This window comes from Macaca fascicularis, chromosome 19 (genome assembly GCF_037993035.2).
Source record: "Macaca fascicularis isolate 582-1 chromosome 19, T2T-MFA8v1.1".
NCBI lineage: Eukaryota > Metazoa > Chordata > Mammalia > Primates > Cercopithecidae > Macaca > Macaca fascicularis.
In genome coordinates this window covers 44,279,676-44,339,971 of record NC_088393.1, presented here as the reverse complement: position 1 = coordinate 44,339,971, position 60,296 = coordinate 44,279,676, and the positions used below count along the sequence as shown (strand labels likewise).

Genomic DNA, 60,296 nt, shown 5'->3' with positions numbered 1-60,296 from the left:
GATTAGGGGAACTGTGAGTGGTAATAGCTAAAGGGTTCCTTTTTGGGGTAATGTAAAGCTTCTTGAATTAGATAATGATGTTTGCACAACTTGGAATACTCTAAGAATGACTGAATGGTACACCATAAACGAGCTAATGATATGATTTGTAAATTATATTTGTGTGCATGTCTTTTAAAAATCAACTTTACTGAAGCATAATTTAGATACAATAAAATGCCCTCATTTTAAGTGAAACGTTTGATAAGTTTCAACGAATGTTTAAATCCTTGTCACCGCCATCATAATCAGGATATAGAACATTTTTAAAAATTAAAAAAATTTTAAGCTTTTTAGTTAAATTTCTGTGGGTATATAGTAGGTGTATATATTTATGGGGTACATGAGATTTTTGATTGTTTTGATACAGGCATGCAATGCGTACGAATCATATCATGTAAAATGGGGTGTCTGTCCCCTCAAGCGTTTATCCTTTGTGTTACTGGATATTTAATTTTTTAATTTTTTTTATTTTTTGAGTTGGAGTCTAGCTTTGTCACCGAGGCTAGAGTGCAGTGGCGCGATCTCGGCTCACTGCAAGCTCAGCCTCGCAGGTTCAAGTGATTCTCCTGCCTCAGCCTTGGGAGTAGCTGGTATTACAGGCGTCCGCCACCATGCCCGGCTAATTTTTGTGTTTTTAGTAGAGACAGGGTTTCACTGTGTTGGCCAGGCTGGTATAGAACTCCCGACCTCGAACTTCTGACCTCGTGATCCGCCCGCATCGGCCTCCCAAAGTGCTGGGATTACAAGCGTGAGCCACCGCGCCCAGCGCATACAGAATATTTTTATTCACCGCCCTCCGCCCCCCAGATTGTTAAGTCGATTCCCACCTCCCCATCCCTGTATCAGGCATCTACTGAATATTCTAAGGAATGAGCAGTAGTATCAAATTATGTTTTTAATTTGCATTTCCTGATGTCAATGAACTTAGCATACTTTCATATACTTATTTGCCATTCTTTTATCTTCTTTTGTGACATCTATTGAAAATATTCGGCCGGGTGCAGTGGCTCAGGCCTGTAATCCCAGCACTTTGGGAGGCTGAGGCGGGCAGATCACCTGAGTTCGGGGGTTCGAGACCAACCTGATCAACCTAGAGAAACACTGTCTCTACTAAAAATACAAAATTGGCCGGGTGTGGCGGTGCATGCCTGTAATCCCTGCAGGAGAATCACTTGAACTGGGGAGGCAGAGGTTGCTGTGAGCCGAGATCACACTGTTGCACTTCAGCCACAGCAACAAGAGCAAAACTCCATCTCAAAAAATAATAATAATAATAATAAATATTATTTTAAAATTGGTTGTCTTATTATTGAGTTGTAACAGTTCTTTATATGTTTGGGTAAAAGTCATTTGCCAAATATATATATTGCAAATTGCAAATATTCTCTCCCTGCCTGGGGCTTACCTTCTCAGGTTTTGGGTTTTTTTTTTTTCTTTTTTTTTTTTTAGACAGGGTGTTGCTCTGTTGCCTAGTCTGGAGTGCAGTGGCATGAACACAGCTCACCACAGCCTTGACCTCCTGGGTTTAGTAGATCCTCCTGAGTAGCTGGGACTGCAGGTGTGCACCACCACGCCCAACTAACTTTCTTGTGTTTTGTGGAGATGGGGGTCTCGCTGTGTTATTATAGGTGTGAGCCACTGTGCCCAACCCTCAGTTTCTTCATGATGTCTTTCAAAAAGCAGTTTTTACTTTTGATGAAATCCAATTTTTCACCTTTAAAATGTGCTTCATGCTTTCTGGTCTTTCTAAGAATCTTTGTCTCCCCTAGTGTTGTAAAGAATTTCTTCTAAGTTTTATTCTAAGGGTTGTATAGTTTTAGTTTTTATTTTTGGTCCATCAGCCACTTGAAGTTAGTTTTTGTGTATATGAGGTAATGTTCAAAGTTATTATTTTCCAGATGAAAGTTCAGTGGTTCTGGCCAGGCGCGGTGGCTCAAGCCTGTAATCCCAGCACTTTGGGAGGCCGAGACGGGTGGATCACGAGGTCAGGAGATCGAGACCATCCTGGCTAACACGGTGAAACCCCGTCTCTACTAAAAAATAAAAAAAACTAGCCGGGTGAGTTGGCGGGCACCTGTAGTCCCAGCTACTCGGGAGGCTGAGGCAGGAGAATGGCATAAACCCGGGAGGCGGATCTTGCAGTGAGCTGAGATCCGGCCACTGCACTCCAGCCTGGGCAACAGAGCGAGACTCCATCTCAAAAAAAAAAAAAAAAAAAGAAAGTTCAGTGGTTCTAACATCACATGTTAACAAAACTATCATTTTCCTCTTGAATGACCTCAACATCTAAAGTAGGCAGGATAACGCTCCCCGCAAAATACCCACATGCCAGTTCCTGGGACTTGTGAATGTACTATGTTACATGGCAAGGGGAATTAAATTAACAGGTAGAATTAAAGTTGCTACTCAGCTGACCTTAACATAGGGGATTATACTGGATTGTCCAGTTAGACCCAGTGTAATCACATGGGGTCTGAAATGAGGAAGAAGGCATAAAAGTCAGTGTAGGAATTGTGCGCTGTGAGAAAGACATGACCAGCCATTATTGGGTGTAAAGATGAAAGGAGCCCATGAGCTGAAGAATGCAGGCAGCTTCTCCAACTTGGAAAAATGAAAAAAGCAGATTGTCCAGAGCCTCCTTTATTTGAGTCGGGGTCTCCCTCTGTTGCCCAAGTCGGAGTGCAGTGGTGCGATCTTGGCTCACTGCAACCCCTGCCTCCTGGGTTCAAGTGATTCTCCTGCCTCAGCCTCCCTAGTAGCTGAGATTACAGGCAACCACCACCACACTTGGCTAATTTTTTTTTTTTTTTTTAAGTAGAGACAGGGTTTCACCATGTTGGCCAGGCTGGTCTTGAACTCCTGACCTCAAGTGATCTGCCTGCCTTGGCCTCGCAAAGTGCTGGAATTACAGATGTGAGCCACCTCACCCAGCCTTTTTTTTTTTTTTTTTTAAGAGACAAGGTCTTGCTCTGTCACCCAGGCTGGAATGCAGAGGTATGATCATGGCTCACTGCAGCGTCAAACTCCCAGACTTAAGCATCCTTCTGCTTAGGCCTTCTGAGTAGCTGGGACTGTCGGTGTGCACCACTACACCTGGCTAATTGGAAAAAAAAAATTATAGAGAGGGGGTTTAGCTATGTTGCCCAGTCTACTCAAACTCCTGGCCTCAAGTAATCCTCCCACCGTGGCCTCCCAAAGTGCTGGGATTACAGGCATGAGCCACCACAACAGCTGTGTCATCCCAACCCCTCTCTGGGCCTGATCATGTAAAGAGGGCTTGCATTCCTCAGATAAAAAGTTTCTTTTCTTTTTCAACACTATGCGAAGTGAGATAAGCCAGACCAAAAGGACAAATATTGTATGAATCCACTTATATGAGGTGCCTAGAATAGGTGTATTCATAGAGACAGAAAGTAGAATTGAAGTTACGTACGTATAACCTCGTGAGGTTATATGAGGTACATGATAAAGCCTCTATACTTAAAACAGTGTACTATTTGTGTGTGGTCAGAGAGACAGACCAAGGGAGGATGATGGGAAATATAGAAGTAAACATCCACAGCCAGGCGCGGTGGCTCACGCCTGTAATCCCAGCACTTTGGTAGGCCGAGATGGGTGGATCACCTGAGGTCAGGAGTTCAAGACCAACCTGGCCAACATGATGAAACCCCGTCTCTACTAAAAATACAAAGAATTCGTTGGGTGTTGTGGCACGCGTCTGTCATCCCAGCTACTCAGGAGGCTGAGGCAGGAGAATCGCTTGAACCTGGGAGGCAGGGGTTGCAGTGAGCCAAGATCGAACCACTGCACTCCAGCCTGGAGCAAAACTCCGTCAAAGAAAGAAAGAGAGAGAGAGAGAGGGAGGGAGGGAGGAAGGTCCACATAGATGCTTAGTATTTGATAATGGCAGCAGCTCAAATCACCACAGTCACATCATAAAGTTTTATGCAGCCGGTACACACATAGCAGAAAAAAAAAATGTCATCTCTACAGAATGACATTAATTCTAGAATATATAAAAAAATGGAAAGTATAGAACAGTATAACATAGTTTGTCTAAAAAAAGAAAAGGAAATCAGATTAGACATAAGCATTTGTTTATATGCACTAAAAAAAGAAAAGATAGCAAAAAAGAAGTATTGGAAACGTGAACCGGAAACAATACCTATAGTGGTAACCTATAGTGATTGGGGTGGCGGGGGGAGTGAGACTTGATATGTCTTTTTATACAGTTGCATAGGAAAAACAAACTGGTTCTTAAAAATATACTCTCACAACACTCAATACTTCCAGAATGTTTCATTTCTAACACAAAATATGTGGAGTTTTTCTGACACGGCTTCTCCAACCCTCCCTGCCTGGGTGTCCTACAATTGAATTCAAGTCTGACACTAACCTGAGTCAGCACAGACCTTACAGGTTAATTGCTCAGTCCCACAAGACTGCCCACCTCTTCAGATGCCAATGACAACTACTAAGTCACCTGATTACCAACAACTGTCTAGTTTGCCTGAAAATTAGAGGTTCCCATCATCCCCTTCTTGGATTTGATTCTACCAAACTTTTCAGGGAGAACAAATTCCAATATTTCTCAAACTAATCCAAAAAAATTGAAGGGGAAGGAATTTTTCCAAACTGATTCTGTGAGGCCAGCACCACCCTTATACTAAAACCAGACAAGGACAGAAGAAAGAGAAAACTACAGGCCAAGATCTCTGATAAACACAGATGCAAAAATCCTCAACAAAATACTAGCAAACCAAATCCGATAGCACGTCAAAAAGATTATATACATGATGATCAAGTGGGATTTATCCCAGGGAAGCAAAGATGGTTTAACATATGCAAATTAATACATGCAATACATCACATTAACAGAATGAAGGACAAAAATCATATGGTCATCACAATAGAAACAGAAAAAGCATTTGACAAAATTCAACATCTCTTTGCAATTAAAACAACAACAACAACAAAAAAAACTCCCTGGCCAGGCACAGTGGCTCACGCCTATAATCCCAGCTCTTTGGAGTCTCCCTCTGTCACCAGGCTGGAGTGCTGTGGCTCCATCTCAGCTCCCTGCAACCTCCACCTTCCGGGTTCAAGTGATTCTACTGCCTCAGCCTCCAAAGTAGCTGGGACTACAGGCGTGTGCCACCACACCCAGCTAATTTTTGTATTTTCAGTAGAGACAGGGTTTCACCATGTTGGCTAGGATGGTCTCGATCTCCCCACTGAGATGATCCACCTGCCTCGGCCTCCCAAAGCGTTGGGATTACAGGCGTGAACCACGTGTCTGGCCAAGGCTATTATTATTTTTATTGTTGCTGCCTGCTATAGCCATGCTTGAGGTAGCTAGGGTGGATGCTGATGGAGATTAAGGGGATTAAAATATCTATACCTCCCAAAGCCTCCTACCAGCCATTTCAAAGGGGATGCTTAGACTTCTAACCCCTCTTCCATGGTATCTCCTAGGAGAGGATTGTACTAACCCAACTTCTAACCTATTTCCTAATGTGTTTTCAACTATTAAAAATTGTACCTCCCTTCCTGCAGGATACTATCTATTGTGACATAACTCCCTCTTGCCTAGTGGTTTCACCCAGGAGTGAACTCGGATCCCAATCCACCCTTCTGAGTGGTGTCTCCAAAAAATAGATTGTACGATCCTAATGCCTCCTCTTATCTTCCTTATTTCTCTCAGGATCCCTGGCTTCCTTGTTCCCCCATGGTTTCTTCTAGGGAATCATTGTTTTCTGCAGTGTGCCCTAACCAAGGGCTAACTTAGCTATTATAAATATAACAGCCGGACGCGGTGGCTCACGCCTATAATCCCAGCACTTTGGGAGGCCGAGGTGGGCGGATCATTTGAGGGCAGGAGTTCGAGACCAGCCTGACCAACATGGTGAAACCACGTCTCTACTACAAACACAAAAAATTAGCTGGGTGTAGTGGCGCTTGCCTGTAATCCCAGCTACTCGGGAGGCGGAGGCAGGAGAATCGCTTGAACCTGGGAGGCAGAGGTTGCAGTGAGCCGAGATGGCGCCAGTGCACTCCAGCCTAGGCAAGACTCCGTATTAAAAAAATTAAATAAATACATAAATAAATAAAGCTCCAGATCCTATCTTCAGGAACGTCTTCTTCTTGGGTATAAGCGTGGCCAAACTATGGTAACAGTCTTGCATTCTACGTGAAAATCCTTGCCTTACTCTAGTCAACCCTGCAAGAGGCGGACTCCTCCACTGTACGGAATCGATACGCATCCAAGATGGCGGCCCACACGAATAAACACCATAAGGGCGCGGTTATATTCTCTGCCCGATAGCTCCGATTACGGAAACTGCACGATGTCTCTAAAGATGTGTCTGCGCCCTGTTGACTGTGGGCGGAAATTGCTTCCAAGTTAATTTGGAGCATGCGCAATATCAACTGTCCACAAGGGGAAGTGCTAGAAGTCGGACCGGAAGTGGAAGTGGTCCCCGAGGGCTAGTTCGCCGCTGGTGTCAGGAGTATTTTCACGTTTTATTGCCAAGAGGTCTCTGTGATGATTTTGGTTGGTTGCAATTAGGAATTCTGTGAAGTCAGTAATAGAGGAGTTGTCTGTGGAATTAGTGATGGTGGTTTCGGGGCTCGGTGATGGGGGTCTGTGACGTCCGTTGATGGTTGTCTGTGACAGGGATTTCTCGGGTCATTGATGGGCCTCTTTGGGATCAGTGATTGGTGTTTAGGAGTCAGTGAGGGGAGTCTGTGGTCAGTGACTGAGAGCCTGCAGGATCAGCTATGGTGATCGGTGAGGACTGTGATCAGCTTGCTTTCTGACCTGAGTTAAAAGTTCAGTTCTTTCAGTTTCAGCCTGTAATATAAAGGTGAACAAGTTTTGATGTGTAGCAGTTTCCTATTGTTCAAATCTAAGTGTTTAAAATTTTTTTCCAGTAATTGTTTTTCTTTGACCCATGAGCCATTTAGAAGTGCGCTTTATGTTTCAATTAGTGTCTGTGGGTGATGCTTCAGTTGAACAATTGCTTTATGGCCTAGTTCTTCCTCATTTTTCATAAATGTCACATCTATTACATGAAAACAGTGTAATATGTTCTCTAATTTGTATTGTTATAGATGTTAATCCCATGTTATATGTATTATGTATCTCCTCACAGATTATTTTGTTGAGGAAGGTAAACTACTCACACTGGAAAAGTTATTTGTCCACCTGTCCTTTCTTCTTTCTGTCAGTTTCTGCTTTATATATTTAAAACTATATTATTGGCACCAGTTGAGTGTACTGCTAATAACAGATATGACTGGCCGGGCCTGGTGGCTCAGGCCTGTAATCCCAGCACTTTGGGTGGCGAGGTGGGCAGATCACCTGAGGTCAGGAGTTCGAGACCAGCCTGGCCATCATGGTAAAACCCCGCCTCTACCAAAAATACAAAAATTAGCCCGGTGTGTGGTGGGCGTCTGTAATCCCAACTACTCGGAGGCTGAGGCAGGAGAATCATTTGAACCTGGGAGGTGGAGGTTGCAGTGAGCCAAGATCATGCATGCCATTGCACTGCAGCTGGGGCAACAAGAGTGAAACTCCATCTCAAAAAAATAAAAATAAAAATAATAGATATGACTAAATAGCTCAAAAGACATTATAGCAATTCAAGCCTTAACCAATAATTTATAAAAGAAATTTGCCTAAATGCTTTCCAACAGTGGATGTTGTTACTTTTTTTTTTTTTTTTTTTTTTGAGACAGAGTCTTGCTCTGTTGCCCGGGCTGGAGTGCAATGCCCTGATCTCCGCTCACTGCAAACTCTGCCTCCCGGGTTCAAGCTATTCTCCTGTCTTAGCCTTGAGTAGCCTTGAGTAGCTGGGATTACAAGCGCTCGCCATCACACCTGGTCTGTTAACTTTTTTAAAGCTTTCATGATTCTAAGGAAAATTTCTCTCTAATTGTTCTGATGCGTTTTTCTTTTAGTTAAGTTGGTATCTTTTTGTTAATTGCCATTTGCTTCCTTTTCTCTGAATTTTCATACCTTTTCCAGTCTCTTTTTTTCTGGCCTTTTCTGCTTAGTGATCTGCTTAATGTTACAAGGAACCTATCGTCACATATTGAAAAAAATTTTTATATATATGTCAAATTTAATGGTTTATTTTAACATAATTAGGAAACATATAATCAGAAATATCTGGGTTTTTTTTCTATTATAACTTCTGGGTTTCCTGTCATGTGTAATAAGATGCCTATCATCCTACCACAATGCTATACAAATGTATAGTCTGAAAATTATTTTAACATCCTTAGGGGTTTTAAAAAATGCATGTATTTGGCCGGGCGCGGTGGCTCAAGCCTGTAATCCCAGCACTTTGGGAGGCCGAGAGGGGTGGATCACAAGGTCAGGAGATCGAGACCATCCTGGCTAACACGGTGAAACCCCGTCTCTACTAAAAAGTACGAAAAAAAACTGGCCGGTTGAGGTGGCGGGCACCTGTAGTCCCAGCTACATGGGAGGCTGAGGCAGGAGAATGGTGTGAACCCGGGAGGCGGAGCTTGCAGTGAGCTGAGATCCGGCCACTGCACTCCAGTGCACTGCACAGAGCGAGACTCCGCCTCAAAAAAAAAATGCATGTATTTAAATGTTTAGTGCTGCTGGAATTTGTCTACTTAATAGTGTGAAGTGGGTTGGGCACGGTGGCTCACGCCTGTAATCCCAGCTCTTTGGGAGGCTGAGGCAGGCAGATCACAAGGTCAGGAGATCGAGATCATCCTGGCCAACATGGTGAAACCCTGTCTCTACTAAAAATACAAAAAAATTAGCTGGGCGTAGTGGCATGCACCTAGTCCCAGCTACTCAGGAAGCTGAAGAAAGAAATTGCTTGAACTCCAGAGGCAGAGTTTGCAGTGAGCTGAGGTCGTGTCACTGCACTCCAGCCTGGCCACAGAGCGAGACTCCATCTTAAAAAAAAAAAAAATAGTGTGAGGTGGAGATCTAGTTTGTTTTATTCCAGGTGCATGGCCAATTGCGTGCACCAATTAGGGATATGTATACAATGAATGCCGTGTGCACTCTCAGTCACGTATCATTTTCATTTCATATATAGATCAATATTGTCTGATATATTATCTTACTTGTTTTGATTACATGGTTTTCTGTATTAAGTTTTAATATAGTGCATGGGAATTGCTGATATTTATTGCATGATTCTTGCATGGCAGGGAGGCATTGAGTACTTTAAAAACATCATCTCATTTAATCTTAGTAACTGTGACACAGGCATTTTCATCCTTATTTCTGAAACAAAATCTGAGTAACTTCTTTCTATTCTCATTGGTGAAAAGTGGAACAGCTGCAGTTCAAATCCTCAGTAACGTTACTCTAAATTTCATGGCTTTTCCCATGTTTCAGCACTGTTCTCCACAGTTCTGAAGGTGTGGTTCTTGTACCAGCAGCATCAGCATTTCCTGGGCACTTATTAGAAAATAAAATTCTTACGTCCTACCTTAGACCCATCGAAGGGGTGAAGCTGAGAATTTTAAACTATTTTTTAACAAGTCCTCCAGGTGACTTGAATGCACACGTATGTTTGGGAACCACTGCTCTGGTTTCTAGCACAGGGACCTGCACCTTGATGTATCCAGGAAGTGTTTATGTGGTGAATGTTGAATGACTATGTGGACATTGTTTTTCTAGGTTCTTGGGTGTCTCTGGGGAGTCCCTGAGCCAGACCTTCCTCCAGACTGCAGCCCACCTCTTCAGAGCAGCTCTGCTGAGTTCACAGATGACCACTAAACTTCAGGCACCCTAGAGAAAAAGGGTTGAGATCCAGTGTGGCCATGCCAGCTAGTTGGACCTCACCCCAGAAATCCTCAGCCCTGGCTCCAGAGGATCAGGGCAGCTCCTATGAGGTGAGGAGGAGGAGTCCCAGGGGGTGGAATTTCAGTCCGAGAGTAGATAGCTCTAATCTGTCACCAGAGCCTTAGGGCAGAGGCAGATAGGCCTTAGGAACCAGCTGGACTCTAGACTTGGTGCTCCTGAAAGAAAACTTGATCTTCCTGTCAAGAATGAACAACACGTGGGTAATGTCTGTATCTCTGGAGGCCGCCTGTATAACAGTGGAGAGGTGGACTGTCAAGGAAAACTGTTGTTTATTTTGTCATCACACTATATTGATGTTTTGGCTGCAAATAGAATTCCTCGTTATAAGTGACTTTTGTTTGATATTTCGAAAGCATTTTTTCATTTCTTCCTAAACCACCTCCTCAAACACAAATGTTTTCTCTATTTTCTTTCTGAAACTTGTTTTTCAGATGTTGCTTCTCCATTTCTTTTCTCTACCATTTTCTGCTATTTATTTCCTGCTATCCATTCTGGGTAACTTTGACACCTTTCGCCTTCCAGCCCTTCTGTTGAGCTTCTCATTACCGCTATCCACATTTTAACATAATGTTTTCATTTTTACAAACTCTAGTTTGTTTCCTTTTTTTTTTTTTTTTTTTTAAAGCAGAGTTTTGCTCTTGTTGCCCAGGCTGGAGTACAATGGTGCGATCTCGGCTCACTGCAGCCTCCGCCTCCTGAGTTCAAGTGATTCTCCTGCCTCAGCTTCTCGAGTAGCTAGGACTACAGGCATGCACCACCTCATCCGGCTAATTTTGTGTTTTTACTAGAGACAGGGTTTCTCCATGTTGATTGGACTGGTCTTGAACTCATGATCTCAGGTAATCCGCCTGCCTCAGCCTCCCAAAGTGCTGGGATTACAGGCATAAGCCACCACACCCAGCCCTATTTGCATGATTTTATATAATATTCACTCATGATTGAATCTTAGACATAGAAGTAACTATTACTCCAGGAGGCGGAGGTTGCGGTAAGCCAAGATTGCGCCGTTGCACTCCAGCCTGGGCAACAAAAGCAAAACTCCGTCTCAAAAAAAAAAAAGAAAAAAAAGAAGAGGAAGAAGAACTAGTGTCATTTTTACACAAACTCTTCCAGAAAATAAAAGAGGAAGACCACTTCCGAACTAACTTTGTACAGCCAGTATTACTGTGACATCAAAACCAAAGCACAAAAAAAGAACACTATAGACCAGTGTCTTTCATAATTTTAGATGCAAACATCCTCAGCAAAATATCAGCATACCGAATCCAGCAATGAATGAAAAGAATCATGTACTACAATAAACTGAAATTCACGGGGGGACCCTCTGTATCATTTTGTAATTCCCTGTGAATCTATAATTATTTCAAAATAAAAAGTTTAAAAAAAATACTCCTAAAGAAAGATTATTCCAAAGCATTTAGAATATTTTGGAGTAGTTATGACTGGAAGATCATTGACAAGACCCACTGCACAATTCATATGAGAGAATGTGAATTACAGTTGACCTTTGAACCACATGGGTTTGAGCTGTGTGGGCCCATTTGTAACACAGATTTTTTTTTCAGTAAAATTACACTGAGTGTGCCTCCCTCTCCTGCCCTCCCTTCCACCTTCACCTCTTCCCCTTTTGCCACCCAAAACAGCAAGGCCAGACTCTCCTCTTCCTCCTCTTCCTCTGCCTCCTTAACCTGAAGACCATAAAGGCAAAGACCTTCATGATGATTCACTTCCACTTAATAAATAATAAATATATGTTCTCTTCCTTTTGATTTTCTTTAAAGCATTTTCCTTTCTCTAGCTGACTTTTATTATTAAAATACAAAATATAATACATATACAAAATATCGTGTTAGCCAGGCTGATCTCGAACGCCTGACCTCGTGATCCACCCGCCTCAGCCTCCCAAAGTGATGGGATTACAGGCATGAGCCACTGGGCCCGGCCAAGACAGCCTATTTCAATGGCCAGTTTTGAAAAATGAATAATTGACTGACTGTAGAACACCACAAATAGCTGGAATTCTTTGTTAGATTTCTGTGTTCCACAAATTATGTAAAACTAGATTTTTTTTTTGAGACAGAGTCTTGCTCTATCATCCAGGCTGGAGTGCTGTGGCATGATCTCAGCTCACTGCAAACTCCACCTCCTGGGTTCAAGGGATTCTCCCACCTCAGTCTCCCAAGTATCTGGGACTACAGGCACGTGCCACCAGCCTGGCTAATTTTTTGTATTTTTAATAGAGATGGCGTTTCACCATGTTGGCCAGGCTGGTCTCGAATGCCAAACCTCAGGTGATCCACCCACCTTGAACTCCTAAAGTGCTGGGATTACAGGCATGAGCCACTGTGTCCGGCCCCCTCTGACATTCTTGCTTGGGTTACAAGTGTGAGCCACTGCACCCGGCTAAAACTAGATACTTAATATGTGACCTATGTGAAATATAATTTCTTAGAAATTTCATATTACTCAGGTGTATACATTTGTCAGAAGGTCAAATGGCACAATAAAGATTGTTGCATTTAATTGTGTTGTACTAAATTTTACCTTATCAGATTAACAAATGTTACACCCCAGTTAATGATTTGCATTTTGTGGTGCTTAAGAGAAGTGTAGTGATGACTACAATTTACCCTGAAATACATAAAAAAAAAAAAGTAAGATGGATCAATGCGTGATGAAGCAAGTAGAGTAAGGTGTTAAATGTAGAGCTAAGTAGTAGATGTATAGGTTTTTACTGTACAATTCTTTCTAATTTTCTGAATGTTTAAAATTTTTCATAATAAGCTATTAGGGAAATGGGAGGCAGGTTTTTTAAAAAGGAAGTAAATTGGCCAGGCACGGTGGCTCATGCTTGTAATCCCAGCACTTTGGGAAGCCGAGGTGGGAGGATCACAAGGTCAGAAGATCGAGACCAGTCTGGCCAACATGGTGAAACCCAGTCTCTACTAAAAATACAAAAATTAGCTGGGTATGGTGGCACATGCCTGTAATCCCAGCTCCTTGGGAGACTGATGCAGGAGAATTGCTTGAACCTGGGAGGCAGAGGTTGCAGTGAGCCAAGATCACTCCATTGCACTCCAGCCTGGGCAAAAAGCGAAACTCCATGTCAAGGGGGAAAAAAAAAAAAAAAGGCCAGGCATGTTGGCTCACGCCTATAATCCCAGCACTTTGGGAGGTCAAGGTGGGCGGATCATGAGGTCACAAGGTCAGGAGATCGAGACCATCCTGGCCAACGTGGTGAAACCCCGTCTCTACTAAAAATAACAAAAATTAGCTGGGCGTGGTGGTGCGCGCCTGTAATCCCAGCTACTCGGGAGGCTGATGCAGGAGAATCGCTTGAACCTGGGAGGCGGAGGTTGCAGTGAGCCAAGATTGCACCACTGCACTCCAGCCTGGGTGACAGAGCAAGACTATGTCTCAAAAAAAAAAAAAAAAAAGGAAATAAATTAAAAACAATGAAACCCACATTCCATAATCCCAAAATATAGTCACTCCACCCTGCAAAGCTGACTATGCACATTGAACAGGAATGTGCCCTTACAGGGATCAGTGTCCTTCAGGGATGTGGCTATCAATTTCAGCAGAGAGGAATGGCAGCACCTGGACCTTTCTCAGAGAAACCTGTACCGGGATGTGATGCTGGAGACCTACAGCCACCTGCTCTCAGTAGGTAAGCACAGTCACCTTGGTGTCTGAAAGGAGGCCTCACTGAGAGTGCTTTCATTCTCAGTTGATGAATGCTGTTGGCATCTCGAATAGGTGATGGTTTTGTCCTTTTTTCCTCCAGGGTTCTCGGTTTGTTTAGGGTATTCAGAATATTACCCTGTTCTCAGAGATATATGGTTACTTTCCTAAAGAACAAACTGTCATTGAACAATAAGACTGTATTGGCTGGGCTCTGAAACATAATTAGCTGGACCCAGACCTTTATCATTTCCCATGAACAGGGTATCAAGTTCCTAAACCAGAGGTGGTCATGTTGGAGCAAGGAAAGGAACCATGGGCACTGCAGGGTGAAAGGCCACGTCAGAGCTGCCCAGGTGAGTGACGTGAGGTGAGTGTGACTCAGGTTAGATGGGAGACAGGAGGAAATCTCAGCTGTCTTGAAAAACACTGGAACCTGTGAAGTGCTGTTACGACCACTCTTCAGGAAGGTTCTGAATTTTTTGTATTGCTTTTTTTTTTTTTTTTTTTTTTTTTTTTTTTTTTTTTTTTTTGAGACGGAGTCTCGCTGTGTCTCCCAGGCTGGAGTGCAGTGGCGTGATCTCGGCTCACTGCAAGCTCCGCCTCCCGGGTTCACGCCATTCTCCCGCCTCAGCCTCCCAAGTAGCTGAGACTACAGGCGCCCGCCACCACGCCCAGCTAGTTTTTTGTATTTTTAGTAGAGACGGGGTTTCACCATGTTAGCCTGGATAGTCTCGATCTCCTGACCTCGTCATCCACCCGCCTCAGCCTCCCAAAGTGCTGGGATTACAGGCTTGAGCCACCGCGCCCGGCCGTTTTTGTATTGCTTGATGCCTCTCAGATCACTAAATGCCTTCTACCTGGATGACCTTCCTTGTTGATTATAAGTCATGTGCCAGTCAGCCTCATTAAAGATGTATCTTCATTATGTTCCTTTTCTGTAACATTCTTTTTTTCCCTACCTTCCATATTGTCCTAGAGTCTCTTGTTTACATCCAGGCATTCCCGGATCTGCTTTCGTTCAAAATTACTCTGTGTCACACACTCCCACTCCTGCTACACCCCTTTTATTTCTGTCTTTCTCACCGTAAGATGCCTCAGAACTTTATCTCTGGGCCAGGTGTGGTTGCTCATGCCTGAAATCCCAGCACTTTGGGAGGCCTTGGTGGATGTATCTCTTGAGGTCAGGAGTTTGAAACCAGCCTGGACAACATGGCAAAACCTCATGTCTACTAAAAATACAAAAATTAGCTGGGTGTGGTGGTGCATGCCTGCAATCCCAGTTACTTGGGAGGCTGAGGCGCAAGAATCACTTGAATCCGGGAAGTGGAGGTTGTAGTGAGCCAAGATCATGCCACTGCACTCCGGCCTGGGTGACAAAGCAAGACTCAATCTAAAAAAGAAAAAAAAAAAAAAGAACTTTATTTCCAATCAGGCTTTCTAACTATTTTTGCTATAGGAATGGCCATGAGATTTCTCGTATCTTCCCAGTCTTTCAGGACTTTCATCCAGCTGATGACTTGGGAATCACTGTCACTTAATCTTTGGGAATACCTCTCTGCTGTGTTTGACATGACATGATTAATCACCCTTTCTCACATTTCCTTCTGATGTTGCTTGAGCAATTCCACACTGTTAGGGTCTCTCTGCCTGGTTGGCTTTTTTTGTTCATTTGTTTGTTTGTTTGTTTGAGACAGAGTCTCACTCTGTCGCCCAGACTACAGTGCAGTGGTGCAATCTTGGCTCACTGCAACCTCCACCTCCCAGGAAATGATTCTCTTGCCTCAGCCTCCCAAGTAGCTGGGATTGCAGGTGCGTGCCACCATGCCTGGCTAATTTTTGTATTTTTATTTTTATGTATTTATGTATTTATTTATTTATTTTATTTTATTTTATTTTATTTTTTTTTGAGATGGAGTCTCACGCTGTTGCCCAGGCTGGAGTGCAGTGGCGCGATCTCGGCTCACTGCAAGCTCCGCCTCCCGGGTTCCCGCCATTCTCCTGCCTCAGCCTCCTGAGTAGCTGGGACTACAGGCGCCCGCCACCGCGCCCGGCTAATTTTTTGTATTTTTAGTAGAGACGGGGTTTCACTGTGGTCTCGATCTCCTGACCTTGTGATCCGCCCGCCTCGGCCTCCCAAAGTGCTGGGATTACAGGCTTGAGCCACCGCGCCCGGCCTATATTTATTTTTGAGATGGAGTTTCAGTCTTGTTACCCAGACTAGAGTGATCTACCCAGAATGGCGTGATCTCAGCTCACTGCAACCTCTGCCTCCCGGGTTCAAGTGATTCTCCTGCCTCAGCCTCCCGAGTAGCTGGGATTATAGGTATGAGCCACCATGCCCAGCTAACATTGTATTTTTAGTAGAGACAGGGTTTCTCCGTGTTGGTCAGGCTGGTCTCGAACTCCCAACCTCAGGTGATCTGCCCACCTCAGGCTCCCAAAGTGCTGGGATTACAGGCGTGATCCACCGTGCCCGGGCTTATTTGTTTTTGTCATGCTTTATGTTTATATTTCACCCAATGAGGTCTGAGTTTAATCATTGTCTTTAGTTTAGGACACACTATGACCATGAATGTGGGTAAAGATTCTGTCTTATTTTTGTGATAAAATCTCCTATTCTCTCTTTCCCCTCACCCATCTCCCTTCCCACCAGAAGCCACTGTTTTGTATAATGGAAGCATTTTTTAATTCGTGCATGTTGTAAAATTTAAAGTGAATTGGGGCATGGATCATTAGTTTATATAAATCTTATTATGCTATATATCATGTTTTTTGCCTTACTTTTTCCATGTCTATTCATGGTGTTATCTGTTCATCTAGTTTATTTCTTTTAACTGCTGAATTGTTCCCCAGAATGTTTCACCATAAGTAGTGTCACACCCTCCTCATCTAATTACCCACGCTTACCCTTTTCTCTGTGTTCAATCTGGATGAGCCATTTTTACCTTCCCCTCTAGCCTCTGCTACCTGCTCTATGAGCAAAAAGTGACTTACTATCCCTTGAAAAGGGGCATTTGGATTCCAAACCTTTTTTCCAAGGAATCTCTGGAAAAAAAAAGACTTCTTTCCACAATGCAAGGGAAGATGATGACAGAGATGATGTGAGATTGAGATTGTATTTCATTCTAGAATAACTGTGACAGATTGATAACCAGATACAGTATTATCAGAAAAGAAAATAAATATCTAGGCCGGGCGCGGTGGCTCACACCTGTAATCCCAGCACTTTAGGAGGCCGAGATGGGCGGATCATGAGGTCAGGAGATTGAGACCATCATGGCTAACACCGTGAAATCCTGTCTCTATTAAAAATACAAAAAATTAGCCGGGCGCGGTGGCGGGCACCTGTAGTCCCAGCTACATGGGAGGCTGAGGCAGGAGAATAGCGTGAACCCAGGAGGCGGAGCTTGTAGTGAGTGGAGATCGGGCCACTGCACTCCAGCCTGGGCAACAGAGCGAGACTCCGTCTCAAAAAAAAAAAAAAAAGAAAAGAAATATCTAAGTGATGTTGCTTTAATCAAGAAAATATTGACTACAAATAGGCATTATGAAATAAGGCTGTCAGAAGAACAATTCATGTGAACCCAAACATATTGCATCCCCGTAAAAACCCTATCAATGTGATTCATTTGGAAATGGCTTGAAGCATAATTTAGATTTACACATTCATTATAGAAATGATGCTTCTAAGAATGTTAAGAAGAGTACTAAATATGGTAAAATGTCTTTCTATACTTACTGTGAATGTACTCCAACAGGAGAGAAATTATGGGACCATAATCAACATAGAAAAATCATTGGTTATAAACCAGCCTTCTCTCAAGATCAAAAAATTTATCCTAGGGAAAAATCCTATGGATGTGCCGAATTTGGAAAGAGCTTCACCTGGAACTCACAGTTCAAGGTACATCTGAAAGTTCCTACAGGAGAAACACTCTATGTATGTATTGAATGCGGGAGGGCTTTTGTACAGAAGCCAGAATTCAGTACACATCAGAAAACCCATATGAGAGAGAAGCCCTATAAGTGCAATGAATGTGGAAAATCCTTTTTTCAAGTATCGTCCCTTTTCAGGCATCAGAGAATTCATACCGGAGAAAAACTACATGAATGTAGTGAATGTGGGAAAGGCTTCCCTTATAACTCAGATCTCAGTATACATGAGAAAATTCATACTGGAGAGAGACACCATGAATGCACTGACTGTGGCAAAGCGTTCACACAAAAGTCCACACTCAAGATGCATCAGAAAATCCACACAGGCGAGAGATCCTACATCTGTATTGAATGCGGACAGGCCTTCATCCAGAAAACACAATTGATTGCACACCGAAGAATTCATACTGGTGAAAAACCATATGAGTGCAGTAACTGTGGCAAATCCTTCATTTCCAAGTCACAACTTCAGGTCCATCAACGCGTTCACACGAGAGTGAAGCCCTATATATGTACCGAATATGGGAAGGTCTTCAGCAATAATTCCAACCTCATTACACATGAAAAAGTTCAAAGTAGAGAGAAATCTTCCATATGTACTGAGTGTGGGAAGGCCTTTACCTACAGGTCAGAGTTGATTATTCATCAGAGAATTCACACTGGAGAGAAACCGTATGAATGCAGTGACTGTGGAAAAGCCTTCACTCAGAAGTCAACACTCACAGTGCATCAGAGAATTCATACAGGAGAAAAATCATATGTATGCATGAAATGTGGACTGGCCTTCATCCGGAAGGCACACTTGGATACACATCAAATAATTCATACTGGAGAGAAACCTTATAAATGTGGTCACTGTGGGAAATTGTTTACTTCCAAGTCACAACTCCACGTTCATAAACGAATTCACACAGGAGAAAAACCCTATGTATGCAATAAATGTGGGAAGGCATTCACCAACCGGTCAAATCTCATTACACATCAGAAAACTCATACAGGAGAGAAATCTTATATATGTTCCAAATGTGGAAAGGCCTTCACCCAGAGGTCAGACTTGATTACACATCAGAGAATCCATACTGGGGAGAAGCCTTATGAATGCAGTAATTGTGGAAAAGCCTTCACTCAGAAGTCAAATCTTAATATACACCAGAAAATTCATACTGGAGAGAGACAGTATGAATGCCACGAATGTGGGAAAGCTTTCAACCAGAAATCAATACTCATTGTTCATCAGAAAATTCATACAGGAGAGAAACCCTATGTATGCACCGAGTGTGGAAGAGCTTTCATCCGCAAGTCAAACTTTATTACTCATCAAAGAATTCATACTGGAGAGAAACCTTATGAATGCAGTGACTGTGGGAAGTCCTTTACCTCTAAGTCTCAGCTCCTGGTGCATCAGCCAGTTCACACAGGAGAGAAACCCTATGTGTGTGCTGAGTGTGGGAAGGCCTTTAGTGGCAGGTCAAATCTCAGTAAGCACCAGAAAACTCATACGGGAGAAAAGCCCTACATCTGTTCTGAATGTGGGAAGACCTTTCGACAGAAGTCAGAGTTGATTACACATCATAGAATTCATACTGGAGAGAAACCGTACGAGTGCAGTGACTGTGGGAAGTCTTTCACTAAAAAATCACAGCTCCAAGTGCATCAACGAATTCACACCGGAGAGAAGCCTTACGTGTGTGCTGAGTGTGGGAAGGCCTTCAGCAACAGGTCAAATTTGAATAAACATCAGACAACACACACTGGAGACAAACCCTACAAGTGTGGCATCTGTGGGAAAGGCTTCGTTCAGAAATCAGTGTTCAGTGTCCATCAGAGCAGCCACACTTGAGAGAAACAGTGTGGGAAAACCCCACTGAGGGTTGGGTCTGATTGTACACTGTTGCATGCAGCAGAAAAATATGTATATTATTGTAAATAGAAACAGTCACATCAGAATGTCACACATGGCTGTTCTGGAGAGGGCCCCTGAGAAGGCACTGAATGAAGCGAGGGACCCTTCCTACATTGTCACCATCCCCAGTAAACCTTGGGGCATTATTCATACTGACAAGGAACCGAGTCAGTTTGGTGAATAGGAAAAGCCTTCTCATAGAAAACGACAATAGAACACTGTTACCAAATTCTTCGTAAGAAAGATCATATTATGGGAATGATAATCCTATTTACTGTGGATTAGGTATAGTGCCAAGAGTTTGAATGGTAAGACAATATATATGATAGTGATGAATCCTCTGTAAGTTGTTTGTTCCAGAACACACTGTCTAGCAGAATTGTGGGTATTTTCTCATTCTTCTTTTGAATCCAACACAGTTGTGTATATCCAGTTCCCCACTGAGTATTTCTATCAAGCGAGAGATACTGCAATAAGACAAACTCCCTATGTTTTCAGACACAGACCTCAGAGTGTATGTTGAGTCCCCATTGTCATAGAAAAAGACTTGCAGACCCCTTCATTATCTGCCAGGACTGTCTCTGAGCCCCACAGGTCCTCAGCACATTGTGTTTGATATCCAGCACAGTGTTTTTTCTCTTTCTTTCTTTTTCTTTTTTTTTTTGAGACAGAGTCTCACCCTGTTGGCAAGCTAGAGTGCAGTGGCGCTATCTTGGCTCACTGCAACCTCTGTCTCCCGGGCTCAAGCAGTTCTCCTGCTTCAGCCTCCCGAGTAGCTGGGATTGCATGTGCCACCACGCCCAGCTAACTTTTGTATTTTTAGTAGAGACAGGGGTTTCACCATGCTGGCCAGGCTGATCTCGAACTCCTGACCTCATGATCCGCCCGCCTCGGCCTCCCAAAGTGCTGGGGTTACAGACGTGAGCCACTGCGCCCAGCTCAGCACAGTGTTTTGTACACTCCCACCACCCTCAAGAAAGCCTCTGAGGTTAGAATTTTCAGGTCATCTGGGGCAACTTAAATTCTTCCTTCTGCTATTACAATTCTTCCCACTGAGTTGCCTTTCTTTTTTTTTTTTTTAATTTACTTGTTGCTGAGTTGAAGCCCAGCATTTTACTTTCCATAATGATGTGACTTTCATAAGTTGATAACTCATGAAATCAATCTTACTTTATGTGAGATATGAGATAAATCATAAATCATATGAAATAGATAACTCATGAAAACTAACCCCACCATATGTTCACTGTGTACTTGTGTCCATGTTCATCCCATGCACCCCACAAGGACCTTGCCTGCCATGTGCCTCAAACATCAGTTCAGTTCCTGACTGAGGGCCTTTGTATTTGCAGTGCCCATTGCAAAGAGCACAATTCTTTATTTTATCTGTGACTTGTCCCTCATGTCTTTTTTTCCATGACACCTCCAAATTTCCAGCCCCTTACCCTTCCTCCTTTATTCTTCTCCCTAGCACTTTCCACCATACTGCCTGGTATATTTTGCTCATTTCTCTGTGGCTTCTACACTAGAAAATATTTCCCTTTTGTTCACCACTATGAGTCTAGACCCATGACTGCCATACAGCAGGCATTCCATAAATGCCCCTGTGGAGAGTTGACCTGTGCTTCTTGCGTGACTTCTGTCTGTTTTTTTCTGTGTTGCAGCATAAGAAGCACTAACAGGGAGAATCAACTTGCCTAAAACACACCAGGCTTTTTCACCTCCAGTCTGTAACTAGGCTATATCCCTTCTCAACCCTAAAGCTAAAAAGTCACTGTAAAACTTTTGGTCTGATGCTAAAGAAGGGAAAACAGGTACAGGAGATCCCATGTGAATGCTTGCTTCTTGGATTCCCTGCCATGATTCCAGAATCCCACAGCTCCAACGTGATTACAAAAGACTCCCTGCTCATTCTTCCTCAGCATGCACAGCTCTGCCCCGTCTCAGTTGCAACTCGACAGAGCCCCACTTACTGCAGAACCCAACCCACACACCTGCTCATCCTTCACTGAGAGGAGTGCCTGAAGCCAATAGCAGGGAACTAGAACAGACATGGGTGGATCTTCATTGGATATTAGCTATCTTGCCCTAGATAGGCGGCAGTGACCTTACAGATGCTGGCAGATGATCTGATTGGATGCGCAGTTGCTGGGTGGCCCCTCTGGAACTTGCAGAATGGTTTGGGGTCAGTCTATTGGCAATTCTGGGAGTGGGAAATATTTGGGCTCTGCAGAGATGGTTTCACCTTTAGGAAGGGCAGTATGGGGAGGTGAAGATGGGGCCCAAAGGGTAGAACATAGTCAAAGGGGCAGGGCCATAATGCCCCTTTAATTCCCAAGCCCTAGTTGGGCAGTGCTTGGTGACACATCCCATTACCTCACCTTACATCAATGTCTACTGAGCCATCATTAGCTCTGCTTCCTCACTTCTTCACAGTATCTGATGGCCCATTACATGCTGCTCAACATCTTAGACCAATGTCTGCTGACCGATTACCTCCCTTCACCTCATCCAGCACTGTGTCTGAAGCTTCACTATTCTTCCTGCAATTCTGGATATCTTGTGATACACTATGATCCCCAACTTAGGACAATGTCTGCTGACCCTCAGGAGGGTCCCTGGAGATCATCTCTTCCTTTTTAACATACCCTAGAACCAAGTCTGGTCCCCTTCATTATTCCCATTTTACCTTACTCCTAAGTGTATCACTCCTCATGAATTCCAGGAAATACGGAGGAAAACACATTTCCCTGTACATGACTTTCAATTATTTGTCCTTTATATTTATTGTAATGTAATATTTTAGTACTGACATATATATGTGTTTGTATACCCATTTATATAAAAGACTAGTTTTTAGAGAAGTTTTAGGTTCACAGCAAAACGGGGCAGAAGGTACAGAGATTTCCCACATATCCCCTACCCTCACGTGTACACAGCCTCCCCCATCATCAGCATCCGCCTTCAGAGTGGTACTTTTGTTACAATTAATGAAACTACATTGACGCTACCGGCCAAAGTCCATGGTTTAATTAGGGTTCAGTCTTGATGTGCATTCTGTGGGTTGAGACAGATGAGTAATGACATGTATGCATTATGATAGAAGGATAAAGAGCAGTTTTACTGTCCCAGTAATCCTGTGTTTTGCCTACACCCCTACACCCCTGCCTATTTTCTTTTTTTTTTTTTTTTTTTTTTTTTTTTTTGAGACGGAGTCTCGCTCTGTCGCCCAGGCTGGAGTGCAGTGGCCGGATCTCAGCTCACTGCAAGCTCCGCCTCCCGGGTTCACGCCATTCTCCTGCCTCAGCCTCCCGAGTAGCTGGGACTACAGGCGCCCGCCACCTCACCCGGCTAGTTTTTTGTATTTCTTAATAGAGACGGGGTTTCACCGTGTTAGCCAGGATGGTTTCGATCTCCTGACCTCGTGATCCGCCCGTCTCGGCCTCCCAAAGTGCTGGGATTACAGGCTTGAGCCACCGCGCCCGGCCGCCTATTTTCTTTTGTCTCCATAATTTAGCCTCTGAACCATACAGTGTGCAGCCTTTTCAGATGGACTTGTTTCACATAGTAATGTGGATTTAAGTTTCTTCCATGTCTTTTCGTGGCTTGCTAGCCTTTTTTTTTTTTTTTTTTTTTTGCATTGAATAATATGCTATTGTTTGGATGTACTGTGATTTATTTGTCCATTCACCTACTGAAGGACATTTTAGTTGCTTCCAAGTTATGTTGATTATGAATAAAGATGCTATAAACACCTGTGTGCAGGTTTTTGTGTGAACATGACCGTAATATTTTAAGGTCATATTTATTGAGGTATAATTTACATACAGTAATATTCACCCAGTGTAGAATTTTCAAAGTTTTGACAATTACATCATGCAGTCAATACCACAATCAAGACAGAGAAGAGTTCCCTCACTTCCCTACATTTCCTCCTATTACTTTTTAGTCCATCCCTTTCCCCACCCCCAGCCGTTGATCACAAGCCCATTTTCTGTCTGTATAATTTTACCTTTTCCACATGTTGTATAAATGGAGATATCCTGTGTGTGTCTCTGTGTATATATGTGTATGTATCTCTCCTTTTGAATTTGACTTGTTTCATTTAATGTGATGTATTTGAGATCCATCCATATTGTTATATGAGATAGAAATGGGAAACAAGGTGATGAAAAGATGATTGACATCTTTAATTATCAAGAAAATGAAAATGAAAACCATATGAGATACCTGTACACACCTTTTAGCATGCCTAACAATAAAGACATAATACTGAGTTGGTAACAATGCAGAGCAATGGAAAATTTCCTGCATTGTTGGTAGAAATGCAAAATGTTACATTCACTTTGGGCAAAAAGTTTGGCAGCTTTTTTTTTTTTTTTTTGAGATGAAGTTTTGCTCTTGTTGCACAGGCTGAAGTGCAATGGTGTGGTCTTGGCTCCCCACAACCTCCACCTCCTGGGTTCAAATGATTCTCCTGCATCAGCTGCCCAAGTAGCTGGGATTACAGGCATGTGCCACCACGCCCGGCTAATTTTGTATTTTTTAAATAGAGGTTTAGTTAGGGGTTTCTCCATGTTGGTCAGGCTGGTCTGGAACTCCCGGTCTCAGGTGATCTGCCTGCCTCAGCCTCCCAACATGCTGGGATTACAGACGTGAACCACCATCCCTGGCCTTGGCAGCTTCTTATACTGTTAAACATACACTTATCATATGACCCACCAGTCCCGCTCCTAGGTATTTGCCCTAGATAAATGGAAAATTGTTTATATAAAACTATGTGTACTCAAATTTCACAGCAACTGTATAATTGCCAAAATTAGTAAACAACCCAAATGTAACAGTGGGTGATTAATCAAACATCTATACAATTGAATACTACCCCAACGTGAAAAGAAGTCATTTACTGACACTGGCTGCAACATGGATGAATCTCAGAAGTACTGTTTGATTTTACTATGTGATAATTTAAATGACATTTGAAAAATTATTGGATACTAGATTATAAAAATATAGATTTATGTATTTTAATTTTATGTGTGCATATCATTATACAGTGTATATTGTATTTACAGTATGTTATAGCATATTCTAATATTTATTATACCTTACTACAATAAAATGTTCCCATTTTATATAATATATAGTATCTATTGTATGATTATATAATTTTTATATTTTATATATCAAACTTTCACGTAACATTTCAGTTATTTCTACTTTTACATAATCACATTTAATGTTTATAGTATGAAGTTACAACCATAATAACAGGTCTTAGGGTTCGGACAGCCTGCAGTTGGAGGTGGTCAATATTTTTATTATTTGTCAAGAATCCCAATTCTGGCTGTTTTAGCATCCAGGAAGCTTTCTCCAGCTTTGGGCTTTTGCACCAACTGTGTTCTTTGGGCATACTCTGCTTCCCCAGTGCCCATGCATCGTGCTTTCTTCCCCCATCTTTGAAAAGCATCCACCCACCATTTGTATCTGAAGTAACACATCCTTTGGGGTCACTTGCTGCTGCATTATTTTGTATATATTTGTGTTGCAGGCATCACCATCTGACTTGATATTAAATATTTCTTTTTTTTGGTTTTTCATCCAACCTTTCCACTAGACCTCATGAGACCTGGACTTGGTCTGTCTTGTTTCTGCTGTGTCCAAGGCACCCAACACGGTGCCAGCACAAAGCAGACACTCAGTACGAGCTCGTTAAATGAGTTAATGAATAAACGAGCAAATGAATGAATAAATGAATGAATAATAACAATAGTTTTGACATTGACCAAATGCCCCACACAGATTGCCTAAATGCATGGGGAGGTGGTAGGATTAGTTCCAGGTCCTCTAATTCAAAATCTGATGCACCTCCCCATGCTTCAGCATACCCCAGCCCTAATTCCATGTGTGGGCAGTGCCCAACCACCCTGCCACCCTCCTCCCAAGTATCCTGCCTACATCCTTCCCCAGCATTCCACAAGGTCTCCCAACTCAGCCTCCTCTTGGTCACAGTGGCATACCATGTTGGTGGGGGACAGTCGTGAGGGACCCAAAGGCAGAGGTCTATTGCCATTGGCATCCACCCTAACACTTTCAATCCTGTACCCCATCATCAGTGCCATATGCTCCACCCCATTCACTGGAGCAGCCACTGGCAAATATGGAACCTAGGGAGCAAGAGGAATGTGGCAGGGCTGAGGGTTCTGGGCCTCAGGCACTTCATTGGAAAATGAATGTGATGCAGTGTGGCAGATGTTGACCCTGTGGCCAAAGTCAGGTGAAAGCCGTGATTGTCATGCACACTTGCCCTAATGTCAGAATGAATTGAGCCCTCCACCCTCAGGTTCAATGAGGCTACTGTGCCCATATGACTCTTATCTATGTTATATCCTACCCCACCCTATCCTGCTGCACTCCCCAGTCCCCCATATCATACCACTTACTAACTACAATACTTAATTCTATCATTATGTTGATTCCATTATTGATTTTAAGTATAATTATCATAATTTATAACTAATATCACAATCTTTGTCACTATTTGTTACATGCCTTTAATTATTAAGATACCATGAATAATATATTAACTCTGATGCTAAGAAATCCTGTTCCTTCTGGTTTCTGCCACCTTCAGATTGGAGTTTGCGTGAGCACAATAGCCTCAGCTCTAGGGGTAATGTTTTTCTCCCTCTGCAAAATCAACACAGTTAGATTACTTCCTTAGTGAAATTATTATGGTGGTATTTCAATATTTATTATAATAATAGATATTGCTGGCTGGGCGCAGTGGCTCACGCCTGTAGTCCCAGCACTTTGGGAGACTGAGGCGGGCGGATCACGAGGTCAGGAGATTGAGACCATCCTGGCTAACATGGTGAAACCCCATCTCTACTAAAAATACAAAAAATTAGCTGGGTGTGGTGGCAGGCGCCTGTAGTCCCAGCTACTTGGGAGGCTGAGGCAGAGAATGGCATGAACCCGGGAGGCGGAGCTTGCAGTGAGCCGAGATCGTGCCACTGCACTCCAGCCTGGGCGACAGAGCGAGACTCCGTCTCAAAAAAAAAAAAAAAAAGATATTGCTATTAAAACAAAAGCTGGTATTTTCTGTTTCCATCTGTGAAATAGGATAATGTAAGTACCACATCAATACAAGCATTTGAGTTATATTAAGTTTGTGACTGTAATAAACGCCAATCCTGAGAACCCAGTGTGTGCTATTATACTCTGGAAAATGGGCCCGTTTATAATGCAGTGTTGTCCATTTATATGGTCTAAATGTCTGTGTCCCTTCAAAGTTCATATTAAGGCCTAATCCCCAGTGGGATAATCTTAAGAGGTGGGGCCTTTGGCAGATTATTAGGTCATAGTGGGGAAAAGAGAGAGAGATCAGACTGTTACTGTTTCTATGTAGAAAGAAGTAGACATAAGAGACTCCATTTTGTTCTGTACTAAGAAAAACTCTTCTGCCTCGAGATGCTGTTAATCTATAACCCGAGCCCCAACCCTGTGCTCACAGAGACGTGTGCCGTGTTGACTCAAGGTTTAATGGATTTAGGGCTATGCAGGATGTGCTTTGTTAAAAAAGTGGTTGAAGGCAGTATGCTTGGTAAAAGTCATCACCATTCTCTAATCTCAAGTACCCAGGGACACAATACACTGTGGGAAGTACCCAGGGACACAATACACTGCTGCAGGCCACAGGGACCTCTGCCTAGGAAAGCCAGGTATTGTCCAAGATTTCTCCCCATGTGATAGCCTGAGATATGGCCTCCTGGGAAGGGAAAGACCCGACCATCTCCCAGCCCGACACCCCCAGCCCAACACCCGTAAAGGGTCTGTGCTGAGGAGGATTAGTGAAAGAGGAAGGCCTCTTTGCAGTTGAGATAGAGGAAGGCATCTGTCTCCTGTTCCTCCCTGGGCAATGGAATGTCTTGGTGTAAAACTCGTATGTTCTATTTACTGAGATAGGAGAAAACTGCCTTAAGGCTGGAGGTGAGACGTGCTAGCGGCAATACTGCTCTTTAATGCACCCAGATGTTTGTGTACTTGTACATCAAGGCACAACACCTTTCTTTAAATTTATTTATGACACAGAGACCTTTGTTCACATGTCTTCCTGCTGACCTTCTCCCCACTATTATCGTATTGTCCTGCCACAGCCCCCTCTCTGAGATGGTAGAGATAATGATCAGTAAATACTGAGGGAACTCAGAGACCAGTGCCCGTTGCGGGTCCTCTGGATGCTGAGCACCGGTCCCCTGGGCCCACTTTTCTTTCTCTATACTTTGTCTCTGTGTCTTATTTCTTTTCTCAGTCTCTTGTCCCACCTGACGAGAAACACCCACAGGCGTGGACGGGCAGGCCGCCCCTTCACATTGGGAAACCAAACAAATTGTGTGACTCGCTTTATTGTAGTGGTCTAGAACCAAACCCTAAATATCCCTGAGGTATGCCTGTGTTTGTATAATACTATTGTTATGGAAATAAAAGGATCTCAGTCCAAACTCCAAAAGAGGGTTCTTGATCTCATGCAGGAAAGAATTCCAGGTGAGTTGTAGAGTGCAGTGAGAAGATATACTTTATTGAAAGCCATTCCACAACAGAGTAGGGTGTCCTCAGAAAGCAAGTGGAGGAACATCCGTTAAGTTTTTCTTATATAGGGGTCTTGTCTATGTAAAGACTGAAATAAGCTGTGCCTATGCGTGGGTGGCCTGACATTATGACAAAATTTATTATTCTATTGATTTAAAGAAAACTATCCCTAAAATTTTAGTGTGTAAGTACATCAAAGTATAACTATAATGATCTTGAAAGCATTTATTGTTATGGGTATTGGACATCTGGACTTTCTGTTGTTCTAGAAGTTTGTCCTTGCAGGCATTACCGGGATGCTTCCTTCACTGTAAACATGTTAGGACCATGATTTGTGACTTGCAGTGAATGTGCCTTGCTAGTCTCAAGATGGAGCTGAACTTAAAATGGTGTCACTCTGGGTCTCTTAGGTTTCTGCTTCCCTAACACTATGACCATACCTGCTGTCTTCTTGATGTTTCCTTGTAAATGTTTTTAATTCCTTTATTTTTAAATTAAAATTTTACCATGAAATTTTCACACAAATACTATGGAAGAGAACATTATAATGAATTCTGTCTACTTATCACCCGGCTTTAACATTTGTCAACATTTTCTTTTGCAATACCATATACCCCTTCTCAGTGGAGTTTTTTTTTTTTTCTCAGTGAAGTTTTTAAAGCTAATATTATTCCACCCATAAATATTTCCACATGAATCCCTAAAAGATAAGTCATCTTCTTTTTAACAGAACTGCATTACTGACAAAATCAACAGCAATTCTTAGGCCCGTGGTAGAAATGTGTGTTCACTAATGGACTTCCACAGATGTTTTCTTAGACCATCCTTTGGGAGAAGAAAGAGAACCTGAGATCAGCAGAGTCTAATTCTCTAAACATATTTTTAAGCCGAGTCCCAGAGACAGACATAACTGGTCTGAAGGCATCCAGCATGCCCACATGAGTGTAGGTTCAGTTCCCTGAAAACAAGTTTCCCACCTGCTGGAACTGAACACATTGGGTAGATAACTTCCCACCACTGTCAGGTAGAACTTCCTGTCAGAAGCTGAGCTGTGAATAATGTTTAGGAGTTCACCAAGTGAAAGGAATTATATCTTTACAACTCCTCATCCACATCCTCCAAAAACGGGAGTAAAGAGGTGTTAAGCAGCTTCAGAATTTCCACAGAGGAGAAGCTAAAAGTCAGAGACTGCATTTAAAAAGCTTCATTGACATGGTAAGGCGATTGTTATTAATTATATTTTAACTTCAAGGTAAATGAAAACAGTTTTCTTTAGGTGCTTTTAGTCACACGTTGGCCATACTAAAGACTATTAGTGTTGTTATTATTGCTGCCTACTATAGTTGCACTTGAGGTAGTTATCTCTATTCACCTTCCCACCCGACTCAGCCCTTCAGAAGTGGACGCCTGGACTTCTCCTCCCTCCTCTGGTGGTATCTCCCAGGAGAGGATTGTATTAATACTCTCGGATTTCTACCCTATTTCCAACAGTGGTTTCTCCCATTAAAAGTTGTACCACCCTTCCGGCAGCCTACTACTCATTCACATGTCTCTCAGACTTTCAGGGTGGTTTCACTCAAAAGATGACTCCCATAGTGACCTTTCCACCTTTTCCCTGAATGGCATCTCTAAAAAGTGGACTGTACTATCCTGATTCCTCCTATCATCTGCCTGTGGTTTCTCCCAGGATCCTCTTCTCTTGGTGATTTTTCCCTGGTGGTTTCTTCCAGCAGGTAATTATTATCCTCAGTGTCCTGTATTCAGAAGGGTAACTTAGCTTTTCTAAATACAACATACAGCGCCAGACCCACATTTCCAGTAACTTTCGCCTCCAGAGTAGAAGCCTAGTCAGACAAGAGTCACACTCCAGCGTCCTATGTAAACTATACCTGCCTAGCTCTAGGAAACCCTGCCGGCGGCCAATTCCTCTGTTCTACGGAACGGATATGCTTCCAAGATGGGGGCCCACACGAATAAATACCACAAGGGCGCGGCCATGTTCTCTGCCGTACAGCGCCACGTTACGGAAACTGTGCGCTGTGTCTGCGCCCTGTTGACTGTTCGCTGAAATTGGCTTCCAAGTTTATTCAGAGCATGCGCCATATCAACAGCCTCCAAAGGGGAGGTGCTAGAAGTCGGACCGGAAGTGGAAGCGGTTCTCCAAGGCTTTTTTGCCGCTGGTGTCAGGAGTATTTTCATATCCCAATACCGAGAAATCTTTGAGGTGATTTTGGTTGGTCACGACTGGGGTTTCTGTGGAGCCAGTAATAGGGGGTGTCGAGGTTGCCTGTGGAGTTAGAGATTGTTTTGAGGGTTCGGTGATGGGGTTCTGTGGCGTCCGTTGTTGATTGTGACGGATTTCTCGGGTCATTGATGGGGCTCTTGGGGATGAGTGATTGAGGTTTGGGGGTCAGTGATGGGAGTCTGTCGTCAGTGACAGAGCCTGTAGGGTCAGCTATGGTGATCGGTGAGTACTGTAATCAGCTTGCTTTCTAACCTGAGTTGAAAGTTCAGCGTTTTAATTTTCAGTCCCTTCTTTAATATAAAAATTCTCAAGTTTTGGTGACTCTTTGTATAAAAAATGGTTCAAATCTAAGTGTTTTTTTTTTCTTTGATCCATGAGTTATTTAGAAGTTCCTTTTTTGTTTTAAGTAATGTCTGTTTAATGCTCAAATTGAAAAGTTGCCTTATGACCTAGTTCGTGGACAGTTTTCATGAATGTCACATCTATTACATAAAAACGGTGTACTATGTTCTCTGATTGTATTGTGATAGATATTAATTAAGCATATATTCAAAAAATATATCTGTCTCCTCACAGATTGTCTGCTTAATTAATTAGAGGAAGGTAAAGTAGTCACTCTGGAAAGGTTCTTTGTCCATTTGTCCTTCCTTCTTTTTCTGCTTTATATATGTGAAATTATATTATTAGGAACAATTGTGTGCACTTTATTTATTTATTTATTTATTTATTTATTTATTTATTTTGAGATGGAGTCTCGCTCTGTCGCCCAGGTTGGAGTGCAGTGGCGCGATCTCAGCTCACTGCAACCTCTGCCTAGTAGGTTCAAGCGATTCTCCTGCCTCAGCTTCCAGAGTAGCTGGGATTACAGGCGCGTGCCACCATGCCCAGCTAATTTTTTGTATTTTTTAGCAGAGACGGGGATTCACCATTTTGGCCAGGCTAGTCTCAAACTCCTGACCTCAAGTGATCCACCTGCCTCGGCCTCCCAGAGTGCTGGGATTACGGGCATGAGCCACCGCGCCCGGCCTCTGTGCATTTTTAATACGTTATAGATATGACTAAGTAGCTCAAAATATAACAATTCAAGCTCTACCAACAATTTATAAAATAACTCATTTTCCCAAATGCTTTTTCAGCAATGGATATTGTTGCATTTTAAAAGTTTTTAAAATTTTGAGGGAAAATTATATCTAATTGCTCCGATGCATTTTCCAGTTACTAAAGTTGGCATCTTTTTGGTTAATTGCCATTTGTTTCCTTTTCTGTGAATTTTCATATCTATTGTCCTACTTTTTTTTGTGGTATATTTTAACATAAAATTAGGAAATATCTAATCAAAATTATCTGATTTTTCTGCTATAGCATCTGTGTTTCCTCTTACGTGTAGTAAGATCCCTCCCAGCCCACGACAGTGTTATACACATATATACTTCTAAAATTTATTTCAATAATCTTTGGGATTTCACAAATACACGTAATTAAGTGATCAGTCCTGCTGGCATTTGCTTACAGTGAATAGTGTGTGATGGAGATCTAGTTTGTTTTTTTCCAGGTGGCCGGCCAGTTATATCACTGCCATTTATGCAATGAATGTCTTATGCACACTCATTTGAATACCACTTTTGTCACATACATAGATCAATATTGTCTGGTATATTTATTGTTTTACTTGTTTTTATTACATTGTTTTTATATTGTTTTAATATCTGATAATGCATGGTAATCGCTGATATGTATTGTATGATTTTTGTGTGCCAGGGAGGTGTTGAGCACTCTACAGTATTATCTCATTTAATTTTTGTAACTTTGAGATCAGCATTTTCATCCTCATTTCTGAAATTAAAAGTGAAGAAATGGCTGGGCACGGTGGCTCATGCCTGTAATCTCAGCACTTTGGGAGGCCGAGGTGAGCGGATCATGAGGTCAGGAGATCGAGACCATCCTGGCCAACATGGTGAAACCTCGTCTTTACCAAAAATTAGCTGGGCGTGGTGGCACATGCCTGTAATCCCAGCTACTCGGGAGGCTGAGGCAGGAGAATTGCTTGAACCTGGGAGGTGGAGGTTGTAGTGAGCCGAGATGGCACCACTGCACTCCAGCCTGGCAACAGAGAGCGACTCCGTCTCAAAAAAGAGTGAAGAAACTTCTGTTCTCATAGGTGAAAAGTGGTAGAGCTGCAGTTCAAAAAATCTGCAGTGATGTTACTCTGTCTCTCGTGACTTTTCCCATATTTCACTGTAACTAATACCTATCACAGATTTTGTTAAATTTTATGTTCTCCACAGCGCTGCTTCTCAAAGTGTGGTCCCTGTACTGACAGCATCAGTGTTTCTTGGGCACCAGTTAGAAATGAAACTTCTTGGGTTCTACTTTTGACCTACTGAATCAGAAACTGTGGAGTAGGGCTGAGAATTTTTAACTGTGTTTCATTTAACAGGTCCTCCACGTAACTTGAATGCGTACCTGTTTGAGAACCACTGCTTTGGTTTTTAGCTCAGGGACCTGCACCTTGATGTATCCAGGAAGTGCTTATGTGGTGAATATTAAATGACTAACTATGGGAACATTGTCTTTCCAGATTTCTGGGTGTCTCTGTGGAGCTCCTGGGCCAGATCTTCCTCTAGACTCCAGCCTACCTCTTCAGAGCAGCTCTGCTTGAGTTCACAGATGACTGCCAAGCTTCACACACCCTAGAGGAAAAGGGTTGAGACCCAGTGTGGCCATGCCAGCTCATTGGACCTCATCTCAGAAATCCTCAGCCCTGGCTCCAGAGGATCATGGAAGCTCCTGTGAGGTGAGGAAGAGGAGTCCCAGGGGGTGGAAATTCAGTCCAGGAGTAGAAAGCTCTGATCTGTCACTAGAACCTCATGACTGAGGGAGGCAGCTGGGCCACAGGAAGCAGCTGGACTCTAAGACCTGCTGCTCCTGAAACAAATCTTGATCTTCCTGTTGAGAATGAGCAACACGTGGGTAATGTCTTCATCTCTGGAGGCCACCTGTGTGACAGTGGAGAGGTGCATTGTCAAGAAAAACTGTTGTTTATTTTGTCATCACACTACATTGATCTTTGGGCTGTGGATAGATTTTCCTGGTTAGAAGTCACTTTTCTGTGGGATTTTCAAAGTATTTCTCTGTTTCTTCCGAAACTGCCTCCTCAAACACAAATATTTTCTTTTTCTTTTTTTTTTAATATCTGTTTTTTGGATATTGGTTCTCCTTTTTTTTTTTTCCCTCTACTGTTTTCTGTTTCTTTGCTGCTCTCTTTTTCAGGAAGCTTTGTCACATTTACCTTCCAGCTCTTCTTTTGAGTTTCTCATTACCAGTATCAACATTTTAATTCAACGTTTTAATTTTTAATAACTGTAATTTATTTTCTTTATTTTATTTATTTTTTTTTTGAGACGGAGTCTCGCTCTGTCGCCCAGGCTGGAGTGCAGTGGCATGTGATCTCGGCTCACTGCAAGCTCCGCCTCCCGGGTTCACGCCATTCTCCCGCCTCAGCCTCCCAAGTAGCTGAGACTACAGGCGCCCGCCACCACGCCCGGCTAGTTTTTTTTTTGTATTTTTAGTAGAGACGGGGTTTCACCATGTTAGCCAGGATAGTCTCGATCTCCTGACCTCGTGATCCACCCGCCTCGGCCTCCCAAAGTGCTGGGATTACAGGCTTGAGCCACCGCGCCCGGCCTAACTGTAATTTATTTTCTAAATATTCTTTTTGATTAGCATCTTGTTCTTATTTCATGAGTATAATTTTATTTCTTATACCTCTGGAGATATTGTGATAGTGTATTAGGAAAGTTTAGTTTTTTGAAAGGGAACATATACACTTAGTTCAAAAATATTGTTGGTAAAATGGGAATAATAGTAAAAAATAAAAATTAAAAGCCATTAGAAATATATTTAAAGGCAACACACCCTGAAAAGTGTTATAGGAGGCTGGGCGCAGTGGCTCACACCTGTAATCCCAGCACTTTGGGAGGCCGAGGCGGGCGGATCACCAGGTCAGGAGATCGAGACCATCCTGGCTAACGCGGTGAAACCCCATCTCTACTAAAAAATACAAAAACCTAGCCGGGCAAGGAGACGGGCGCCTGTAGTCCCAGCTACTCAGGAGGCTGAGGCAGGACAATGGCGTGAACCTGGGAGGCGGAGCTTGCAGTGAGCTGAGATCTGGCCGCTGTACTCCAGCCTGGGCGACAGAGCAAGACTCTGTCTCAAAAATAAAAATAAAAAAAAAAAGAAAGTGTTATAGGAAACAAATTCAGGGGAAACATGAATGTGTGGTTGACCTACCTCTGTTCCCCACCTACCCCCATGTTTCTCAACATAAAGGACCAGTTTTATTCTTTTTCTTTGATTGCTTAGTTTTGTAAACAAGTAAAACCAGCTACACATTTTTTTCTATTTCACAAAAGGTGCCATAGTAGACTAAATTTTCACACATTGCTTTTTAAATATTTGTTTGGTAAAATACAGATTATATTATGAACTATGTAGCAGTAGACATTCTTATGTCTTTCTGTTGCATGTATAAGTCATAGTAGAATTTCATTTCAGGGTTTTAGTCACAGATAATAAGAATCTTAGCTGAATTTCACTGAACCTGTACTTCTGTTCTTTTTGGGAAATTTTATAATTGGGTATCTTAATCATTTTTATCTAGAAGATATCTAGAAGATACGAAGGGTAGATTGAAGCAAAAGTTGTAATTGGTAAAGGTATAATTGGCAGTCACTTTTCTTAGGCAGAGTAAGGAGACTTTTACTTTTGTGGTTTGAAGATGATTTCATTTTTGCCTGTGCTCAAGTACAATGACAGAGTGTTCTTGATTTTGTCTTCTACCATGGTGGTTAGAGATTGGTCTTGTTTGCTGTTGGTGTTCCAAGAGATTTTTTTTTTGTTTTTTGTTTTTTTTTTTGAGACGGAGTCTTGCTCTGTCGCCCAGGCTGGAGTGCAGTGGCCGGATCTCAGCTCACTGCAAGCTCCCCCTCCCGGGTTCACGTCATTCTCCTGCCTCAGCCTCCCGAGCAGCTGGGACTACAGGCGCCCGCCACCTTGCCCGGCTAGTTTTTTTGTATTTTTTAGTAGAGACGGGGTTTCACCGGGTTAGCCAGGATGGTCTCGATCTCCTGACCTCGTGATCCACCCGTCTCAGCCTCCCAAAGTGCTGGGATTACAGGCTTGAGCCACCGCGCCCGGCCCCAAGAGATTATTTTTGTGTAGCGCCATGGAGAACACCATGAGTTAGCTGGCCCCTGCCAGGCTAGCTTCTAGCAAAACTGAGGTTTAACTGATAGTGCCAGGCTAACTCTCAGCGGTCAGGGGCTGCTTTTATCCTCATTTAAAAATAAAGGAATGAGCCAAAAGAAAGCTAGGGATGCAATTTAGGAATAGGTCAAAAGGAATGAGGAATTTAAGGTGAAAATCACTTAAAGTGATGAAGAGGATGGTTCATACTTACAAAAGGAATAATATACAAATAAAAGTTATCAAAGTAATAATGTATCTTAAGTTACATTAAGTAAAAATGAACAGAAATCATTAAATATGCCGGGCGCGGTGGCTCAAGCCTGTAATCCCAGCACTTTGGGAGGCCGAGACGGGCGAATCACGAGGTCAGGAGATCGAGACCATCCTGGCTAACACAGTGAAACCCCGTCTCTACTAAAAAATACAAAAAACTAGCCGGGCGATGTGGTGGGCGCCTGTAGTCCCAGCTACTCGGGAGGCTGAGGCAGGAGAATGGCGTAAACCCGGGAGGCAGAGCTTGCAGTGAGCTGAGATCCGGCCATTGCACTCCAGCCTGGGCGACAGAGCAAGACTCCGTCTCAAAAAAAAAAAAAAAAAAAAGAAATCATTAAATATACTATTGGCCATTTTAGTACACTACTCTAAAGGCAGACAAATAGAAATCATCATACTGATTGTTTTCTTTCTTTCTTTTTTTTTTTTTTTTTCTTTTGATGGAGTCTTGCTCTGTTGCCAGGCTGGAGTGCAGTGGCGCAATCTCAGCTCACTGCAACCTAGGCCTCCCAGGTTCAAGCGATTCCCCTGCCTCAGCCTCCCAAGTACCTGGGACTACAGGTGTGCACCACCATGCCCAGCTAATTTTTTGTATTTTAGTAGAGATGGGGTTTCACTGTTTTAGCCAGGATGGTCTCCATCTCCTGACCTCATGATCCACGCACCTCGGCCTCCCAAAGTGCTGGGATTACAGTTATGAGCCACCATGCCTAACCTTGATTCTGTTTTCTAAGAGCATTAAATTAGAAATAAAAAGTAAGGCCTGGGGCAGTGGCTCACGCCTGTAACTCCAGCACTTCGGGAAGCCGAGGTGGGTGGATCACGAGGTCAGGAGTTTGAGACCGGCCTGGCCAACATGGTGAAACTCATCTCTACTAAAGGTACAAAAAATTATCCGGGTATGGTTCCATGCACCAGTAATCCCAGCTACTTGGGAGGCTGAGGCAGGAGAATTGCTTGAACCCAGGAGGCAGAGGTTGCAGTGAGCCGAGATTGTGCCACTGCACTCCAGCCCAGGCGACAGAGTGAGACCCCGTGTCAAAAAACAAATGAACAAACAAACGAAAAAAAAAAGCCATTTGGATAAAGTAGTGCATTTTAAAGTTTGTGTGGTAAGCTGGGTGTGGTGGCTCATGCCTGTAATCCCAGCACTTTGGGAGGCTGAAGTGGGTGAATTGCTTGAGCTCATGAGTGCGAGACCAGCCTGGGCAGCATGGTAAACCCCGTCTCTACAAAATACAAAAATTAGCCAAGTGTGGTGGTGCAGGCCTGTAGTCCCAGCTACTTGGGAGGCTGACATGGGAGGATCGATTGAGCCTGGGAGGTGGAGATTGCAGTGAGCTAAGATCATGCCGCTGTACTCCAGTCTAGGTGACACAGTGAGACCCTGTCTTATAAATAAATAAACTAAGTTTGTGTGCCAAGGCTAACCTGTGGATAGAGGGGAAAAACTATAGATTTAATTGCTTCTTTTCGGAATCCTGGACGTTTGGGGAAAAAAAAAGAAACCTAAGGTATGAGTTTGACAGAAACACAAGTTGCTTCTATGTGTTAACAATCAAGAAAAAGGAGTAAATATCTACATAATCAAAGACTGGGTGGCTGGGCACAGTGGCTCACACCTGTAATCCCAGCACTTTGGGAGGCCAAGGTGGGTGGATCATGAGGTCAGGAGACCGAGACCATCCTAGCCAACATGGTGAAACTCCGTCTCTACTACAAAAATTAGCCAGGTGTGGTGGTGCACGCCTGTAGTCCCAGCTACTCAGGAGGCTGAGGCAGGAGAATATCTTGAACCCAGGAGGCAGAGATTGTAGTGAGCCGAGATCACTCCCCTACACTCCAACCTGGGCGACACAGCAAGAGCGAGACTCCGTCTCAAAAGAAAAAAAAGACTGAGCCAGCATGGTGGCTCACACTTTGGGAGGCTGAGGTGGGTGGATCTCTTGAGGCCAAGAGTTCGAGACCAGCCTAGCCAACATGGCAAAACCCTATCTCTACTAAAAATATAAAAATTAGTGGGGTATACCGCAGTGCAGGTCTGCAATCCCACGTACTTGGGAGGCTGAGGCAGGAGAATCACTTGAATCTGGGAGGCGGAGGTTGTAGTGAGCCGAGATCTACCACTGCATTCCAGCCTGGAAGACAGAGTTAGACTAAAAAAAAAAAAGAATGTAACAAAACAGGAGAAACAGTTACTTCCATATCTAAGATTCAGACAATCATAAATGAATATTATATAAAGTCATGCCAAAAATATGAAAGTATAAACAAAAGGATAAAAGTTTACAAAAAATAGATATAATTGGTAGGAATAAATGGTTCAAAGTCCTTGAAGAAATTAAAATGTTGATTCAGCATTTCCAACACAGTAAAAAATAATGGAAAGGTCATGCGTTTTTACAGTTGGTTATTATGCTGAAGTTTTGGGTAAAGAATAATAGCTAAAATTATTCTCAACCTTGCTTTTGGTTTTTGTTTTATTTTGTTTACAGTGTTAACCTTGATGCCTGAAAGAACTGGAAATTATGAAGATAGATTCAGAAGTCAAATATGTTAACTAACTGCATTGAAGAGTAGAAGAAAACAATAGCCTAGTAGGTTTTTACTGGGACTAGTGAAACAACTGCTATTTTCTCAGCAACCCACTCCAAAGTCAAAGTCAGAACTAAAATTGTAAAATATCTCAAAAACAATAAAAATGCTATCTATATATCAGAAGCTCTGGTATATAGCAAAACTGTACTAAAATAATTTAGCAAAATAATTTATCTCATGCAAATGAATAAAAAAATCTAAATGAAAAAGATGAATTTCTTTTTTCTTTTTTCTTTTTTTTTTTTTTGAGAGATAGTCTTGCTCTGTAGTCAGGCTAGAGTGCAGTGAGGCGATCTTGGCTCACTGCAACCTCCGCCTCCTGGGTTCAAGCAATTCTCCTGCCTCAGCCTCCCAAGTAGCTGGGGCCAAAGGCGCGCACCACCATGCCCAGCTAATTTTTTTTTTTGAGACTGAGTCTCAGTCTGTTGCCGAGGCTGGAGTGCAGTGGCAGGATCTTAGCTCACTGCAAGTTCTGCCTCCTGGGTTCACGCCATTCTCCTGCCTCAGCCACCCAAGTAGCTGGGACTACAGGCGCCCACCACTGCACTTGGCTAATGTTGTGTATTTTCAGTAGAGACGGGGTTTCACCATGTTAGTCAGGATGGTCTCGATCTGCTGACCTCGAGATCCACCCACCTTGGCCTCCCAAAGTGCTGGGATTACAGGCGTGAGCCACCGCGCCAGGTTTGTTTTTTGTAATTTTTTTTAGTAGAGATGGGGTTTCACCATGTTGGCCAGGATGGTCTCGACTTCGACCTCATGATCCACCTGCCTAGGCCTCCCAAAGTGCTGGGATTACAGATGTGAGCCACCGCGCCTGGCTGAAAAGGATGAATTTCTAGAACACTACCCCACCAAATCTTTAATTACCATTTACCACATTTTACTTCTAGGTTTTAAGATTTTCATTTTTTAACTTTACTTTTGGCCAGGTGTGGTGGCTTACGCTTGTAATTCCAGTGCTTTGGGAGACTGAGGCGGGAGGATTGCTTGAGCCCATGAGTTTGAGACCAGCCTGCACAACATAGTGAGACCCTGTCTCTACAACTAAAACCAAAATTAACTGAGTGTGGTGGCAGTACGCCTGTGATCCCTGCTACTTGGGAGGCTGAGATTGGAGGACTGTGTGAGCCTGTCAAGGCTGCAGTGAGCCACGACATTGCCACTACATCCAGCCTAGATGACAGTGTCTTGAAAACAAAAACAAAAACAAAAAACTTTACTTTTAATAAGATTAGGATTGCAGCACTGGAGAAATTTACTTTTAGAGAGATTATTACGGGTATTTTTTTGTTTGTTTTTTGTTTAGTTTTGGGATTGTTGCATAGGCACTTGAAAAAAATTTGATAGCTTATCAATAAGATATATAGCTATGAGGTTTTTATAGTAGTACTCATTTTTTTCTACTTTGTCTCATGGAACTGAGAGAAATTATTTAAAGTTTCCCACCACAAATGTATTTCTTTCTATATTTTCCTATAGGTTTTTTCTTTTCTTTTTCTTTTTCTTTTTTTTTTTTTGAGATGGAGTCTTGCTCTGTTGCCCAGGCTGGAGTGCAGTGGTGCAATCTCGGCTCACTGCAAGCTCCGCCTCCCGGGTTCACGCCATTCTCCTGCCTCAGCCTCCCGAGTAGCTGGGACTACAGGCGCCTGCCACGAGGCCGGCTAATTTTTGTGTTTTTAGTAGAGACGGAGTTTCACTGTGGTAGCCAGGATGGTTTTATCTCCTGATGTCGTGGTCCGCCCGCCTCGGCCTCCCAAAGTGCTGGGATTACAGCCTTTTTCCTATAGTTTTTGTTTATAAATTTTGATGCTATGTAGTTTGGTGCACTGATAGTAAATACAGCATCTGAAACTCATTTCACATTGTGTCCTTGTTTAATATTTTTTCCCCTACAATTCAGCCCTATCTAATATTAAGGTGGAGGCTCTTATTTCTTTTCTGCATTGCATATTGGCAATTCCAGATATGCCTTTGGTCATTTTTTTAATGTCATCCTTTGGAGTTCTTGTGCTTTTTTTTTTTTTTTTTTTCTGGAAAGATGCATTTTATGTCATGCTTCTGATGTTGCTATTTTATAAATCTTTCACTATATACTCTATATTTGTGCTTTGTTTCTGTGTGTCTTCCATGTAATTTGGAATGTTTGGATTTCTTTTTTTTTTTGGTGTGTGTCATCTTTATAACGTTAACTTCTTGAACTAAATATTTGAATCTACTCTTTAAGACAGTATTTATTAAATTTGTATTATGAATAATGATAACAGTTCTATAGTGCCACTTCAAGTATTCTTTTGTTCATTGGATGTTTTTATTAAACTCCTTTTATTTTTTTTTTTCTATTTTTCTTTTAAAAAAAACTTTATTTCCATCTCATGTTGCTTACTTGTCTTAATCTGCTCTTTGCCACCTTTTGTTTTTGCAGGGTCTTTTTATTTTTTTTTAGGGAGACTTTTATTTTTGTGTTGCCTTTTTTTTTTTTTACTGAGTTCTGTTCATTTATTTTTCAGAAATTTATATCACTATCTTCTTAGTCTGTTTTTCCATAAGTAGTTAATTGTTTTAGTGAATTCCTTGAATTCATGGAGGATATGATTTCTTCTGTTGTATGTCAATTTATTTCTAGTGTAATCCTCTTAATCTCCTCTTTTTTTTTACTCATAGCATCTTTGTACGTCAGATGTTTATTATCTTTGAATGAGGAGATTTCTTCCTGACAAACTGTTTGTGTAAGATCATTTGGTGAGGTGTCAAAACTCCATTCCAGGCTAACATGACATTGTCTTGATTCCCCATTACATTTTTTGATGACATGAGTTTTGGGGTCTGGGGGTTCAGTGTGTGTAGGGTATGAATATGCAAGTGTGTGATGAAGAGAAGATTAGAGCATGCATATTCATTTCAGGTATATAGGAAACTTTTTGTTTTAACTTTTAAGTGTATAGGTACAAGGGCAGGTTTGTTACATAGGTTAACTTGTATCATGGGGGTTTATTGTATAGACTTTCATCACGCGGGTATTAAGCCTAGTACCAATTAGTTATTTTTTCTGATCCTTTTCCTCCTTTCACCCTCCACCTTCCAAAAGGCCCCAGTGTGTGTTGTTCCCCTCTTTGTGTCCATGTGTTCTCATCATTTAGCTCCCACTTATAAGTGAGAACATGTGGTATTTGGTTTCTGTTCCTGTGTTAGTTTGCTAAGGATTATCACCTCCAGCTCCATCCACGTTCCTGCAAAATACATGATCTCATTCTCTTTTATGGCTGCATAGTATTCCATGGTGTATATATATACACTACATTTTCTTTATCCAGTTTATCACTGATGGGCATTTAGGTTGATTCTGTGTCTTTGCTGTTGTGAATACTGCTGCAGAGAACATGTGTGGGTATGTGTCTTTATAATACAATGATTTATATTCCTTTGGGTATATACCCAGTGACAGGATTGCTGGGTCAAATGGTATTTCTGTCTTTAGGTCTTTGAGGAGTCACCACACTGTCTTCCACAAGGCCTGAACTAATTTACACTCCCACCAACAGTGTATAAGCCTTCCTTTTAATAAATGGAGATGTTCTAAGCCTCATAAACAGAATCAACACACATCACAAAGAAACAAATTGTGATCTATGAAAACAATTAAATGAATAAATTTTAAAAGTGGCTTTTAAGAATCATACTTTTAGGCTGGGTGTGGTGGCTAACGCCTGTAATCCCATCACTTTGGGAGGCCCAGATGGGTGGATGACCTGAGGTCAGGAGTTCAAGACCAGCCTTGCCAACATGGTGAAACGCCATCTCAACTAAAAATAGAAAAATTAGCCAGGCATAGTGGCTGGCGCCTGTAGTCCCAGCTATTCTGGAGGCTGAGGCAGGAGAATCGCTTGAACCTGGGAGGCAGGGGTTGCAGTGAGCCGAGACTGCACCACTGCACTGCAGCCTGGGTGACAGAGCGAGACTCCATCTCAAAAAAAAATAATAATACTTTCAGATATTAATGATCACAAGTATCTTTAATACATTTCTCTCTCCAAGTTCTTCCTTTGTGCTCATGCCCTCTCCTGAATTCAGAGACCTGCTCATACATATGACTTTTTCTTTCTTAGAAAAAAGTGAGCCAGAGGAAAAATGTTACTAAGAAAGTCAAAAGGAAGATATTTATATTGAATATTCATGAAGCGAAAGTGGATAATCGTAAAGGTTTTTATCTTTGTCATCTTCACATTGAGCAGACTGAGGAGTAGGAGGAAAAGGAAGGTTTGGTTTTGCAGGCTCAGGTGGCAGACGTGGAAGAGGTGGAGAAGGTGGAAGGGGAGGCAGGAGAGGCATGCACACTGTGTAACTTTTATTGAAAAAAATTCATGTGTCTGTGGACTTGCGCAGTTCAAACCTGTGTTGTTTCAGGGTCAACTACAATTTATATTCTCTCTCATCAATTGTGCAATGAGTCTCTGATCTTCCAGTCTTGTCTATTCCCAAATGTTATGTATGTTTTGAAAATAATCTTTCTTTAAGTAATATATATATTTCAATTTTTTATTTTGAAATTATTATAGATACATAAGGAGTTAGAAAATACAGTACAAAGAGTTCCCCCATAAATTCCAGTTTATTGTGGTACATGATACTTTTTACTGATTCTTTTTTTTTTTTTTTTTTTTGAGACGGAGTCTCGCGCTGTCACCCAGGCTGGAGTGCAGTGGCCGGATCTCAGCTCACTGCAAGCTCCGCCACCCGGGTTCACGCCATTCTCCTGCCTCCGCCTCCCGAGTAGCTGGGACTACAGGCGTCCGCCACCTCGGCCGGCTAGTTTTTTGTATTTTTTAGTAGAGACGGGGTTTCACCGTGTTAACCAGGATGGTCTCGATCTCCTGACCTCGTGATCCGCCCGTCTCGGCCTCCCAAAGTGCTGGGATTACAGGCTTGAGCCACCGCGCCCGGCCCCTTTTTACTGATTCTTGAATTCAATTTGCTGACATTTTGTTGGGAATGTTTGTATTTAAATTCATGAGAGATATTAGGTTTTTTTTGTGTGTGTGTGTGTGTGGTTTTTTTGTTGTTGTTGTTGTTGTTACTGTGTTTGTCTGATTTTGACATTGGAGTGATACCAGACTTAAGAATATTAGTTTGGGGCTGGGCACGGTGGCTCACGCCTATAATCTCAGCACTTCGGGAGGCCGAGGCAGGCGGATCACGAGGTCAGGAGATTGAGACCATCCTGGCTAACATGGTGAAACCCCATCTCTACTACAAATACAAAAAATTAGCTGAGCGTGGTGGTGGGCGCCTGTAGTCCCAGCTACTCCGGAGGCTGAGGCAGGAGAATGGCATGAACCTGGGAGGCGGAACTTGCAGTGAACCGAGTTTGCACCACTGCACTTCAGCCTGGGCGACAGAGCAAGACTCCGTCTTAAAAAAACAAAAACAAAAACAAACAAAAAACCATACACACACACACACACACACACACACACACACACACACACACACACACACACATATATTAGTTTGGAAGTGTTTCTTCTCTTTTCTGGAAGAGATTATGTAAAAATGACACATTCTTCTTTATAAGTTCGATAAATTCTCTGGTAAAAGCTGGGTATGCTGGCATGTGCCTGTAGACTCAGCTACTCAGGAGGCTGAGGCAGGAGGATCGCTTGAGCCCAGGAGTTCGAGGCTGCAGTGAGCTATGGTCACACCACTGCTCTTCAGCCTGGATGACAGAGCAAGATCGTGTCCCAAAAAGAAAAAATAAATAAAATTGAAAAGAATAAAAAAAAGAAGAGGCCGGGCGCGGTGGCTCGCGCCTGTAATCCCAGCACTTTGGGAGGCCGAGACGGGCGGATCACGAGGTCAGGAGATCGAGACCATCCTGGCTAACACGGTGAAACCCCGTCTCTACTAAAAAATACAAAAAACTAGCCGGGCGAAGTGGCGGGTGCCTGTAGTCCCAGCTACTCGGGAGGCTGAGGCAGGAGAATGGCGTGAACCCGAGAGGAGGAGCTTGCAGTGAGCTGAGATCCGGCCACCGCACTCCAGCCTGGGGGACAGAGCAAGACTCCGTCTCAAAAAAAAAAAAAAAAAAGAATAAAAAAAAGAAGAATTATCTGGCAAAACTATCTGGCTTAGAGATTTCTTTTTCAGGAACGTTTAAATTATAAATTTAACTTAATGTAATGGTTATAAGATGTTCATCTTATCCATTTTCAAAGGTTTGAGTTTTGGTAGTTTGTGATGTTTGAGGAATTGGCTTATTTATTCTAAGTTATTGGATTTTTTAGCTTGGAGTGTTTGTTTTTCTCATTGTATTTTGTTTTATTTATTTATTTAGTTAGTTAGTTAGTTAGTTAGTTAGTTTTTTGAGACAGAGTCTCTCTGTGTCGCCCAGGCTGGAGTGCAGTGGCGCGACCTCGGCTCACTGCAAGCTCTGCCTCCCAGGTTCACGCCATTCTCCTGCCTTAGCCTCCCCAGTAACTGGGACTACAGGCATCCGCCATCACACCTGGCTAATTATTTGTATTTTTTTTTTAGTAGAGACGGGGTTTCACTGTGTTAGCCAGGATGGTCTCCATCTCCTGACCTTGTGATCCACCCACCTCGGCCTCCCAAAGTGCTGGGATTACAGACTTGAGCCACTACACCCAGCCTTCTCATTGTATTTTAAATGGTTGCTACATCTATAAAGATATTTACTGTTTTATTACTAATATTGATGTCTTTTTATCTTTGCCGGTCTGGTTGACTAATAGACCAATCAATGAATTTGTCGGTTTTATTATCTGTTTTGTGTTACAATGATTTTTCTATCTTTTGTTTTCAGTTTTATTGATTTCTACTTTTTATTATTTAGTTCCTTCTGCTTGCTTTTGAGTTCTTTTGCTCTTCTTTTTCTAGTTTATTATTTATTTATTTATTTTTGAGACAGGGTCTGGCTCTGGTGCCCAGGTTGGAGTGCAGTGGCGCCATCTCGGCTCACTGCATCCTCTGCCCTCCCAGGCTCAAGTGATTCTCCTGCCTCAGCCTCCTAAATAGCTGGGACCACAAGCGCGCACTCCTACACCTGGCTAATTTTTGTATTATTGATCGACATGGGGTTTTGCCATGTTTCCCAGGCTGATCTTGAACTCCTGGGCTCAAGCAATCCTCCCACTTCGGCCTCCCAAAGTGTTGGGATTACAGGAGTGAGCCACCATGCCTGGCCTCTTTTTCTAGTTTTTGGAGGTAGAAGCATACATTATTGATTTGTAGCTTTTTCCCTTTCTAATGTAATCCTTTAATACTATAAATTTCCCTCTCAGCCTTGCTTTGCCTGCATCCCACAGATTTTGATAGGTTGTGTTTTTACTGTCTATACATAGAACTCTATGTATTTTAAATATTATTTTGGTGATGTCTTCTTTGACCTGTGGGTCATTAAAGAAGAGTGCTATTAATTTTCAAATTTTTTTTTTTTTTTTTTTGAGACGGAGTCTCACTCTGTCGCCCAGGCTGGAGTGCAGTGACCGGATCTCGGCTCACTGCAAGCTGCGCCTCCCGGGTTCACGCCATTCTCCTGCCTCAGCCTCCGGAGTAGCTGGGACTACAGGCGCCCGCCAACTCGCCCGGCTAGTTTTTTTTTGTATTTTTTTAGTAGAGACGGGGTTTCACCGTGTTAGCCAGGATGGTCTCGATCTCCTGAGCTCGTGATCCGCCCGTCTTGGCCTCCCAAAGTGCTAGGATTACAGGCGTGAGCCACCGCGCCCGGTAATTTTCAAATATTTTGTGAGTTTTCAAGGTTGTTTTTATTTGTTATTTATTCATTTGCTTGGCGATTTTCTCTGTTTTGTTTCTGGTATTAATTTTTGTTTGATTCCCTTGTGGAACATACTTTGTATTGTTTTAATTCTTATAAACTTGTTGAGGTTTGTTTCACAGCCTAGGATATGGTTTATCATGCTCACTTTTCTATGGGTGCTTGAAAAGAATGTGCATTCTACTGTTGTTTGTTGCAGCTGCCTTTTCTATAACCTTGATGATGTCCTGTCTAGTATTTTGATAAATTGCTAAGGTGAGGGAGGGATATTCAAGTCTCTAGTATACTTTCTTTAAATGTATATAGCTCCATGTGGTAATAGACATTCCTTTAATTGTGCAATTCCAAGTTAGATTTTTTTAATTTGGAGGATCATGTATTTTGTTTTCAATAAGCATTTTGTTATGAAAAAAATTAAATATATGCAAAAGTAAAGATAATAGTATAAAGATTCCTTTCACTGATTGTCCCTGTCACCCAGTTTCAGTCGTTATCAACATTCTGCCCTTTTTTTTTTTTGAGTTGGAGTCTTGCTCTGTTGCCCAGGCTGGAGTGCAGTGGCACGACCTCAGCTTACTGTAATCTCCACCTCCTGGATTCAAGTGATTCTCGAGCCTCAGCCTCCTGGGTTCAAGTGATTCTCGTGCCTCAGCCTCCTGGGTAGCTGGGATTACAGGTGTTTGCCACCATACCCAGCTAATTTTTGTATTTTTTGGTAGAGATGAGGTTTCTCCAACAGGCTGGTCTCAAACCCCTGACCTCAAGCAATCCACTTGCCTTGGCCTCCCAAAGTGCTGGGACTACAGGCATGAGCCCCCACACCTGGCCCATTCTGCCATTCTTACTTCATCTGAAACCACCTCCCATTCAGCAGCTAGATTATTTTAAAGCAAATCTAAAAATAACATGTTTTGTCTAAAAATGCCTTGATACATGTCTCAAAGAGATATGAATTCCTTTTTTCTTTTTTCTTTAGCATAACCAGGAAGCTAATGTCACACAACAAAATAACAGTAATTCCTTGATACCATCTAATACCCACCATTTGCATTTCTCTAAATTGTCATAAATATGTTTTTAAGATTGGTTCATTTTAATTAGGAGCGAAAGTCCACAAGTCGCATTCAGTTAGTATGGCTCTTAAGTCTCTATTAATAAAGAAAATATTCCCTTCCATGTCCATTCTCTTGTAATTAATTTTTTGAAGAAGTAGGTCATTTGCTACCTTCTGAATTTAGCTGATGTCTTGGTCTTCATATTGTTCAGTATGTTTCACTCTCCCTCCCATTCCTGTGAATAGCTTGTTAGATCTGGAGGCTTGGTGAGATAGGGGTTTGGATTTTAATTTTTGGCAAGAATACTTCATGAGTAGTGTAATGAAATTAATTACTATGTCATGCCAGCAGGCCTACGAGAGCTGGTTCGTGGATGCAGATGTTACTAGCTGATCTGTCCATTGTACACTTCCCTCAGCCTTTCAACTGAAACATTCCAACAGCCATTAATGATTATTGGCCCCGTTATTTCATTAGTAGTTATACATGGTGGTATTTTAATTTTATCCTAACTTCTGTATTTATTAGCTAGAATCATTCTATAAAGAACTTTTCCAGCCGGGCAAAGCAGTTCACACCTGTAATCCCAGCACTTTGGGAGGCCGAGGCAGGTAGATCATGAGGTCAGGAGATCGAGACCATCCTGGCCAGCATGGTGAAATCCTGTCTCTATTAAAAATACAAAAAATAGCCCGGTGTGGTGGCAGGTACCTGTAATCCCAGCTACTCGGGAGTCTGAGGTAGAGAATTGCTTGAACCCAGGAGGTGGAGGTTGCAGTGAGCCAAGATCGCACCACTGCACTCCAGCCTGGGTGACAGAGTGAGACTCTTGTCTGAAAAAATAAAAAAGAGCTTTTCCTCACCAGCTGTTTGGTTATCCTGTAATACAGAACTTAAAAAAACATTTAGATATAAATCTGATTACCTTAATTACCATTACTGAAAGTAAAAATTCCATCCTTTGACCAAACTGTTTTTCCTATACTGCTTTTCTGACACATCAGGCAGACTTCTCTCCATTTATATAAACCTGTTTGCTGTTCCCTAAACTTGTAGTGTATTTTTCTATCTCTAGACCCTTTATTCTCGTCTTTTCTGGGCATTGTCCCCCTCACCCCATATTCTGGGTTACACTTTGTATCTTCCAAGTTAAATTCGTCAACTCTATGGAATGTAAACTTACTCCCTCATGTAACATGTACTCTTTGTTTCTTTGGGCCCTCAGTGTGTTCCACATAAGGCATCTGCTTTCCAATAGCTTAATGAATTTGTTATGTCTTCTTTTTTAAAAAACTTCATTTTTAAAAAATTTATTTATTTTCTAATTTATTTTCAAAGTCTTGTTTTTTTTTTTTTTTTTTTTTTGAGACGAGTCTTGCTTTGTCGCCCAGGCTGGAATGCAGTGGCGCAATCTCAGCTCACTGCCAGCTCCACCTCCCGGGTTCACGCCATTCTCCTGCCTTAGCCTCCCGAGTAGCTGGGACTACAGGCACCCGCCACCACGCCTGGCTAATTTTTTGTACTTTTAGTAGAGATGGGGTTTCACCGTGTTAGCCAGGATGGTCTCGATCTCTTGACCTTGTGATCCGCCCACCTCGGCCTCCCAAAGTGCTGGGATTACAGGTGTGAGCTACCGCACCCGGCCTATTTTCCACGTCTTTTAAGTTGCTAGAAGATTGGACACATTATTTCTGTGTTCCCAGGGCTAGCATAAGGGCTCGTCCTAAACTGATCAGAAAGTGTATCGCAGGTTATTCATCCAGTTGCTAGGAAACTAAAACAGCTTATTCAATTGCCAGTTTTGAAAAATGAGTAATCGACTGACTGTAGTAGAGAACAAATAGCAGAAATTGTTGTTGGGATTTCTGTGTTCCACAACATACATAAAACTATTTAATATGCACATATATAAAATATTTCTTAGAAATTCCCGGATTATACAGGTGTATACAGTTGTCAAAACTTTAAATGGTAAATTAAAGATTGGTCCTTTTAATTGTATGTCAATTTTACCTAAGAAAGGTTAACAAGTTTTACACCCTAGTTCATGCTTTCCATTTTGAAGTATTAGGAGAGGCTGGGCGCGGTGGCTCATGCCTGTAATCCCAGCATTTTGGGAGGCTGAAGCGGGTGGATCTCCTGAGGTCAGCAGTTCAAGACCAGCCTGGCCAACATGGCAAAACCTGTGTCTACTATAAATAAAAAAATTAGCTGAGTGTGGTGGTGCATTCCTGTAATCCCAGCTACTCGGGAGGCTGAGGTAGGAGAATCGCTTGAACCTGGGAGGCAGAGGTTGCAGTGAGCCAAGATCATGCCGTTGCATTCCAGCCTGGGCAACAGAGCGAGACTCTGTTTCAAAAAAAAAAAAAAAAGAAGTATTAGGAGGAAGTGTGGTGTCATCTGCAACTTACTTTGAAATGTACAAAGAAGCAAGATGGATAGATAAAAGAATGGCTTAGATGTATGATAAAGTAAGTAAAGTGTTAATGATAGATTCTAGGTGGTAGGTACACATTTCTTACTGTACAATTATTTTAAATTGTCTATATGTTTGAAAATTTTCATAATAAAGTATTAGAGAAATGGGAGTGAGTTTTTAAAGAGAGAATGTAAATTTAAAACAACAAGAACCGTATTCCATATTCCTAAATATAGTCTCTCCAACCCCCTGAACTGACTATGCACATTGAACAGGAATGTGCCCTTACAGGGATCAGTGTCCTTCAGGGATGTAGCTATCGATTTCAGCAGAGAGGAATGGCGGCACCTGGACCCTTCTCAGAGAAATCTGTACCGGGATGTGATGCTGGAGACCTATAGCCACCTGCTCTCAGTAGGTAAGCACAGTCACCTTCATTTCTGAAAGGAGGCCTCACTGAGAATGCTTCCATTCTCATTGATGAATGCTATCTGCATCTTAAATAGGTGATGATTTTGTCCTTGATTTGTCTAGGATTCTTTATTTGTTTAGGGCACTCAGAATATTACCCTGAAAAGTTATGGTTACTTTTCTGAAGAAAAAATCTTCATCAAAGAATAAGAGTTTATTGGCTGGGCCCTGAAACACAATTAGCTGGACCCAGACCTTTATTATTTCCCATGAACAGGGTATCAAGTTCCTGAAGCAGAGGTGGTCATGTTGGAACAAGGAAAGGAACCATGGGCACTGCAGGGTGAGAGGCCACGTCAAAGCTGCCCAGGTGAGTGAAGCGAGTGTGACTCGGGTAGATGGGTGATGGGAGGAAATCTCAGCTGTCTTGAGAAACACCAACATCCTTGGCATACTATTAAGATGCTTTTTCTGGAAAGTTCTGAATGTTTTTGTATTGCTTGATGCACCTTGGCCTCTCAGATCACTAAATGCATTCTCCCTGGATGACTTTTGTCATTTTTTTTTTTTTTTGTCACAGCTTCAGTCACAGCCTGGGCTGTATTGTCTAGTCTGGAGTGCAGTGGCATGATCTCAGCTCACTGCAAATTCTACCTACTGGGTTCAAGCGATTCTCGTGCCTCAGCCACCCAAGTAGATAGGATTACAGGTGTGTGCCAGCCACCATGCCCAGCTAATTTTTGTATTTTTAGTAGAGGCAGGGTTTCACCATGTTGGCCAGGTTGGTCTCGAACACTTGACCTCAAGTGATCCACCCGCCTCGGCCTCCCAAAGTGCTGGGATTACAGGCGTGAGCCACTGAGCCTGGCTGACCTTTGTCACTTCTGTGTTCTTCTTTGGCTTTGTGGATTCTGAATCATGTGCCAGTCTGCTTCATTTATTTAGGAGAATTAAGAGATCTTTCTTTCTTGGTTATACTCATTTTCTTTAACATTCTTCTTTTCCCCTACATTCCCCATAGTCCTAGAATTTTTCTTTTACCTTACGACATTCACGGATCTGCTTTGTTTCAAAGTTACTCTGTCACACACTCCCACTACTGCTAGTCACCTTTATTTCTTTTCTTTTTTTTCTTTCCTTTTTTTTTTTTTTTTTTTTTTTTTTTTTTTTTTTTACTTTGAGATGCCTCAGAGCTTTCTGTCCAATCAGCCTCTCTTTTTGTTTTCTGCAGAGGAGTGGCCATGAAATTTCTTACTTCTTCCCAGTCCTTCATGCCTGGATAAGCTGATGACTTGGGGGTCACTGTTACTTAATCTTTGGGATTATCTTTCTGCTGTGTTTAACATGATTAATCGCCCTTCCTGACCTTTCTTCCTGATGGTGCTTGAGTGATTCCCCATTGACCAGGGTTCGTTTTTGTTGTTGATTTTGATTGCTTTATTTTTATAGTTTACCTGATGAGGTTTGAGTTGAATCATAGGCCTCGGTTTAAGATACACTATCGTCATGAGTCTGGGTCAGGATTCTCTCTTATTTATTTTTTGATTTATTCCTTTTTCTGTTTCCCCCACACCCATTTTTCTGCCTGTCATAAGCCACTGTTTTATATGATGGAAACATTTTTGATTTCATGCATGTTGTAAGTGAATTAAGAGTTTGGATCATTCGTTTATCTGAATGATGCTGTGGTATATATAGTGTTTTTTGCCTTACTTTTTCCACATCTGTCCATGGTGTTATCTGTTCATCTAGTTTATTTCCTCTAACTGCTGAATTGTTTTCCAGAATGTTTCCTATCAACACTATCACCGCCTTCCTCTTCACGTTACTCACCCTCACCCTTTTCTCTGTGTTCAGCCTGGATGAGTCATTTGTACCATACCCCCTAGCCTCTGCTAGCTGCTCTTTGAACTAAAATCACCTGTTTCTCATTTGAGCAGAGGAGTTTAGGTTTCAGACCTTATAGCAGGGAATCTCTGAAGAGGTTTCTTCCCATTTTGAAAGAGAAGGGCATGATGAAAGTAATGTGAGATTCTATTTTAGTCTAGAATAATTGTGACGATTGGTGACAAATAGAGAGCTATCAGTGGAGAAAATAAATATCAAAATGATGTTGCTTTCATCAAGAAAATATTGGTAACAAAGAGGCATTATGACTATAAGGATAGTAGAAAAATAATTCATGTGAACTCAAACATCATTTCTCCTCCCAAAAGACCCCATCAATGTGGCTCATTTGGAAATAGTTTAAAGCATAATTTAGATTTATACAGTCATAATAAAAATAATGCTTCAAAGAATGTTAAAAAGATTACCAAATGATAAAATGTCTTCCTATACTAACCATGAGTGTATTCCAACAGGAGAGAAATTATGGGACCATAATCAGTGTAGAAAAATCCTCACTTATAAACAAGTATCCTCTCAACCACAAAAAGTTTATCCCGGGGAGAAACCTTATGAATGCGCTGAATTTGAAAAGATATTCACCCAGAAGTCACAGCTCAAAGTACACCTGAAAGTTCTTGCGGGAGAAAAGCTCTATGTATGTATTGAATGTGGGAAGGCTTTTGTACAGAAGCCAGAATTTATTATACACCAGAAAACCCATATGAGAGAGAAACCCTTTAAATGCAATGAATGTGGAAAATCCTTTTTTCAAGTGTCGTCTCTCTTCAGACATCAGAGAATTCATACCGGAGAGAAACTCTATGAATGCAGCCAATGTGGGAAAGGCTTCTCTTATAACTCAGATCTCAGTATACATGAGAAAATTCATACTGGAGAGAGACACCATGAATGCACTGACTGTGGCAAAGCGTTCACACAAAAGTCCACACTCAAGATGCATCAGAAAATCCACACAGGCGAGAGATCCTACATCTGTATTGAATGCGGACAGGCCTTCATCCAGAAGACTCATTTGATTGCACACCGAAGAATTCATACTGGAGAGAAGCCATATGAGTGCAGTAACTGTGGCAAATCCTTCATTTCCAAGTCACAACTTCAGGTCCATCAACGCGTTCACACGAGAGTGAAGCCCTATATATGTACCGATTATGGGAAGGTCTTCAGCAATAATTCCAACCTCATTACACATAAGAAAGTCCAAATTAGAGAGAAATCTTCCATATGTACTGAGTGTGGGAAGGCCTTTACCTACAGGTCAGAGTTGATTATTCATCAGAGAATTCACACTGGAGAAAAACCGTATGAATGCAGTGACTGTGGAAAAGCCTTCACTCAGAAGTCAGCACTCACAGTGCATCAGAGAATTCATACAGGAGAAAAATCATATGTATGCATGAAATGTGGACTGGCCTTCATTCAGAAGGCACATTTGATTGCACATCAAATAATTCATACTGGAGAGAAACCTTATAAATGTGGTCACTGTGGGAAATTGTTTACTTCCAAGTCACAACTGCATGTTCATAAATGAATTCACACAGGAGAAAAACCCTACATGTGCAATAAATGTGGGAAGGCATTCACCAACCGGTCAAATCTCATTACACATCAGAAAACTCATACAGGAGAGAAATCTTATATATGTTCCAAATGTGGAAAGGCCTTCACCCAGAGGTCAGACTTGATTACACATCAGAGAATCCATACTGGGGAGAAGCCTTATGAATGCAGTACTTGTGGAAAAGCCTTCACTCAGAAGTCACACCTCAATATACACCAGAAAATTCATACTGGAGAGAGACAGTATGAATGCCACGAATGTGGGAAAGCTTTCAACCAGAAATCAATACTCATTGTTCATCAGAAAATTCATACAGGAGAGAAACCCTATGTATGCACCGAGTGTGGAAGAGCTTTCATCCGCAAGTCAAACTTTATTACTCATCAAAGAATTCATACTGGAGAGAAACCTTATGAATGCAGTGACTGTGGGAAGTCCTTTACCTCTAAGTCTCAGCTCCTGGTGCATCAGCCAGTTCACACAGGAGAGAAACCCTATGTGTGTGCCGAGTGTGGGAAGGCCTTTAGTGGCAGGTCAAATCTCAGTAAGCACCAGAAAACTCATACCGGAGAGAAGCCCTACATCTGTTCTGAATGTGGGAAGACCTTTCGACAGAAGTCAGAGTTGATTACACATCATAGAATTCATACTGGAGAGAAACCATACGAGTGCAGTGACTGTGGGAAGTCTTTCACTAAAAAATCACAGCTCCAAGTGCATCAACGAATTCACACCGGAGAGAAGCCTTACGTGTGTGCTGAGTGTGGGAAGGCCTTTACTGACAGGTCAAATTTAAATAAACATCAGACAACACACACTGGAGACAAACCCTACAAGTGTGGCATCTGTGGGAAAGGCTTTGTTCAGAAATCAGTGTTCAGTGTCCATCAGAGCAACCATGCTTGAGAGAAACAGTGTGGGAAAACCCCACTGAGGGTTGGGTCTGATTGTACACTGTTGCATGCATGCAGCAGAAAAATATGTATATTATTGTAAATAAAAACAACCACATCAGAATGTCACACATGGCTGTTCTGGAGAGGGCCCCTGAGAAGGCACTGAATGAGGCGAGGGACCCTTCCTACATTGTCACCATCCCCAGTAAACCTTGGGGGATTATTCATACTGACAAGGAACCGAGTCAATTTGGTGAATAGGAAAAGCCTTCTCATAGAAAACGACAATAGAACACTGTTACCAAATTCTTCGTAAGAAAGATCATATTATGGGAATGATAATCCTATTTACTGTGGATTAGGTATAGTGCCAACAAATTGAATGATAAAGCAACATAATACGTAGTTATTTTGATAGTGATGAATCCTAAGTTATGTAAGTTGTTCGTTGTGGAACACATTGTGTAACAGACTCGTGGGTGTTTTTCTTTCTCGTTCAAATCTACCACAGTTGGTCATTTCCAACCCTCATTCAATATTTCTATCAAGAAAGAGATGCTACAATGAAAAAAGAAAAAACCTTCATGTATACAGATATAAACCTCAAAATGTATGTTGAGTCCCCATTGTCATCTAGCACCAAGACTTGCAACCCCCTCAGTATCTACCAGGACTGTCTCTCAACCTCACAGGCCCTCAGCACGTTGTGTTTTGACCCCCAGCACAGTGTCTTGTGAACTCCCATCGCCTTCAAGAAAGCTTCTGAGGTAAGAATTTTCAGGTCATCTGAGACAACTTAAATCTCCCTTCTGCTGTCGCAGTTCTTCCAACTCAGTTGCCTTTTTTTCTTTTTTTTCATTACTTATCACTGACTTGAAGCTTAGCATTTGGCTTCCTTAATGATGTGACTTTCATGTAACAGATTAATAACTTATGTGAAAATCAACACAACCATATGGTTAGGGCTGGAAAGGACCACAATGCCTGGCTATTTTTCCCATTTTACCTTACTCTTAGATGTGTGTCACACTTCATCAGTTCCAGGAAATAGTTTCTGGAGATCTCCTCATTACCTCTTTTACAATCGCCTCACTCCAGCATGATGTCTGTTACCTCCTCCCACTTGTGACCATGTCTAGTAAGGTCCACTCTCCATTCTGCGTGATGACCACTTATTACAATCCTCAGAATCGGGGACAGTGGTGTGCCCCCCGCAATACAATGGTTACTATCTCCTGATACTTTTATTACACTTCTAGCAGGATGTCTTGTGGTCCCCCTTATTGATTTTTCCCTCAGAATGATCTCCCATTACTCACCTAGCAGTATCTAACTGTCCCTAACCCAGCATGTGGGAATGCCTTCGATACGGTGGATGCTGTTGACTTCCTTCCTTTCATTCAGGTAAGGGCAGTGGCTTACAATGAACCATAATGTCCACCTTTCCCAACTGTATTTTGGAGCCTCTTCTGTCCCCTTCTTTATAGGACCCCAGTTTAAAAAAACAAAAACTAGCCCAATGTCTATTGATGCCCATTAATCACTAACACAGTGTCTGACCCCTCCTTAAATTTTGATGGTATCTCTTGGCTCCCCATTGGCCCCTGTTAATCCAATGTCTGCTGATTCCCAACTTCCCACATTGCTTCATGAGGTGCCTTAGTCACTCTTGCCTACTGTACTTTCTCCAAAATTGCATCTCCATGTTTGCTTGATCATGATCCCTGGAAGATGGTGATAAGGACGAGGTCCCAGCTTCATAGACCATTTCCTCTGAGGTCCCCCCAAGGCACAATGGAATGATGGACCCAAGGTGGGCCAAGGATGATCTGGAGATCTCAGGAGATCACAAGCTGGGCTTCCTGTCTTCTACATGAGTAGTGGTGTGAGCAGAACAGTGAAAGCTGTCTATGTTGGTTCAAATTCTGGTGCCAACACTGATCCACGTAGGGACTCTCAGCCTTCACAGAAACCTCCTCTGGGCCTCAATTGCCTCACTTGTAAAATGGGATTATGGGAGAATGAAGTGACTTTTTTTGGGTCACCTGATAGAGGGGATCTGAGCCAGCAGGGCCCAATGAGAGCATCCTGTTAATATTAGTCATCAGTCAACATAAGCATCTGACTATCCTCTGTATGCCCAAGCCTTATGAAGGGAAACAATTTGTTGTAAATGACTTTTGATTATTTCTCTTATATATGTATTGTAACAATATTATAGTAGTTACATATATGTGTATATGCATATACCCATATGTACAGAAGGCTTTATTTTTTAGAGTGGTTTTAGGTTCAAAGCAAAATTGGGTAGAAATTACAGAGGTTTCCCATATATCCCCTGATCCACATATGCATAGCCTCCCACATTATCAGCATTCCTCTCAGAGTAGTATATTTGTTATAATTGGTGAACCTCCACTGACACTCATTGTCACCCCAAGTCTCTAGGGTTTATTCTTGGTGTAACACCATAGAATGTATCTTGTACTTTCCGCTTGTTGGAACAAGTGGATCATGGCACGTATCCACCGTTATACACAGAGTAGTTTCACTGCCCTAAAAATCCTCTGTGTTCTGCCTGTCTTCCCTTCGTCCCCTCTAACCCTGGCAACCTTTTTTCTGTCTCCATAGTTTTACCTTTTACCGTTTATATCATATAGTTGAAATCATACAGGTTGTAGCCTTTTCAGATTGACTTCTTTCACTTAGTAATGCAGATTTAAGTTTCCTCCATGTCTTTTCATGGCTTGATATTGCACTTCTTTTTAGCGCCAAATTATGTTCCATTGTCTGGAGGTTTATTTATTCACCTACTGAAGGACTGTCGGATGCTTCCAAGTTTTGGCAATTATAAGGAAAGCTGCTATAAATATCTGTGCAGGCTTTTTGTGTGGACATAACTGAAATATTTTTAATGTTATATTTATTGAGGTATAATTTACATTGAGTAATATTCACACTTTTTAGTGTAGAGCTCTGAGTTTTGACAATTGTATCTAATCATGCAATCAACATTACAATCAAGAGAAAGAACTGCTCTAATTTCTTTCTTATCATATATATGCATGAAATGTGGACTGGCCTTCATTCAGAAGGCACATTTGATTGCATATCAAATAATTCATACTGCAGAAAAACTTTATAAATGTGGTCACTGTGGGAAATTGTTTACTTCCAAGTCACAACTCCATTTTTCATAAACGAATTCACACAGGAGAAAAACCCTACATGTGCAATAAATGTGGGAAGGCATTCACCAACCGGTCAAATCTCATTACACATCAGAAAACTCATACAGGAGAGAAATCTTATATATGTTCCAAATGTGGAAAGGCCTTCACCCAGAGGTCAGACTTGATTACACATCAGAGAATCCATACTGGGGAGAAGCCTTATGAATGCAGTACTTGTGGAAAAGCCTTCACTCAGAAGTCACACCTCAATATACACCAGAAAATTCATACTGGAGAGAGACAGTATGAATGCCACGAATGTGGGAAAGCTTTCAACCAGAAATCAATACTCATTGTTCATCAGAAAATTCATACAGGAGAGAAACCCTATGTATGCACCGAGTGTGGAAGAGCTTTCATCCGCAAGTCTAACTTTGTTACTCATCAAAGAATTCATACTGGAGAGAAGCCTTATGAATGCAGTGACTGTGGGAAGTCCTTTACCTCTAAGTCTCAGCTCCTGGTGCATCAGCCAGTTCACACAGGAGAGAAACCCTATGTGTGTGCCAAGTGTGGGAAGGCCTTTAGTGGCAGGTCAAATCTCAGTAAGCACCAGAAAACTCATACGGGAGAAAAGCCCTACATCTGTTCTGAATGTGGGAAGACCTTTCGACAGAAGTCAGAGTTGATTACACATCATAGAATTCATACTGGAGAGAAACTGTATGAGTGAAAGAGACTTTTTAGTCCCTTTTCCCACTCCCAGACCTTGGCAATCACCAGTCTGTTTCTGTCTCTATAGTTCTGCCTTTTCCATAATATTGTATAAGTGGAGTCACTGTGTATGTGTGTGTGTTTTGTATGTGTATATATATCTCCTTTTGAGTCGGAGTGCTTTCATTTAACGTGATGTGTTTGAGATTCATCCATATGGTTATATGAAAACAAATGGAAAATAAGGTGATGAAAAGATGAAAAGATGCTCAACATCTTTAATTATCAGGAAAATCCAAATTAAACCGCAATGAGATACTGCTATAGAATGGGCTTTTAGAATGGCTAAAAATGAAAATGTACCATACATTGGCGAGAATACAGACTGATGGAAATTTCCCTGTGTTGCTTGTAGGAATATAAAATGGTCTGTCCACTCTGCACAAAAGTTTGGCAGCTTCTTACACTATTAACCATACATTGATCATATGACTCAGCAACCCCACACTTAGGTGTTTACCTTAGATGAAATAAAAATTCTGTTTACATGAAAACCTACACTCCAATGTTCACAGCAATTGTATAATTGCCAAAATGAGGAAACAACACAAATGTACATCAGTGGATGAGAGATTAAACACATTGTGTGCACCGATTCTATGGAGGGCTGCTCAGATATAAAAAATGGTTTATTGACACCTGCTACAACATGGATGAATCTCAAAAGTACTGTTATATTTTACCATGTGATAACTTGAATTACATTTGATAAAAGATTTATAAATGTAAATAACTAGATTTATATATTTTAATTTTATATGCACCTGTCATCACATACTATAGGAAATTGTGTCTACAGTATGTTATATAGCATATTGTACTATTTATTACTGTATATTCCTTCAATAAAATAGTTTGTATTTTATAGAATAGTACCTGTTTTATAGTATATATTTTATTTTATATGATTACCTAATTTTAATATTTTACATATCAAACTTTCACATAATATTTTGGTTATTTCTACTTTCACAGAGTTGCATTTAATGTTTGTAGTGTAAAGATAGAACTACAATAAAAGAGGCTATAGGGTCCAGAGAGCCCGCAGTTGGAGTTAGTCAACATTTTTATTTGTCAGGCATCTCAATTCTGGCTGTTTTAACATCAAGGATGCTTTCTCTGGCTTTGAGCCTTTTCATTGACCGTTTTGAGAGTACTCTGCTTCTCCAGCACCCATGCATCTTGCTTTCCTCATCCACCTTTGGAGTGCTTCCACCCCCATGGCATCCTTCCATTGAGGTAACACATCTCTAGGCTCACTTGCTGCTCCCTTATTTTGTACTATATTTGCATTGCAAATACTACTACTATCTGACCTGATTAAATATTCCTTTTTTTGGTTTCTCATCCCTCTTCCTCACTGGATCATCAGCCTTATGAGACCCAGACTTTGTCTGTCTTGTTTCTGCTGTATCCCAGGCACCCAGCACGGTGCCAGCTCAAAGCAGACGCTCAGTACAAGCTTGTTAAATGGATGAATGAATAATAGCAATAATATTGAGGTTGACCAAATGCCCCACACAGATTGGTTACATGCGTGGGGAAGTTGGTGGGGTGGGTTCAGGTCTTCTAATTCAAGATTTAATGCCTCCTCCCACCATGGTCCAGCACACCCAGCTCTAACTCCACATCAGGGCAGTGCCCAACTGAGTATCCTACCTACCTACATTCCCCACTGTTTACAAGATCTCCTAACTTAGCCTCCTCCTGGTCACAGTGTCAGGCCACGTAGAGGGGGAAAGGGGCAGTAGTGGGAGATCCATAGGCAGGGGGCCACTCCCATCAGCATCTACCCTAGCACTTTCTATCCTGTATCCCATTGTCAGTGTCATCTGCTCCACCTCCTCCACTTGAGCAGCCGCTGGAAATTGTGGAACCCCAGGAGCAAGAGGAATGTGGCAGGGCTGAGAGTT

The 60,296-nt window shown here is 42.1% G+C and overlaps 3 protein-coding genes and 1 pseudogene across 8 annotated transcripts; all 4 read left to right on the top strand.

Moving 5' to 3' along the window:
• The first annotated feature begins 6,499 nt into the window (after nucleotides 1–6,499).
• Nucleotides 6,500–19,806, top strand: ZNF585B (zinc finger protein 585B). Of its 6 annotated transcripts, none has more exons than XM_065536530.2 (6): nucleotides 6,500–6,577; nucleotides 9,719–9,933; nucleotides 13,448–13,574; nucleotides 13,852–13,944; nucleotides 17,435–17,495; nucleotides 17,666–19,806. In XM_065536530.2, the coding sequence occupies exons 2-6, from the start codon at nucleotides 9,862–9,864 to the stop codon at nucleotides 19,365–19,367; spliced, it is 2,055 nt and encodes a 684-aa protein (XP_065392602.1). In that variant the 5' UTR covers nucleotides 6,500–6,577; nucleotides 9,719–9,861; the 3' UTR covers nucleotides 19,368–19,806. The 6 variants fall into 6 exon arrangements, with proteins under 6 accessions (XP_065392602.1, XP_073879403.1, XP_045237084.2 ...); XM_074023302.1 differs by having other exon boundaries at nucleotides 6,500–6,595; nucleotides 17,350–17,495; XM_045381149.3 differs by having other exon boundaries at nucleotides 13,489–13,574; nucleotides 17,350–19,806.
• A 10,343-nt stretch (nucleotides 19,807–30,149) lies between these two features.
• Nucleotides 30,150–59,248, top strand: LOC101925277 (uncharacterized). The gene is made up of 5 exons (XM_005589032.5): nucleotides 30,150–30,246; nucleotides 32,846–33,061; nucleotides 49,946–50,072; nucleotides 50,343–50,435; nucleotides 52,429–59,248. Exons 2-5 carry the CDS (start codon nucleotides 32,990–32,992, stop codon nucleotides 53,508–53,510), a joined length of 1,374 nt encoding a protein of 457 aa, XP_005589089.4. The 5' UTR covers nucleotides 30,150–30,246; nucleotides 32,846–32,989; the 3' UTR covers nucleotides 53,511–59,248.
• On the top strand, nucleotides 52,795–59,248 carry LOC141409089 (uncharacterized). The gene has a single exon (XM_074023357.1). It carries the CDS (start codon nucleotides 53,535–53,537, stop codon nucleotides 54,444–54,446), a length of 912 nt encoding a protein of 303 aa, XP_073879458.1. The 5' UTR covers nucleotides 52,795–53,534; the 3' UTR covers nucleotides 54,447–59,248.
• LOC107128221 (uncharacterized) lies at nucleotides 57,439–59,248 on the top strand (annotated as a pseudogene).
• Nucleotides 59,249–60,296: the final 1,048 nt, after the last annotated feature.

Bases quoted from the DNA above. Each gene is read 5' to 3' on its own strand.
- ZNF585B (XM_005589030.5), top strand. From the start codon at position 9,862: ATGCCAGCTAGTTGGACCTCACCCCAGAAATCCTCAGCCCTGGCTCCA. The intron at 13,575-13,851 runs GTAAGCACAGTC...TCCCATGAACAG, and splicing joins CAGCCACCTGCTCTCAGTAG to GGTATCAAGTTCCTAAACCA. The intron at 13,945-17,349 runs GTGAGTGACGTG...GTACTCCAACAG, and splicing joins GCCACGTCAGAGCTGCCCAG to GAGAGAAATTATGGGACCAT.
- LOC101925277 (XM_005589032.5), top strand. From the start codon at position 32,990: ATGCCAGCTCATTGGACCTCATCTCAGAAATCCTCAGCCCTGGCTCCA. The intron at 33,062-49,945 runs GTGAGGAAGAGG...GTGCCCTTACAG, and splicing joins ATCATGGAAGCTCCTGTGAG to GGATCAGTGTCCTTCAGGGA. The intron at 50,436-52,428 runs GTGAGTGAAGCG...GTATTCCAACAG, and splicing joins GCCACGTCAAAGCTGCCCAG to GAGAGAAATTATGGGACCAT.
- LOC141409089 (XM_074023357.1), top strand. From the start codon at position 53,535: ATGTGCAATAAATGTGGGAAGGCATTCACCAACCGGTCAAATCTCATT.